Below are 54,424 nucleotides of genomic sequence, written 5' to 3' on the forward strand. Positions count from 1 at the left end.
CTCGTGNAATTTCCGCAAAAAGTTACGTTTATTTCTACACCTACAATTCACCCCCCCTCTTGTAGTGTTCCTAGGGAAATAACAGAAATTATTTTTGAAAGGAACCCCTGTCTTTATCTTTTGTTAGGAAAAGATGATGTATTAATTTTGAAGATGTTTTTGTAAATGTTGTGTACGCTAATGATTAATAAATACTTTTTGAAAAAGGTCTGATATACGAGGGTGTCGGATTGATTTTGAAAAAGTGATTGCCTCATTCTTTTGTTACTTATTTTTAATTTGCCTCATTCTTTTCATCTTTTCATCTTTCCTTTTCTCCCTGAACTCATCTTGTGCAGTTTTGTTGTTATGCTGCATAGCTCCTATCTTGATATCCTCATTCAAATGCTTGGATGGCTAGTATTATTATATATCATGTTGGACTTACTACGCTATGCTACTTAATATATTATGTCTTCTATGCTTATTGCTGATTATTAATATTTTTTTTTTTTATGATGATAAAGGGGGAAACACACTATGGCACATAAAATAAATTCTAGTTATTTCTGATTTTTGGTGACTGATTCTTTAAATAGTCTATAGTCCTGTATCTCAAATAATGATCCTTGATGTTGTTTAGTTGTAGACTTGTTTGTCTTTAGTTAGTGTCGATGTCGTTTTTTTGCTATGTTAGTTTTTGTTTTTATTTTATTAAACCTCGTAGCTCTGAATTCTTTTTCTTTTTGCTATTGTTTTCTTTTTTCTTTTTTTATATTATTTTATTTTATTCCTTCTGTTGTAGCCTCAACTCAACTGCTATGAAGGTGACACGTGGCCTCATCGCAACCTTACAAGTGGCACGAACATGTACTGGCAAAGTACATGGGTCAAGAGTTAGGATGGGTTAAAGTACACTTTTCTGAAGAAAAAGGTGTACTAATAACCTTTCTTGTGGCCCAAACTTGCACTTAGGCCCAGTAAAGGTAAAGCCTATTTCTGTAAAAGAGTGAGGTGTACTGACCAATCAGCACCTGCCATGTGTCGGAGCATTATTGCTTAGCCAATCAGGGGCTCCCAAATTAGGATGACATCAGGGTACAACAGTCATCTCAAACAGTATAAATAGTCCTTGAAATCAGGGAAAAGGTACGTTTTTCAGAGGATAGTACTGTTATTCTGCCATAAATTCTCTCTCTCTCTCTACATTCTCTCTCTAAAAGTTCCTTCATATCCCTAATACCTAACTTAAGCTTCGGAGGGGGAAATACCACCCAAACCTCCAGGGTGGGTCCTTTTTTGCAGGTTTTAAGCCAGAGCTCAGGTCCGGGATTCGAGTTCAGGCGTTGTTGCACAAGTCTCCAAATTAAGAACCTACTATTGGGGATTGTAGTATTGGTTTACTAGTTTTGCACTACGTAACATTTGGCGCCGTCTGTGGGGAGACGCAACAATGACTGATTGTCACTCATCCAATGTTGTTAGGAACAGAAGCTTTGAGATTCAAGTAGGAGATACAGTGGGTGACGAGAGGCCGCCCCGAGGACGAGACAGGCCTTCTGCTGCCGTTCGTCTCTCTGGAGGGAGTAGGGTCCCTGTCATCCAGGAGAATCTTGACCGTCCAGTGACAGCTGGTCATCTGGAAAATGTTTTGAATGACTTCCAGGCTAGGATGACCGCTGTCATGGAGGAGCAAATTAAGAACAATATGCTGTTCTTCAAGTTAATCCAGGGCAGGATGTTGTGTTGCCGCTTAGGGGGCAGTCCCAAGAAGGTCGTCTAGGGACAAGTCGGCCTCCTCGGCAAGAGAAGACAAAGCCACTGTCTAAAAGAAAGCAGCCAGCCGTCAGTGAACCTACACTAGTGGAAAAAACTCCTTGTGCTACTTGTCAAGTGCTTCGGTTGAATAATCAACCCAAGCACTTGTGAAAATTTTAATATAAAAAATTCACAAGTGCTCCGGTTGAATATCCCACCGGAGCACTTGATGTCAAGTGCTCCGTTTGACTAGTCAACCGGAGCACTTGTCAAGTTTTCCTCCAAATAATTATTTTCGACTATAGGTGTAAGTACTGCGCTTCACTTTTATTTCCCGTCAATTGGAAGTTGAACCCTCCTCTCTCGCCCGTCGAACTTCTTCATACCTTCTGTTTTCCAACGAACAAACACAATCGCTTCTTCTTCTCTGCGCTTCTTCTTCTCGAGGAGATTTTATAATCTCTCGCTTCTTCTTCGATCAAATAATGGCCTGCAAACACTTTGAATTTGAATGGCACATAGTATAATTCATTCAAATTTCTCTTCCATTTGCTTTTTCATTAAACCCTAGATTTCAATTGGATTGCATTTTCGGGAGAAATCGACTTCATTAAGCGAGTTCTAATAAATTGAGCAAGCTGATTTGCGGTGGCAAGTTGTTCGTGACTGCCAAGCCTTCTACCCTCGTCGGTTTCTGCTTCAGATCTACTTCTTCCGCGCTCTCTCCTCCCAAACTTCAGATCTGCTTCTTAAACCACCATTATGTACCCAAAAAAAAAAAAATCCAACTACAACTCACATTTTGCAAAAATATAAGGAACAAAAAAACCCTATTTTTTCAATCGTAAACCAATTAATTGCGTACTCATTCGATCAATCGGCAATTTTACGAATCCACAAATCCTTTTCAATTTTCTGCCGAAGGTATTTTTCTTTTACTTCTCATCTCCTTCATTTTTTATTTCAGATTTTGTTTTACTGTGAATCATATATGTTCTTATAACGTTGAAAATCACGATCCATAGAAGTTTCATATTGTAGATTTTTTAAATTTATTTTCTCTCTCTCTCTAGTTGTCTGCAGTTCTTCTAAGGCCTTCATCTTTGACCAAATTCAACGAAAATCAGGTTTTGGGGAGTTAATGAAACTATCAAATTTATCCGTCTAGGTGGGGCTAGTAGTATGTCTAGGAAGAAAAGGCTTTTTTTATATTATTGAACAGGAAGAGAAACGAGGAAAGATAAAGGTGGAGACTTATTGGTGGGGGTCAACAGACCTTCCATGAAGCTCAGCGGACCTTGCTGGCTATCCAGTTATTGATGCTGCTTGCTCCTCCAAATAGGGCATTAGGTATAGGTGGATTTATTTGAGGGAATGCTACTTTTTGTGTTTGTACTTAAATATTAAATTTATTCTTTATTACTTGCGCTGTAAATTGAAACATTTGTAAAGGTGCCTCCTCTCCCTTATCTATTATCCTAAATCAACTTTTGTCTAAATGAAGAGTAATGCTTGGCTAAAGCCGTTGTTGAAGGTCACTGGTTCGAATATACTTGGTAACTAATGAGATGTCAATGAGTTACTTATATTGAACTTTAAAGCTTGAAATTTGGAATAGATAGAAGTTATTATGTGTAAAATTGTAAATGCAGTGGCCAATATAACTCTGATTTCATCTTGGTGAGGGAAGGGTTTATTGGCGTGTAGAAATATGTGGATCGGGAATTATTACACAGATTAGACTGTGGTGGAAAGTAGAGTGATTCGAAGATCTGCCATGGCATCTGCATTGTACTGTAGACCTAGGGACTGATCCCTTTGTTATAGAGGATTTGTCAAGGTTATTGTCCTATATTAGGTTGGCTTCATTGTTCTGGCTCTATGTAATGTATCACCTAATATCTTAAAGTAAGGGATGTCAAAAGGACTTGGATGATGAGTGGCTTTTAAGTCCTATGATCTCATCATGGCTCTTAGTTTGTCAAAGGAATCAAGGGGAAGGATACTATAAAGAAGAAACGGGAACACACATGCCTTCTTCTGTACATTGTTTGTAGTGTTACACGTGATATTGAATCATAGACTCTGTCTGAAATACATTTTCAAAGCCCCATTGTTTTGGAAATATCAGTTGGGAATTATTGGTATTTTATATTACATCTCTCTTTGTGCTCACCTTAAGATAAACGTGTGATGTATATAGGTGATGTAGATGACTTAGAAGAAAGCAAGACATTAGATAGATGAATTAAGCGTGTGCTTTCTTTTCCAGAACCTCTGTGAAAGTGTGACTGGGCTATAGGAGTTCAACGCAGATGAAGGTCGAGTATTGCGGCCTTAAAAAGCATGCCCACTAACAGAAATAATGATGACAAACATACCAAGCTGTTATTATGTACTACCTCCGTTTCTTAAAGATTGTTACAATTTGACATTTTTCACTATTCACAAATTTTACTTTGACCATTGTTCGTTATTTATATGTTAGGAAAAACATAGTCATGTGGAATTTTGTTAGATTCGTCGTAATATGTATTTCATTAATATCTACTTTTATAATTTTTACAAATACATAACTAGAGATGTTAGTGGTTTTAGAAACATAGGTAGTAGTAATGATTATTATTGCAATTGAGTTGGACAATTATTGTGAATTTTCAAGTATCATCCTGACAAGAATGCAAATGATCCTAAGGCAGGGGATATGTTCAAAGAGGTCACATTCTCTTACAACATACTATCAGATCCTGAGAAAAGGCGTCAGTTTGACGCTGCTGGTTTTGAGGTGACCAGTTGCAAAGCATGTTATGTACTTATGTTATTACTGTGTCTTTTCTTTTCCAAGCAAAGCTGTAAGTTTACTTGATATTACAACTATATATTCTGGGCTCTGGTTTCCCAATTCATATCTCTTCCAGCTGGCTGAAATTTTTTATTTGCAAACTAGGCTGTTGATTCAGAAAGTCAAGAACTTGAGCTGGATCTTTCAAGTTTGGGAACTGTAAATACAATGTTTGCAGCACTATTTAGGTCACTATTGTCCTCCTTGTTTGGATTTTGTGCATTTTTTTCCATGAATCATAATATACTTTGGTACCGGAATTATGCTATTTATCTGTGTCTTTTAACTCCTGGTTATGGTCTTTTTTTGGGACAGCAAACTTGGTGTGCCCATAAAGACCACAGTCTCAGCAACAGTGCTGGAAGAGGCATTAAATGGTAGAGCATCTGTCTCACCTCTTACACTAGGCCAGCCTCTATTTAGAAAGGTAAAATTCAAGTGTATGTCAATAATCTCTCTATTAGACTTTTAAAAAAATGGCCTCTTCAATTCCAACTTGGTTTACAGGTAGAAAAAACAATCTGCCCATATTTATTCTGTCACAATAACTGAAGAGGACGCGCTGGGTGGACTTGTCTGCCGTGTGCAATCATCTGATAAAAGCAAATTTAAGGTTTGTGTTATACTGCAGAATATTTTCATTTAGCATCTTAGTTCTCAGGTTTTGTGCTGGTCTAGGCTGACGTTTGAGGGTTTAAACTAGTCTGATTGAATCTCGATGCCATACCTAGCCTTGCCAATGATTTGCATAAGATAGTGGACATGCAAAGTAATGGTTAATAATTGTTTGAGAAGATGTACACATGTTTTTCTTATTGCAGCTTGGCATTGACTTATTTGTTTCCACACTTAAACAACTTTTTATTGTACACTCATGGTTTGCGACTTTGCGTCATTCATTAAAAGGAAAGGGCCTCACTGAAGAGGATATTTGACCTACCCGTTTCTTTTCGTATTTGCGTCACTTGAAAACCTCCAAAGTATGAACGGTTTATCCGTCCATCAGGTTTGCGGTTCACCAAGGCTAATGTCACTCATCCTGAACTGAAATGTTCTTCTAATCTTGAGATCATTGGAGTAAAGAAGAACCCCAATGGTCCTTCTAATAGTTATGCTTGCATGCTGGTTGAGAAGTAAAGATGAAAAATATGAATTTCTAATAGTTATGCTTTTAATGTTATGTATACAACATGAGTTGTCCTTAAAGAAGCTTCGGTGCACGAGTAGACTTGTAATCCTTCTTCCATAACCTTTCATATGTTTTTACAAAATTTTCAACTTTAATTTTCTGTCAGGTGGGTCCTAAGAAACACCAGCGCTTTCAAGCATCATATGCCACCATTCTCAAAGCTCATATGACTTCTCTAAAGAAGCGAGAAAGGAAGGACCAGCGAAAGGCTGCTGATTCAGACAAGAAAGCCGAGAGGGTTCAAAGAAGGTGGCTGCATCTGCTAAGTAAATCTTGTTTCTTTTCTTGTAGTCAACAACAGTCGAGAGAGATGATACAGAAGGTTTTGGTTCTCTATATATGCAGCTTGAAATTTTTTGGGAAAAGAGGGTACATTTACAGATTTTAGAATTTTGCCCCATTCCTTTCAATTATGTATTCGTAATTTTGGTGATTAGAAGCGTGTTTGTTTTCAATGTTATTTGGGTTAAAGCTCAAATAGTTTTATTGAAGTTTAGCTTGTCGCACAGGTTTCTGATTCCATACTTAAGCCTGGCCAATTATACTTGATACCTTGGTAATTCTTTGAAGGAATTTTTTTATACCAAGGTGGCAGCTAATATGTAAGTACCTAAGATAGAAGGTACCGACTGTTGGATATTAATTTAGTCGTTGTTTACTAATAGGATGGAATTGTCGTTGTTACAAGGAGTGATGGGACGATGGCTACTGGCTGCTGCTAGCTTGCATGCTGGCAGTAGCAGTGGTTTTTTTTTTAAAAAAAAAAAAATAGCCAAGTGCTCCGGTTGATAAGAAAAACCGGAGCACTTGATTCACAAGTGCTCCGGTTTTTTCTTATCAACCGGAGCACTTGAATTATTTTGAGCATATAATATTCACAAGTGCTCCGGTTTTTAATACAACCGGAGCACTTGTGAATCTAAGTGCTCCGGTTTTCAACCGGAGCACTTGATAAATGCTCAAGTGCTCGTATGACATCTGCTACGGGTCAAATACGGAGCACTTGTACGGTTTTTAACCGGAGCACTTGATGTTTTTTCCACTAGTGCTAGAAGGAAGATGGATTGGAAGTTGGTAGTTCGTGCAGGAGATAACATTCCTCCCAGTGGCCACAAGATGGAGACGGATGCTAGGGAGTATTTGGAATCCAAGAGGGCAGCTGTCTCCAACGTTCGGCCTCAGGGTCTACTCCCTATATGAAGGATCCCCCATTAAGGATTTCGTCCAGAACAGAAGGAAGAAGTCAAAGACCTTCGGCTATTCAACCAAGGCAGGAAAAAACGGTTTTACAACCTATGGTATATAGGCGTTAGGCCTTAGCCAACACTTCCTCAAACCCAGTGCTGTAGGAATATCGCCGGGAGCACAGACCCACTGAGGGACATGTTGGGCCACTCAAGATTAACTGGCCGACTCCCTTCTCAGCCAGAATCATGGAGTCCCCCCGATTCCCAAAGCTTAAGCTTCCGATAATAGAGCCCTTCGACGGCACTACAGATCCGGATGATCACTTGTCAGCATACAAACATCAGATGTATGTTCAGGGAGTTGATGATACTACATGGTGCAAGAACTTTCCTGCCACGCTGACAGGGGTATCTCAAAAGTGGTTTAACAATCTTCCGCCTCACTTAGTGAATAATTTTACTGAGCTAAGCATCTTGTTAACAGTCATTTTGTCGCAAATCGACAAGAGCAGAAGACCAGCATGCATCTAGGAAAGGTCGTCCAAGGACCTAAGGAAGCTATGAGAATTTATGTGAATAGATTTAACCTGGAAGCATTGCAGATCCAGGATTTCAATGCGGGAGTAGCGTTTGATGCTTTCATCAGGGGTCTAAGACCTGGAAGTTTTAAGTTCGATTTGGTGAAGAAGAAAATATCCACCTTGACTGAGGCTCTTCAGGAGGCCGATGCCTTTATCCATGCTACATAAGTTTGTGCTGAAGCAAAACAGCCACGGGCAAAAGAAAGTTGAAGAAACCATCCAGCCGAAAAAGAGCATCCCTAAGAAAGCTGAAACTTGGGCGATGACTTCAATGACAACTTCATCTAGAAGAATGAATAGATCTGAACCGGCATCATCAGCTGAGCCTATAGAGTTCAGCAAAGATCAATACTCCATCCTCATGGAGATCAAAGATCAATATGAGCTTAAGGCGCCAGCAGAAATGAAGACGCCTTACAGGAACAGAGATAAAAGCAAGTACTGTCATTTCCACAAAGATTGTGGTCATGAGACGAATGAGTGCAAGCATCTGAAAAGAGCCTTGAAGGACTTAGCTCGCAAGGGAAAAATGAACTCCTACTTACCTCAGGCAAGTAGAAAATTCCAGAAAAAAGACAATCGTCAAGGGAGAAGAAAAGATGATGAAAGCACTGACGAAGATGTAGTGCTAGTGATTTCTGGAGGATTTGCGGCAGGAGGTCCTACAAATCCCGGCCACAAGAATTATTTGCGGGAACTCAGCCAGGTAATGTTTACCAACCAGGAAGAGTCTGATCCTTTCCCCAAAATTGTGGTCAGTGAGCAGGATCGTGGGAGGATAAGAACACCTCATGATGACCCACTGGTGGTAGAGATGAAAATTGCAAATCTCATGGTAAGACGGATCCTGATTGATACAGGGAGTTCTACTGATAGCATCAGTGCGGATTGTCTATCAAGGTTGAAGTTTGATGAAGAAAATTTAGTACCCGTCAATCATCCTATTATTGGATTCGGAGGAGGAGTCATTCATCCCATGGGGACAGTCACTCTACCCGTCAGGGTAGGAGATAAAGAGGCCGCTCGAACGCTCTTTGTGAAATTTTTGGTGGTACGAGATTTGACAGCCTATAATGTCATCCTCGGACGACCCACCTTGAACCACATCAAGGTTATCATAGTAACTCATCTGATGCTCATGAAATTCGAGTGTGATGGAGGAAAGATTGGATCCCTCTATGGCGATCAACAAGTAGCAAGGGAATGCTACCTCACCACTCTAAAACCATCATCATGGAAAGGAGAAAAGACAGAGCGGCCAAAGGCCATAGAAGAAGAACCGGCCGAGATATTAAAAGGCCAGATAAGTGAGCTGAAGAATGAAGTAGGGAAAGCTCAAGAGAAGGTTCCTCAAGAAGGCAGGCCGTCCATACTCTTGCCGAGCAAGAAGAGGAAATGTCTGGCCATCAAGGAAGAGAAGGCTTCCTTGGAAGAAGTGATGGCCATTATGGGTATGGGACTAGAACGTCCAGAACTAGTGGAAAGACCTGTGGAGAGTTGTCTAAACGAAGAATGTCCAGAAAGGACGCTGAAAATCGGATCAGTTCTAGGTTCTCGGACCAAAGACGAATCAATCGCGCTATTGAAAGAGTTTGAGGATGTTTTCGCATATACAGTTGAGGAGATACCGGGGATTGATCCCCGAAGTTGTTGTGCACAAGTTGAACATAGATACGGGGCAGAAGCCAGTTCGGCAGAAAAAGAGACACTTGGGTCCGGCCAGGAACCAAGTTATTGATCAGGAAGTTCAAAAGCTACTAAAGTCAAAATTCATCCGGGAAACCTATTATCCAGATTTGATTGCCAATGTGGTCATGGTCCCCAACCCGAACGACACCTGGAGGATGTGCATTGACTATACCGATTTAAACAAGGCTTGTCCAAAGGACAGTTTCCCTTTGCCTAAAATCGATCGGTTGGTTGATTCCACAGCGGGGCATGCGCTACTTAGCTTTATGGACGCCTATTAAGGTTTTCACTAGATTCCTATGTGGCCTGAGGACCAGGACAAAACCTGATTCATTACTGAGAAAGGTCTTTATGTCTGGCTGAGGATGTCTTTCGGCCTCCGAAATGCCCCAACCACCTTTTAGAGGCTCATAAACACAGTCTTTCAGCCACAATTAGGACGGAATATGGAGGCTTATATTGACGATATGATCGTCAAAAGCCGCAAGGAGCTGGAAGATTTGCGGGAAACATTCATGACTCTCAGAAAATACAAGTTAAAGCTCAATCCACAGAAATGTGTATATGGGGTTGTTGCCGGGAAGTTCTTAGGGTTCCTGGTGGATCAACGAGGAATTGAGGCCAATCCTGACAAGATTCAAGCAATTTTGAATATGACTTCTCCGTCCAAGATTAAGGAAGTCCAGCGTTTGACGGTGTGTCTGGCTGCCCTTGGACGATTTCTATCTAAGTCTGGTGATAAGTGTCACCATTTCTTCGCAACAACAAAGAAGAATGTGAAATCTAAGTCTGGTGATAAGTGCCAGCCGGAAGCTAAGACCATATTTCCTTGCTCATTATATCCTCGTCTATACTGATCAGCCTTTGAAGCAAGTTTTGCATAGGATGGATGCCTCTGGACGAATGCTAAAGTGGGCTGTGGAGTTCAACATGTTTGACTTATCGTTTGAGCCCAGAAAAGCGATCAAAGGGCAAGCCTTAGCAGACTTCATTGTAGAGCTTACTCGTTCTACAATAGAGTGCGTCCAGGACCCAGCAGAAGGAAAGCGGCATTGGACCCTTATGGTGAATGGGTCGTCCACTGCCAATGGTTGCGGAGTTGGGATCATCTTTCAGTCACCAGAGGGAGACAAGTTTGAATATGCCATGAAATTTCAGTTCCAGACTTCAAACAATGAAGCAGAGTATGAAGCTCTATTAGCCGGCATCAAAATGTGCAAAGCGGCCGGAGCCCTGGAAATTGAAGCAAAGACAGATTCTATGCTGGTAGTCAGTCAAGTCAATGGAGATTTTGAATGCAAAAATGCATCCATGAGTAAATATATGAATTTGATTAAGGAAGAAATAAAGTCATTGAAACGATTTGTTCTCGACCAAGTCCCAAGGTCGGAGAATCATCAAGCTGACGTTCTCTCAAAATTAGCAAGTTCAGCCGAAGGTGATGAGCCGAGGATTGTGTTTTGGGAGATAAAGTCGGCCAAGAGCATTGATCAGAAGGAGATTATGTTCCTCAACCGAGGGAACGTCTGGATGAGCCCCATCATAGATTACAAGGAAACAGGACGACTGCCTACTGATCCTTTGGAAGCTAAGTATGTAAAGGCAAGGGACAAGTGGTTTGAGCTGTGGGATGGAACTCTCTACAAAAAGGCTTTTAACCAGCCACTCCTCAAGTGTATTTCTCGAGAAAACGGCCTAGAAATCCTAAAAGAGCTGCATGAAGGAGCTTGTGCTTCTCACATTGGGGAAAGGGCATTAGGAGAAAAGGCCCTAAGGACTGGTTACTATTGGCCTACATTAAAGGAGGACGCTTTGCTGTACGCAAAGAAATGTGATAGTTGCCAAAGGCATGGCAACATTTATCAGATTCCGTCCAACTATCTGACCCTAGTTCTCTTTCCCCTCCCCTTTGCCAAATGGGGAATGGATATTCTTAGGCCCTTTCCTATAGCAGCCGGCCAGAAAAAATTTGTGATAGTAGCAGTAGACTACTTCACAAAATGAGTGGAAGCTGAAGCAACGAAAGGGATCACCACTAATGATGTGAAAGGATTCGTCTAGAAAAACCTCATCACAAGGTTTGGGATGCCTCAGTCTATTGTTTTTGACAATCGATCACAGTTTGAAACACTCAAGCTCCGTGAATGGCTGGCCGATCAGGGTATTAAAGCTCACTTTGTTGCAGTTGCTCATCCTCAAGCAAATGGGAAAGTCGAAGCCTTCAACAAGATCTTATCGGCAGGAATTAAAAAGAAGTTAGACAATGCCAAAGGATTGTTGGTAGAAGAGTTACAGTTGATTCTCTGGTCGATCAGAACAACGGCCAAAAACTCAACTGGAGAAACTCCATTTATGCTTGTCTATGGCTCAGAGGCCGTCCTTCCCATTGAAATTGAAGAGCCAACTTTGCGAGTCATGCTGTATTCAGAGGATGCCAATTGGGCTGCTCTCCGGACGGCCTTAGATCAAGTTCCTGAAATAAGGGGCAATGCTCTATTGAGGATGCAACTCTATAAATTAAGAATGGCTCGAGAATTTAACAAGAGAGTGGCAAGGCGGCCACTGAAGAAGGGAGACCTCGTCCTAAGAAAAATGGAAGCAGTCGGCCGAGCCAAAGAAATGGGTAAGCTCACCCCCAATTGGGAAGGACCCTACAAGATTGTCCAAGAAGTTCAGAATGATAACTTCCCTCTAGAACATATGGACGGTCGTTCTGTTCCCAGGACGTGGAACTCTGATACTTTGAAGAAATACTTTGTTTAAAGACAGCTCAAAGAAGTGTAATCTTTTGCTAGTACACATTAATGAAAAAGTAGAAATGTATACATGTATCTTGGCTCCCAGCCAAGCAAAATTCATATAATACAAATCTACTTACCACCTATGATTGTCTCTTTGTTTGATATGTTTGCCTTATTTAGTTTTCTAAAGGTACATATCATTGGCCAAGCCAGTATTTCAAGAAGAACGGCAAATAACAGCATCTTCTATTAGGAGACCGGCTGACATGTTTAGCGCATGACGAAGGCCTACAATTAGTTAACTTAAAGAGTTAACATTTCCTAAACGAAGGCGGCTGGAATTAGGACTCTTTAGTAAAAGTGTCCTACTTTCCGTCAATAGGCCATACCCTAGGATAACAACCTTAGTAAAGGAACAAGAAATGTCATATTTTAAACAAGGATGGACGAGTTGCCATAACCTTCATAAAATGTTCAAGTTATCTAGCATATTTTGGTCATTCTCCTTCTTGAACCAAAGAAAGATCACTGAGATCTCTTCGTCCAAGAAGGGGAGCATATATGAACTTAACATACTACAGATAACCAAGTCCTTGTACAAAAAAGTTAGTATAACAAGCTCTAACGAACGATACCCAAGTTTTAGGCCGAACAGTTTTTTAACTTGGCATATCTGATAAATGAATTAAAATCTTCGGCCAATGAACGTTGATTGCATAGGCCAAATTGTTTTCGTACTTAGCATGGTTGTTCAGAATAATTGGTTTAAATGATAGATGTCATAAGTATGAGATTCTGAGACAAATATGTAAAAAAGAAACTCTTTTATAGATAAGTAAAAGAGGAAATTACAACTTAGTCTAAAAATACAATACATAAAAAGTCCTACAAAGCTAAGTACACAGGGCCTACGGCCAAGACGAAGGGAAAGAAAAGCTAAGCCTCTGGAGGATCAGTGTTATCCTCATCCTGAGCTTCAGGGTCGGCTTCTTCTTCACCTTCTTCGTCGTCCAAAGACTCCTGAAAGGTTGGAAATTCCTCCCCGGCCATAGTGGCTTTGTGAAGAGTTTCTTGGAAGTTCAGCCGAAGGACGAATCTTGGGATATCATCCTCCTCGGCCAGCATCTCGAAGGCCTTCACAACCCAGGATTTGGAAGTGTCGATCACCTCATTCAGCGCCTCCTTGGCCGCCGTAAAAGATGACTTGGCCTCTTCTGCCAAGGCGTGGTTTTTGCCTCGAAGATAACGGTTTTCTCTTCGAAGCTCCGCCGCCGCCAGCAGGGCTGAGTTTCTTTCATCTTTAAGAGAGCGCTCCAAAGCGACCCTCTCGTCCAGGAGCTCCGTCAGGCGAAGTAGGTAAGTTTGATTATGGGCTTCCACGGTTTGATTCTCGTCCAGGAGCTCCGTCTGGAAGCTCGGCCATGGAAAACTAAGCCAGGTTTGCTGCCTTGGTAACCTCCCGGACGAGCTGCTTGTTTTCCTTCCTAAGCAGTCTTGCCCAGTCCTCAGTAATCATGCTGCGAGCAAAGAACTGAAATAGGAAAGACGAAGATAAGTTAGGACGGTTGCAAAAGTGAAAAATTATATGCAAGTATAGAACTCTGGCGGCAAAAGAATAAGAGTATACCTCAGCAGCAAGTTGAGACATGTAGCCTACATGTCCTGACGAAGCTCCCCTCAACCGTTTGATGTAAGGTTCAGGGAAACATTTAAAGAGATCCTACTTGAGCTTCTCGCGATCAGCCGAAGTCATCCTCGCGAAGGCGGCCGAGGATTCGTCGTCTGAAAGAGTGGGAGATCCGTCAGGAGCTACTTCAGCTGCCCCCTTTCCTTTATCTGAAGGAGGAGACGCGTCAATATTCGGACGGATATGACTACGGCTTGTTTGTTGGACGGACTCAACGGCTGCACGCCAACGCACAAAGTCCTAACAATGTTGGAATAATAAGACTCACCAGAAGATCGGGAAGCTTATCTATAGGCCGCTGGCATTTGGGACACCAGCTTAGCCACTGGCCGAGAGAAGGTCGTCCCATCTAAACCAGCGTCCGGCTGAGCAGAATTTTTCTTCGTCTCCTCGGTCTCGTCCAAAGTAGCAACCGCATCCGGATGCTCAGAAGTGAGGGGGAGAAATGGATCAATAGGGCCGGCATAAGTAACCAGAGCCCTCTCCTCGGAGGAAGGAAGGACGTCCTCTGTCTTAGGAGGGATCTCGACCTTTGGTAGGGCCTGCCGAGAAGACTTCTTCTTTTTTGCTGTAAAGCCTTTGGATTTTTTGGGGGGAGGAGCTTCCCCGATCGTGGTCGGCCTCTTCTTTGAAGATGCCTTCTCCGCCAACACCTTGGACATTGGGGCATTTTTCTGAAAGAAAACAAGTCAAAGTGTTAAAGGCCATGAAAAGAAGGAAAACAACCAAGAATATTTTAACTCTAGTGGACGGAACTCTGTTAAAAGAGGAGCCCGTCCTACAAAAGCTGAAAGTAAGATGAAGAGCATTCTCTACAGAAGGAAGCCGGCCAATTAAAGTTAGACGACTTCCCTTCTAGAAGAATACAGGTCTTGGTCGACTTCCTCTTTGGAGCAAGGTCCGTCTTAGCAACAACACCCGTCCAAGAGGACAAAATGTTCGCTCTTAGACCAACCTTGTGGGTTTAAGGAAGGCAGCCAAGTTACTCCAGGACGATCTCGCTTCTTAAAGCAAGAATCCGTCCGGCGAAAAAAAAAAAAAGAGAGAATTTTTTTAATAATACTAATATGTTAAGTATACCAATGTATCCGTCCTCTTCTTAGAGCCGGTCTTGCTAAACTCCTTCCAGAGGGAGTCAGTGAATTTGGCCGAACTCATATCTCCTGTCCATGACTTTTTGAGCTTTGCTCTAGCCGAGTCTGCATAAGAAGGAAAAGCATGATTATGATGGTTATCATTAGACGAGAATCTTTACTTGGGAAAAATTACGGATTATACCTCTATCCTCGGCCCGCCGCAAGCCGGTAGCGACTAGGAAGTTATCATAGTTTAACATCTCTTTGAAGGGGATCCAATTAGACGGACCCTTAAAGGACGAGTTATTGATGAAATACTCCGATACTCTGAAGTACTCCATCATCTCTTTGGCTGAAGTACTCTCCAGTTCTAAATAGGACGCCATTCGTCCAGTATTGGTAGTAGATCGGCTGAAATACCGGAGCCGTATGGCAACGACTTCATTAGGCGCCTGGACGAATAGAAATTCGCCCTTCCAGGCGTGCATCTTGGACATTTTGTCCCAAGACGTCAGGAAGCCCTGACGACTGCACACACTGAACTAGGCTCCGTCCACAGTGCGGGGCATCTTGGATACGTAATGAATTTGGGAGAAGACGGTCAGCGAAGGATCAACTCATTTTCGCTCACAGACGGCTAAAAAGGTCAGGATGTTTTGCCAAGAATTTGGGGCACGTTGGTTGTGGCCTATGTTATAGTAATGTAGAAGGCGGCTGATGAAGGGATGCAAGGGAAAGCGCAACCCGGCATCCAGGGCCAGCCGATAAACAGCGAAATGGCCAGGAGGAGCACTAAGTATAGTGTCCTCTCGGCTAGGAAGGACAAAACGGTAACCCGGCATGGGCATAGCCGTAGAAAAGTGTTTGAGGTCAGAGCCTACCTGTCTTAGCCAACTGTTGTCGGCCAGGATGAACTTAGGGTCGGATAAAGGGCCTAGTCGGCGCCTTATTTCTGAAGAAGTGGTGGACGGCTCCTCAGAGTCACTAGCCGGACTGGAGGAGTCTTCCACCTCACTAACCTCGTATGTGGTCGTCTCTTGCCTGGACGGGCTGGGTTCTGGAGACCCCCTACTAATAGTTTCCTCCTGTACGCTTTGGACTTCACGCTCCCCGTCAGCGGGAATTCGTCCAGTCGATGCCTCCATCTCTGAGCTGGAGGCCGGAAGGTTTACCCCTCGTCTGATACGAGTTGTTTGCTTGACGCGAGCCAGATTACCCTGCACAGGTAAAGACTGGGTCGTCTGACTTTGCCGTCCATGTCCAAAATAAAAGAATGCATGGCCGGCTGAGATAGGCCCAACTCTAGAATATGCCGAAGAAGAAAGGCTCTCTGTTCTAGGGTCAGTACCAACCGTTGAGCAGCCGGGGATATTCGTTGAAGAAGACGAGTCCATTTTTCTTAAAAAATGCGTGAAAATACAAGGGAAGTAAAACAAAGAAAAGAATACCTGTTGAAAGTGCTTGGACGAACGTTACGGACGAGCTGGATGAAACTTCGGCCGGATTGAAAAGCACTTAGCAAGAACTTGGACAGAGGAATTTTCTCTTTCTAAAAGTTCTGTAAAAATATGCAGAGGCTCTCTCTCTAGAAAATCTCTCAAGAATGTTAAAATGATTTCAGAAACAACAAAGGACATATATTCATAGAGGGGTGAAAGTGACCCCCTCATCCGTTAAAAATAACCGTTGCCTGCCTAAGTGCCTTTGAAGGTTGACCTGATAAGACCGGCTATGTAACATCCCGTCCAATTCAAGGAAGAGTCGAGACTTAAAGTAAAGAAAATGAAACAAATAGTGGCAGCAGAAATACCAATAAGACGGAGATGCTACTCTATGGAGTAGAATATGAAACTATGAATAGGTAAAGCCTTCAAAGGCATTAATCAAACTCCAAAGTCATATATATAAAAAGGGAAAATGAGGTCCCATACCCTCATTCCAACAAGTCTCAAAATGTCATAAGATTACCATAAGAAACCTCAAATAGAGTAAATTCAAACCAAAAACAACTGAAATCCTTAGTTCAAAACATATGACAAAACTAGAGAGATAGCTACTTAAGACCAACTAAGTAGCTAGTTCTAATTCCTGTCTCGAAATGCTCGTCCACTATGACTAGCACGGTAGCACCACATTCTTGCTCACATGGTAATAACGCACAACCCCGCTCCAAACTGTGACAATTCTAAACAGCATCACCATCTGCACAATAATTCAACAACTTCCACAATCAGTAGGGAGTAACTAGCAGTTCTCCCAGTTCAAATAGAAACAAATAATGAACTTAAAAGTAATTAGAAGCAACATCAAAGAACACCATACTCACTATGGGATACAAATAACCATAAGCAACCAATCAGGTAATCCACTAATACACCAAATCCTCGTCAACCATGCAACAAGTGCGGTCAACAAGCTCAAACACAACAGACCATGCCGCCTGTGAGTAGACTCATTAGACCATGCCTCCCAAGGCCTATGTTGCATATTCGAGGAACCATACCGCCCTTTTCCAATAGCCTGCATATTCGAGGAACCATACCGCCCTTTTCGAATAGCTAAATTTTACGGATCATACCACCCGTAATTGAACCAATGGACCATACCGCCCCAGGTTAGTAACCAAATCCTAGGACCATACCACCCTTAGGATAACCAACCTCAAATTCCGAGGACCATGCCGCCCTTAGGACCATCACACAAATTCCTAGAACCATACCGTTCTTAGGATCACATATCTCTAGAACCATACCGTTCCTAGAGTCATCTACACAAATTCCTAGAACCATACCGTTCATAGGGTCAATCAAACTCCACCAACACCAGGTATACACTACAAGGTATACTCAAGTCCATCTAATCCATCTTTCCAAGGTATATACAACAATGTATACATCTAACCACATTCCTATAAGAGTATCCAAGACAAGGCACAAGTCTTCCACACACTCCTAACCAAATAACCGTAAGCTACCCAAACAAATTGGGCACATACCCTTAATATAGTAGCTTAAACCAACCCAACTTACTCTAACACACTTAGTATACATGCCTAAGACCAACCAAGCAAAGACATCCATGTTGTAAGCCAAAAGGAAATTTTAAATTAATGCTTCACCACCCAGGGACAGACCCTCGTCGCGAGGTGCGACGAGCATCGCAGGTCGCGACACCCTGCAGTTGCGAGTCGCGAGGAAGGCTCGCGAGTCCCGAGCAGCGTTTGCTCGTGGCTTGCGAGCTTCGCTCGTTCGCCAACCAAAAATCCAACGCCTCCCTTACTCAACTTCACACATCCAACCACATCCAAAATTCACACCAATCATCCATACTACACACCTTAATCAAGGGCTATACATCAACAACCACATTCAACTACTCAAGTTTCAAAAAAAAAAACGAAGGTGAACCAAATAAACAAATTCAACCACAACAACAACAAGACACAACTAATCAACAAAAACATAACAAGGTGATCGTAGTAGTAATCCAAGATAAGAAAACAACACCAACAACCATAACTATACATGAAACTTCAATCATAAAATCCTCTAAGTTCCACCTAGCATGATACTACGTTCTCTAAAGCGATTCTAACAACCTAAGTTCATAATCTATTCTCTATCGAACTAGAATAACGCTAGTTACCTTTTCCTTGAAGTGAAATGTTGTAGAACGCTTCAAAAGTACTTTAAACGCCTTGTGAAATATCACCACCTTCTTCTCCTACTAGCACAAGTACAATGAACTCAACGCGTGCTTGAAACCGGTACAAAAATGGCTTGAAATTAAAGAGCAATTGACTGATTTTTGTGTGTAAACAATTGTGAATGATGAACAAGCTTTTCCTCTCCTCTTTTCCTTGAAGTAGGCGTGTGAAATGAAGTAACAAGGGGGAAGTTTTCTGATTTTATTTTCAGAAAATGAAGGTGAAGAGGTTGATGCTTAATGGGTGTAATAAGGGGGTAAATGAAGAGATAACTCTTGATTAACTTTTAACGTTACAAGGGCTTAACATGGCTGTCCAAAACTCTTCGCATACCATGATATAAGGTCAGAAATTCGGAACTCCTAACACACATAATACAATGTACGAAAATTGTTGAACCCTAGTTTTGATAATGACAAAGAAACAAAGGAACAAACTAAGTAGTGAACTAATGAATTATTTAAGTGTATGGTGTCTAAGGTATCAATGCAAGGAACTGGAGAATACAAAGTCAATGAAGAAGTCAAGAGAGGATTTCAAAGGCTAAGTAAAGAAGTTTCTATGTTGATACTGGAGCAAGCATTGGATCAAGAATAATAGAAGCTAGGCGTTTTATTTTCTAGTTCCAATGTAAAGGAACAAAGAAGAATGGTAAGGAACTGTGGCAGAATATTTGAGAATGAAGCGTTTGTTCCTCTGTAAGGAACAAACTCAGTGGCACTTAGTAAATATGTTAAAGGAACTGAACTAATATAAGGAACTAGACTTAGGCGTGTACTTAGTGTAACGTTAAAAGATAATGGAGTAAGTCATGCCTAGATTATAGGAAATTAGTTATTTCTAATTTCAAATGATAAAATCAGTTTTAAAAAGAAAATCTGTTTTGGAAAAGATATTATTTTTCGGAAAATAAGAAAATAAATATCCGGTTGTTAGAAAGATTTTATTTCAAAGATATTATTTTCTTAAAGATTAGAAATTCAGATTTAAAGATAAAAAGAGTTTATAAAAACTGATTTTCGGATAATGTTGAAGGAACTCCTATTATTTAGGAGTAATGGCTGCATTTTATCCACGTTCATTGTTAGTTCATGGGATCATGGGACATGATGTAAAACGTGTTCCTTAGGGGAAGGAACATCATGGGTAAATGGATTAAAACGTGTACTCTAACATTAATCCCACGTTCTTCATGATTACACTATAAATATAGAAGTCTAGATAAGTTCCAAATGTGTCTGACTAAGTAATTAAGTGAGTTTAACTTATTAAGTGTCAGTGCCTTCATTCTCTCATAATAGCCATTTGTTCTTTGCCTTCTTACTCTAATTCCACTAAGCTTATTTCGATCAATTGTATTTTGGTTTTTGGGGTAAGGGAACTTTGAGTGAAGTTCTGTAAGAGAAAGGCTTTGAGTGAAGCTTGTATGTGTGAGAAAACTTCGAGTGAAGTTGAGAGGAACTGCTGTTAAGGGAACAGTGGTTCAGGAACTTGAGTTTAGGAACTCAAGGTAGGGCTCGAGTTAGAATTAGGTTGTAACAGAGTTGTTTGGCCTAATTAGTGAAAGTGTTGAGTTTAAAATCCCTAGTGGTCGAGGTTGTTTCTTCTTGTTGGGCCCAAGAAGTTTTTCCTCGTAAAAATCCCTTGTGTTCCTTTAGCTTGTTTATTCGTTTAAGTTTTAATTTCCGCAAAAAGTTACGTTTATTTCTACACCTACAATTCACCCCCCCTTTTGTAGTGTTCCTAGGGAAATAACAATTGGTATCAGAGCTAGAACTCACGTAAGATAGGAAACCCTATTGAGGAAAAGATCCAAGGAACAATGAATACCACCGAGAAACTTGAAGAAGGTTATTCCACTCAAAGGCCTCCTATGTTCAATGGGAAGTACTACAACTATTGGAAGAACCGCATGGAGATATTCATCAAGGCTGAAAACTATCAGGTATGGAGAGTCATTGAAGTTGGTGATTTCGAAGTCACAACTACAAATGACAAAAATGAGGTAACTCTTAAACCCCTCTCTGATTATGAAAATCTGATTTTGAAAAAATGGAAGTAAATGCCATGGCTATTAAACTATTGCATTGTGGACTTGGACCCCATGAACATAATAGGATCATGGGATGCAAATCCGCAAAGCAAATATGGGATTTACTAGAAGTAACCCACGAAGGAACTAATGAAGTTAAAAGATCGAAAATTGATTTACTTATGAATCAATATGAACTGTTCTGCATGAAATCCAAAGAAAGCATCCGAGACATGTTTACTCGTTTTACTAACATTATAAATGAGTTGGCTTCTCTTGGAAAGTTTATTTCATCTGAGGAACAGGTTCGAAAGTTCTTAGGAGTCTTCCTAAGGACAGATGGATGGCTAAAGTCACGGCTCTTCAAGAAACAAAAGACTTCACTAAGTTCAACTTAGAACAGCTGGCAGGGTCACTTATGACTCATGAGCTTCACCTTGATACTGAATATGGTGAAAGCTCCAAATCAAAATCAATTGCTCTCAAAGCAGATGATGAAGATGATTCGGACTCTGAAGAAGAAGAAGCAGCCCTCATGGTTCGAAAATTTCGAAAGATGTACAGGAACATGAAGAATGGAAACTTCAAAGGTAAAACTAAGAAATTTTCTAACAAAGCTGCTTGTCATAAATGTGGAAGTACAGATCACTTCATCAAAGAATGTCCTCTTTGGGAAAACGACAAAACCAAAGAAAGGAACAAGGAACGCTTTGCTGAAAGGAACAAAGAATCAAAAGCACCTTTCTCTAAGGCAAATGTGCGCAAAGCTATGATAGCTGCTTGGGGAGATTCAGAGACGGAAGAAGAAGAGGAACAACCAACTGAAGAAACAGCAAACCTTTGCCTATGGCAAACATCGACGAAAAAGAAGATGAAGAAAAATTGAGGTAAGTCAACATGGACTTGAGTCAGAACTAGATGGTAAAACTAGGACTGAAATATATGATCTTCTTTATGATGCAATTCTTGAATGTAGAGATGAACGTGAAAAACGTGAACAAACGGAACAAGCCTTAAAGGTTTGCAAGGAACACATAGAATGGCTTAAGAAAATGAGAACTGATGTCGAAACTAGATTTTTTATTTGTTTGATAAAAACTTAAAAATCAAAGAATGTTATGAGAGTTTGAAAAATGAAAATTATCTAATTAATTTAGAGATTTCACACTTGAAGGAATTTGTCCCTGTTCTGAGTTCCTTTGATATAAGATCAACCCCTTTGAAAGGATACAGATCTGAGATTGAAAAAATAAATAAAGAGAAAAATTTTTAAAGGAACAGATCTGTAATCTTAAAAAGGAACTGGTTGTCGCAAGGAACAGAGGCAAAATCATGAAAGTTCCTAAGTGGATTGAGAAACCACAGACCAAAAGGAAGGAAGGTCTTGGTTTTGAAAACTACAAGAAAAGGAACAAGACAAAGAAATATGTTGATCTACCTAGTGATAAGTTCTGTATGTATTGTGGCAAGGTAGGTCATTACATAAATCAATGTCAATAAAATCTGAGATGATTGGGAAAAATGTGACAATAAGTAAGAAAAAATGGGTTGTCAAAACAAATCCTAGTCAAGAACAGGAACCCACGAAAGATGGGGTTCCTTCAACTAACAACTAGTTGATTTTTGCAGGTTGGAGTGAGGGGGAACAACACTTGGTATCTCGATAGTGGTTGTTCCAAGCACATGACAGGAGACAAAACGAAGTTTCTCTCACTCACAACCTATGAAGGTGGCAGTGTAACATTTGGTGATAATAAGAAAGGTAACATTGTTGCTATGGGTAAGGTCGGTAAGTCACCATTACACTCCATTGAAAATGTATTTTTAGTTGAAGGTCTAAAACATAATCTATTAAGCATTTCTCAATTCTGTGACAAAGGAAATACTGTAAAATTTGATAAGAAAAATGCTTAATCGTCAACATTAAAACTAAGAAGGTTATGTTGGAAGGAACAAGGAAAGGGAACACATACATTGTGGATCTAGACCTTGTTCCTCAAATCAATTTAACTTGTCTTAGTGTTATTGAAGATGATTCACTTCTATGGCACAAGCGTCTAGGACATGCTAGCTTTTCATTACTTGAGAAACTTAGATCAAAAGACCGTTTTAGGATTACCATCTATAAAATTTCATATTGATCAAGTTGTGATGCATGTGCACGAGGTAAACAAGTAAGATCCTCTTTCAAATCTAAAACGATTGTAAGACCACTAAACCATTAGAGTTAATTCATATGGACTTATGTGGACCCATGAGAATTCAAAGCAGAAGTGGAAAGAGGTATGTACTTGTGATTGTAGATGACTACTCTAGGTACACTTGGGTTATTTTTCTCTCTAGTAAAGATGAAACTTATGATGAGTTCCTTGTCTTTGCTAAAAGAGTTCAAAACCTAAGTGGACATAAAATAATGCACATTAGATCAGATCATGGCAAGGAATTCGAAAATTATAAATTTGATGACCTAAGCAGAGATAATGGCCTAGATCATAATTTTTCTGCCCCTAGAACACCACAACAAAATGGTGTTGTAGAAAGGAAAAATAGAACTTTGGAGGAAATGTCTAGAACCATGTTAATTGCTAGTGAACTTCCAAGGAACTTTTGGGCTGAAGCTGTTAATACTGCTTGTCACATAATTAATCGTGCCATGATGAGACCTATCATTAATAAAACTCCTTATGAACTTTACTTTGGAAAGAAACCAAACATCACCTATTTAGAACATTTGGATGCAAATGTTATGTGCATAATAATGGAAAAGATAATCTTGGAAAATTTGATGCAAGGAGTGATGAAGCAACATTTTTAGGATACTCCTCACATAGTAAAGCTTATAGAGTATATAACAGGAGAACTATGTGTGTTGAAGAAAGTATTCATGTAATCTTTGATGAATCTGACAAAAATAATCCAAGCATACAGGTTGATGACTATGAGATAGGGTTAGCGCAACCTAGTCAAGGAACACAGATTCACAAGAAGAAGAAGAAGTGAAAGAGGAAAGGAACGAGGAATTCGAAAATAATGAGATCAAGATATTCCTGTTCCTCAAGGAGGAGAAGATACTCCTGTTCCTCTAAATGAGGAACTGAGTCCACCGAGGCTAACAGAGGAACAACTGAGCAGAGTTCCTCATCCACTCAAGGAACTCATGAGGAACAACATGTTCCTATAAGAGAGTTTCAACCAAAACCTTGGAGATTACAAAAGTCACATCCTGTGGAACTCATAATCAGGACATATCCAAAGGTACGCAAACTAGATCTCAGTTAAGGAACTTTTGTGCATTTCATGCGTTCCTATCAATGATGGAACCAAGAAATCATGAAGAAGCCTTAACTGACTCTGATTGGATTATTGCAATGCAAGCTGAATTAAATGAGTTTGAAAGAAACAAGGTATGGCATCTAGTTCCTTCATCTAAACAAAAAGTAATTGGCTTAAAATGGGTGTTTAGAAACAAACTAGATGAATATGGAACCATTGTAAGAAACAAAGCTAGACTTGTAGTAAAAGGTTATAACCAACAAGAAGGAATTGATTATGAAGAAACCTTTGCTCCTGTAGCTAGATTAGAAGCCATTAGAATCTTAATTGCATTTGCTGCTTACATGGGATTTAAATTATATCAAATGGATGTTAAGTGTGCATTTTTAAATGGCTATCTAAACGAAGATGTATATGTTGAACAACCCCCTGGTTTCGAAAATAACAATCTCCCAAATCATGTCTACAAGCTTGATAAAGCTCTTTATGGGTTAAAACAAGCACCTAGATCATGGTATGAGAGATTATCTAAGTTCCTTTTAGAAAATAACTTTAAAAGAGGAAAGGTTGATAAAACCTTGTTCCTAAAATCTAAAGGAACTGATATTTTGCTTGTTCAAATATATGTTGATGACATCATATTCGGAGCTACTAATGAAACATTGTGCAAAGAATTCTCAAATCTCATGAGCAATGAATTTGAAATGAGTATGATGGGAGAGTTAAATTTCTTTCTTGGACTACAAATCAAACAAACTGAAAAAGGTATAATTGTTCACCAACAAAAATACATAAAGGAACTATTAAAGAAATATGGCCTCGAAAATTCAAAGATAAATCACACTCCTATGGGAACTTCAACTAGATTAGATGAAGACTCCATAGGAACAAGTGTTGATCAAACAAAATTAGAGGAATGATTGGTTCACTTTTATATCTAACTGCTAGTCGTCCAGACATAGCTTTCAGTGTTGGTTTGTGTGCTAGATTTCAAGCAAATCCAAAGGAGTCTCACCTCACTGCTGTGAAGAGAATTCTTAGATACCTTAAAGGAACAGATGATCTTGGACTCTACTATCCAAGAAGTGATACATTCGAACTAAAAGGATATGCAGATGCAGATTATGCTGGAGATCTTGTTAATAGGAAAAGCACCTCAGGTATGGCACAATTCCTTGGTCATAGTTTAGTTTCTTGGAGTACCAAGAAACAAAACACAGTTGCTTTATCCACTGCTGAAGCAGAATATGTAGCTGCTGCTGCATGTTGCTCTCAAATGCTTTGGATAAAACAACAACTTAGTGACTATGGAATAAACTTTGAATGTGTTCCTATTTATTGTGACAATACAAGTGCTATAAGTATATCTAAAGATCCAGTGCATCATTCTAGAGTAAAGCATATACATATTAGACATCACTTTTTAAGAGAAAATGTCGAAAAAGGTTTGATCAAACTTGAGTTTTGTCAAACTGATTATCAGATTGCTGATATCCTAACTAAGCCTTTGCAAAGAGATAGATATGAGAAATTAAGGCTTGAGTTAGGCTTAATAAAAATTAAGTGATTGTTCCTATGTCAATTCCCCCATGTTTGAATCAATTTGAGTGACTTTGTGTGCTAAAAATAATTGTGTTTAATTGCCTAAGACCATTGCAAATTGGAATGTTGCAAAACATAACCATGAAGTCAAAGAAACTAAACAACTCACAAATGTCACATAATACTCCCCTTACTGTTCCTAAGGTCAAGAAACATGCATAGTATGAAGGATATTGATATGTAGCATTAGTTGTTCCTATAGCACAAGTTCCTTAGCATTTATTTTCTTTCAAAAATTAAAATTCATAAAAATCCGAAAAATCCGATAAAATCCAAAAAAATTAAGGGGAACCAGTTTAATTAAAATCTTGGTTCTTTTTATCTTTTCGTTTTCTTTCTTTTATTTTTATTTTTTTTATTTATTTTGCTTTATTTCTTTCCCGCGTGTCATAATTACTATTACATGCAAAACTTCCTTCTACAATTCATCTAAGGAAACCGTGTTCCTCTCAAACGCTTCATCTTCACCAAATCCGAAACCTCATCACACCCTTTGATACTCCATAAAAACCTCCAAACCTTCATAAATCATGGCAAAAACTTCAAGAAACTCACCTTTTCCAACACCAAAAACAACCGACACTTCAAAAATGGAAATTTCTTCATCTCCAACTAAAACCCTTGAAACCGACATAATTCAAGAAAACCCCATAGAGGAACAGCAATTAGAATCTCCTAGAAGGAGCATGAGAAGAAAAAAATTGATTGGGGAAGATGATGAAGAAGAAACCCCGGAACAATCTCAGGGGGAAGAAGAAGAAACTGCACCTGTTCCTTCCAAAGGAACTGTTTCTTCGTCTTCCAAGAAAAGGGTCGAACGAAGTGAATCTAGGTATGTCTTGGGCTTTTGCGTCGATTTAGAATGGGCAAATAAAATTGAATTTCTAGAATTAACCCATTCTAAAGGAACAAGGCATGGAATTCTTGTTTGAATTCGCCTTTAATAATGCTCTTGTTCCTCTAGCTATGGACGAGTTTTGTGCAAATTTTGTTAATACTAATGGAACTTGCACAACTGAAGTTAGAGGCAAGAAAATAAGGTTTAATCAAGCAACTTTAAGCAAAGTATGGGAAGTTCCTTGCAAAGGAACTGATTTGTATTTTAAAAGGAAAGGAACTGTTTCCTTTCCGAATTTTCCTCAAGACAAAATCTTAGAATATTTTGGAGGAACAGCTGGCCAAAACAAATTAACCATAACCTACTCTCTCCCCTTCACAAAGTACTTGTTTAACTTGGTTTGGAGAGCACTCATTCCTCGAACTGAAAAGAGGAATGAAGTGGGTCTCTTGGATATGTGTTACATGTTTTGCTTGACCACCAATACAAATCAATTCCCTTCCCTCTTCATTCAACATTTAACTCACTGTATTGAGAACCATTGTGTATTGGTACGGTGCCTATAACTTCTTTACTTCATCACTTTGAAGTAAGACTTCGGGTTGGACCACCATAGGATCAAACAAGGGAACATCTTGAATGAGAAGACCCTAAATGGACTTGGCTTGTCTGTCCAAGAAGGTGTTCTCATTCAAGGAAAATGGTTCCAGTTCCTCAGGAAAAAGAAAACTGCCTCAACTATTAGAAGAGGAAATGATGTAATTTTGGATAATCTGTTCCTGTTCCTAACCAGAGGAACAAAACCTAAGAGGCGCAAACACATTGCCACTAAGCCTAAACCCTCTGTTCCTTTGAGAGTGAGAAAGAGCACTCGTCGAAAAATTGCTCCTGTTCCTGTTCCTTCCAATGAGGACTCTCCTTTAGTCCTTTCGGATAATGAGGAACAGGTACCCTCACTCTCAAGGAACCACTACCTCCACCATCTCCCAAACTCTCTGTTCCTTCACAAAAATACCCTCCATTTCACCTTCGTCCTTCTCTGTTCCTTCAGTTTTGAGCAGTTGAAGGATGAAATAAAAGGACCAAATCCTTTTGCTTCCACCTCCACAACTCTTCCACCCACACCACCATTTCTTCCTCCATTTATCACCCTTCACCTTCTGTTTCCATTCCTGGAACAGATGAGCCTTCCACTCAAACCTCCCCAGTTCCTTCACAACATCCCCCATCTGCCTCTAGTTCCAAGGTAAGGAACAGGAAAATCCGGATGACACTAACTGGGTTAATGAAGTCTGCCTTCCTGCACAACATATGATAAAATTTTACAATCATCTTCATTGGACTTTGGATGCCAAAACTGATACTATGATAAGTCTTATGAAGAAATTGAGTGATACGTGGTTGCGCAGCAAAAGAAGATGGACTATGGCTCGTACTTGGAGGAGCTGAAGGAACAGGTTGAACTACATCATGGGGTGGTGATGAAAAAGTTGGAGGATGTGGTTGAAGAAGAAGTTGTAGAGGAACACCATTCCCCTTCCCTTTCTTAGTTTCTTTTATTGTTGTTTTTTGTTCCTGTTTCTTTCATCAAGGAACACAACTTTTGTTTCTTCTTTTTCTTTTCTTTCTTTGTTTTGTTATGGAACAAGTGCTATATAACAATGACTTTTGCTATATTGTCTATGTTTCTAAATGCTTTGCATAATTTCTTCCTTGGAATGGCTAGTATTATGTGATTGATGTTTGAGCAAGTTTACTCTTTGATTTTCTAACTTAACCACTAATGGTGCTTGCATATTGGTCTTAAGGTGTTAAATCAATTCATCAATTCATGAGAGTCTATTCTTTTTGAGGATGACAAAGGGGGAAAAGGATTTAAGGAACAAACTGTACTTTAAATATGAAAGTTGAAAAAATTAAAAAAAATTAAAAAATTAAGGTAAATGAAAAATCAAAAATAGGTTAAGGTAAATGAAAAATCAAAAACTTCAGTTACTCATATAATTGTGTTTTATTTTTCATTTTCTTCTTTATGTTTTTATTTTCATTCACTTATATTATTTGTTATTTTCCTTAGTTTGTACCTTTGTTGTCATCATCAAAAAGGGGGAAATTGTTGAACCCTAGTTTTGATAATGACAAAGAAACAAAGGAACAAACTAAGTAGTGAACTAATGAATTATTTAAGTGTATGGTGTCTAAGGTATCAATGCAAGGAACTGGAGAATACAAGTCAATGAAGAAGTCAAGAGAGGATTTCAAAGGCTAAGTAAAGAAGTTTCTATGTTGATACTGGAGCAAGCATTGGATCAAGAATAATAGAAGCTAGGCGTTTTATTTTCTAGTTCCAATGTAAAGGAACAAAGAAAGAATGGTAAGGAACTGTGGCAGAATATTTGAGAATGAAGCGTTTGTTCCTCTGTAAGGAACAAACTCAGTGGCACTTAGTAAATATGTTAAAGGAACTGAACTAATATAAGGAACTAGACTTAGGCGTGTACTTAGTGTAACGTTAAAAGATAATGGAGTAAGTCATGCCTAGATTATAGGAAATTAGTTATTTCTAATTTCAAATGATAAAATCAGTTTTAAAAAGAAAATCTGTTTTGGAAAAGATATTATTTTTCGGAAAATAAGAAAATAAATATCCGGTTGTTAGAAAGATTTTATTTCAAAGATATTATTTTCTTAAAGATTAGAAATTCAGATTTAAAGATAAAAAGAGTTTATAAAAACTGATTTTCGGATAATGTTGAAGGAACTCCTATTATTTAGGAGTAATGGCTGCATTTTATCCACGTTCATTTATAGTTCATGGGATCATGGGACATGATGTAAAAGTGTTCCTTAGGGGAAGGAACATCATGGGTAAATGGATTAAAACGTGTACTCTAACATTAATCCCACGTTCTTCATGATTACACTATAAATATAGAAGTCTAGATAAGTTCCAAATGTGTCTGACTAAGTAATTAAGTGAGTTTAACTTATTAAGTGTCAGTGCCTTCATTCTCTCATAATAGCCATTTGTTCTTTGCCTTCTTACTCTAATTCCACTAAGCTTATTTCGATCAATTGTATTTTGGTTTTTGGGGTAAGGGAACTTTGAGTGAAGTTCTGTAAGAGAAAGGCTTTGAGTGAAGCTTGTATGTGTGAGAAAACTTCGAGTGAAGTTGAGAGGAACTGCTGTTAAGGGAACAGTGGTTCAGGAACTTGAGTTTAGGAACTCAAGGTAGGGCTCGAGTTAGAATTAGGTTGTAACAGAGTTGTTTGGCCTAATTAGTGAAAGTGTTGAGTTTAAAATCCCTAGTGGTCGAGGTTGTTTCTTCTTGTTGGGCCCAAGAAGTTTTTCCTCGTAAAAATCCCTTGTGTTCCTTTAGCTTGTTTATTCGTTTAAGTTTTAATTTCCGCAAAAAGTTACGTTTATTTCTACACCTACAATTCACCCCCCCTCTTGTAGTGTTCCTAGGGAAATAACAAAAATACTAGTACAATGTACATTTCAGGCACCAAGTAAAAACGCTCGAAAATAATATGTATAAGTAAATATTTTTAAAAATTAAAAATTTTAATTACTAACGTAATACAAATACACACGCACCACACTACCACATTTTACTCTTGGCACAGACACGAGCACTACATTGTCCGTTTCATATAATAACGCAGATACGAATATTATACGTCCAACAATAATGCCATACATATAACACACATTATAAACACATTAAACAATATCAATTAAAATAATGTAGGTGTAAAAATATATATATATTTGTAATTACCGAAAATATATTGGAAATAAAATATAATTTAACACTCAGATAATAATAATTAACGCGCGAAAATTTCAGAGAAATTTTGGGGTGTTACAGGCTAAATGGCACCTCTTTTTTGAAAAAGAAGGGCAGTTCTGGTCGGTTAACAGAGGAAACCAACCGTCTTGGCGCCCAAATGGTAACTTCTTTTTTTAAGGGGCAAATGTTGTAGCCTCAAAATCAACGGCTATGCAGGTGACACGTGGCCTCATCGCAACCTTACAAGTGGCACGTACCTGTACTGGCAAAGTACATGGGTCAAGAGTTTGGATGGGCTAAAGTACACTTTTTTGAGGAAAAAGGTGTACTAACAACCTTTCTTGTGGCCCAAACTTGTACTTAGGCCCGGTAAAGGTGAAGCCTATTTCTGCAAAAGAGTGAGGTGTACTGATCAATCAGCACCTGCCACGTGTCGCAGCATTATTGCTTAGCCAATTAGGTGCTTCCAAATTAGGGTGACATCAGGGTACAACAGTCATCTCAAACAGTATAAATAGTCCTTGAAATCAGGGGAAAGGTACATTTTTCAGAGGATAATACTGTTATTCTGCCGTAAATTCTCTCTCTCTCTACTTTCTCTCTCTAAAAGTTCCTTCATATCCCTGATACCTGACTTAATCTTCGGAGGGGGAAATACCACCCAAACCTCCAGGGTGGGTCCCTTTTTGCAGGTTTCAAGGCAGAGCTCGGGTCCGGGATTGGAGTTTAGGCGTTGTTGCACAAGTCTCCAAATTGAGAACCTATTATTGGGGATTGTAGTATTGGTTTATTAGTTTTGCACTACGTAACACTTTCTATTTGCCATCATCAAAAAGGGGGAATATTGTTGTATTTTATGTTTTGATGATACCAAATACTTATGTAAAAATATTATTTTTGGAATAAATAAAGTACCAAACATATTGTCATATTTATTTTATGTATGTTGGAGGGAAAACATTTTATAAATCTAAGTTAATATATTAATTTTCTTCACTTTGAATTATGAGGTATATTTAATGTTTAATCAACTTAGAATCTTTTATTAAAGATTTTGAGGTATTAGATATTGTTGTTGGTGTTAAAGTGCAGTTAAAACATGCGTGGGAAATATCAGTCCTCAAGGATTTGGTTGGATGAAGTGACGCGCAAAAGGAGGAACGATTTCCTATAAGTACTCCAACCTCCATAACTAATGGGCCAAGAATAAAGGCAACTACCGGCTAGATTTTCGCTTCACTAACGGATAGTGGGGGCTGCCATGACCGTTGTTACACGCGTGGAATTATGCGCAACCAATTTAGGACCACAACTCACACGATCTTACAAGCACACATGAAGGTGATCATGGAGTAGTAATATTAAGGAAGAAAATAGTCGACTTCAACAACTATAAAAGAAAGAAGAATTGACGAAGAAAAACAAGACTTTCTCGCTCTAAAAGTTGATTATTACTTAGAAAGTTTTCTGTATTTTTCTTCTTCACTATTCCTTGTAATATTCTAAGTGTTTGGGTGAGAGAAAATTCAGAGAATATCCTTAACATAAAAGGAGAAAAAGAACGAGAGAAAATTGAAGACTTGTAGAGAAGTTAAAGTGAGTATCATCAGTTCAGGCGAAACTGCGTAACTGGGAATAAGTTCCTAGAGGAACAGAGAAGGTCCTTGTTAGGTTGTAAAGAAAGATTATTTTGACCTAAATCATTAAAGAAAGTTGAGATTAAAATCCCTTAGGGTTAAGGTTTGTCTTCCTATTGGGCCTAGGAAGTTATACTTGTAAAAATTCGTGTGTCTTTTCTCTTAAGTATTAAAGCTATTTCTATTCCGCATTATAAATTTGAAAATTTCCCCTCAACTACAATTCACCCCCCCCCCCTCTTGTAGTTGGCATAGTGTTCATACTAGAACAACAATTGGTATCAAAGCCCAGTACCTCCAAAATCAGTTAACCCTGAGGAGCTAGTACCTGGCAACATGAACACTACCGGTGAAAAACATGATGAAGGATATTCTAGTCAACGCCCTCCCATGTTCAATGGCAAGCACTATCCATACTGAAAAAATCGTGTAGATATTTTTATAAAAGCAGAAAACTATCAAGTATGGAGAGTAATTGAGATTGGTGACTTCGAAGTTACGAAGAAGAATGATAAAGGGGAGCTGATCCCGAAACCCCTAGAAGAATTTGATAAAGAATACTTCGACAAAATGGAGATGAACAACTTAGCTAAAAAGCTACTACACTGCAGCCTTGGTCCTCATGAACATAACAAAATCATGGGGTGCAAGACTGCAAGGCAGATGTGAGAAATACTTCAAATTACGCATGAGGTGAAAAGATTAAAGATCGACATGCTCATGCACAAGTATGAATTATTTCAAATGAAACAAAAAGAGCCTGTTCAAGAAACGTTAAATCGTTTCTCGAACATCATAAATGAACTTCAATCTCTTGGAAAAATCATTACTCCAGAGGAACAAGTTCGGAAAGTTCTAAGGAGCCTTCACCAAGATTAGAAGTGGATGACTAAAGTAACACCTTTGTTCGAAACCAAAGATTTCACTACATTCAATGTAGAACAATTGGCAGGTCCCTTGATATCATTAATTGCATCGAGGAACTCATGAAGCTAATACGATAAGACCAAAGACTCTGGCTCTCAAAATAGATGATCAAGAAGAGTCAGAGGCAGATGAAGAAGAAGAAGCTGCTATGATACTGCGAAGATTCGAGAAGTACTTTTATAAGATCTATAAAAGGAAGGTCACAAGGAAACCTACCAAATTAAACTGTCATAAATGTGGAAATTCGGATCACTTTATCAAAGAGTTTCCTCAATGGGATACCGAGAGGGGGAAAGGAAAATTCAAATAAAGAAGCAAGGATCAGCGAAAACCTTTGTCAAATATAAAAAACACGAGAGTCATGGTTTTAGCATTAGGAGAATCTAATTCTGAAGAGGAACAGGAACAGACAGAAGAACAAACTGCCACTAGTAGAAAAACGTTGATTTACGTCACATAAATTGTGTCGCACAACAGGTAAAACGATGCAAAAGTATCATTTGCATCGAATGGGTTTTCAACGCGACACAAATCATGGTTCATGTATGACAGAGTTGAGGTGCATTCGACGCAAATACTTAAAACAAATGGGTGAGAGAATACTGTGCATCGGATGCTTTGCTATGTGCGACGCACATAACTAACACAATTTGCGTCAAATCCCTTGCTCTATGCGAAACAAATCGTTGTTTAAGAGATTTGCGTCGGACCATTTGGGCCCATCCGACGCAGATGATTGGCCTACTTCTCCCTTAATTTAGTCGTGCCAAATTCCCTCTCTAAACCCAAAAACTCCCATCACTTTCACTCTTTAACCTAAAACTCCCTCTCTAAACCTAAAACTCCCATCACTTTCACTCTCTAATGCAGCTCCGTCCTTCTTCGATCTCCTTTCTCCCTCCTAAATTCTTCAGTCTTTCCTCATTCGTCGGCTTCCTCGCCGCATCCTTCGTCTGCTACCTCGCCGCATTCTTCATCTGCTGCCTCGCCGCATTCTTCATCTGCGACTTTGCTGCATTTTCCCTTCAGTTCATCGGCACTCTTTTTTTCTCTCCTCGTCGCGCTGGTTGTTGTGGTTCGTGCTGCCGCGATTGTTGCTGTTTGTTGTTCTATTGTCTGTTAAAACCATCGAGAAGCCACGATGTTTTCAGATATCTTGTCATCGACGAAAATTTTTCAGATCTCCTTGTCATTGAAAAGCAAGAACGCTTCGCTCATTCTCAGGTTTTTAGGATTTTTAGTTGTTGTATTACATTAGCTGTTGAGAGATTCGTTTTTTAGGATTTCTAGAGTATTTTTTTTGGATTAACTAATTGTTGCTTCAATTATTCTTTGTATGTCTACATTTTTTCACATCTGCACGCTTCTTTTCTAAATTTCTTTGTTGTTTTTTATTCTTCATTTTATACATTTTTTTTTGAATTTTGTGTTGTGTTCACATTGTTGATTGTGTGGATATTTATCTTGATCAACATATTATTTTTTCTTTGTTTTTGATTCTTAATTTCTTTGTTGTTTTTTATTCTTCACTTCAGATCGAGCATGTTCAATATATTATTATTTTTGCTTAATTAGTTCCTTACTATCATTTTTTTAATCTTATTTTCGCCTTTTATATATAGAAATTTTTATAATTAATGATGTTGGTGTGGGTTATCTTGTTGTATCTGTTTTAGTTTACGCTTCTTTTCTCAATTTATGTTTTGTTGCATCAATTTTTGTTTAGTATCTGTTTGTTGCATTTGTTTTAGTGGTTCAGTTCAACGAAAATTACTTTTTTTGTAAAAAAATTGCAAAATTACATCGTATATTGAGCCACATCCGACGCAAATTGATGTTTTTTTTTTTTTTTGAAAAAAAATCAATTTGCGTCGGATGTGGCCCCATATCCGACGCAAATCTTCTTTATTTGGTAAAAAAAATAGGGTTGTGGGTGACATGTGTGTCGGACTACACAACACATCCGACGTAAATGGGTTATGATTTGCGTCGGATCCCCATCCGACCCAGATCATCTATCCGTAATTTGCGTCGAGACATGTGCCGTCGTACCTATGTCCAACGCAAAGAGGGGTCCCAGGTCCGACGCAAATCGTCCTTTCTCTACTAGTGTGATCAGTTATGTCTCATGGCCAAAACTGACGATGAAGGAGAGTCATCTAACACTAAGGTATGTCCTAACAATATAGAAGAAGAGCTTACAGAACTTAACAAAAGCCAACTTGTCAAAATTACTTCTCGAAAGTTTAGATGATTTTAAGGCTATGTGTGTCAAAAAGGATCAACTAGAGAATGCCCTAGAAGTCACTAAGAAACATTCAAATTGGCTTTATTCTTTAAAAACCGATACTGAAAAACAATTCTTGGGCCTTTTTGATAAAAACCAATGTATACAAGAAGCTTTCAAAAAGGTTAAAAATGAGAAATATTTTTTTAACATGGAACTGGCAGAGTTGTGACTCCTTGTTCCCGAAGGATCAGTTCCTTCAACTAGTACCAGAACTGATTATGAAAATGCTTTGAGTGAAAATATGGTATTAGAAAGGAAACAGGGTTTCTCTAGGAACAGATTGTCTAATTCTGTAAGTTGGATACAAAAGTATCAAAACAAAGGAAGGGATGGATTAGGCTTTAATCACAAGAAGAAAAAAAAAAAAGAAAAAATATATTGATTTTATGTTCATACTGTGGGAACAGTGGATACATTGTTTCTGACTATTCTGCCAGGGAGGAACATATAGAGAAAAATACATACCTAGTATAACAGGTATGGAAAGCAAAGGATGATTTGAGTCCATAAATAAGAATGAGTTCCTACCATTAACTAGTTTCTTTGGGTACAAGCTGAAGTGAGGGGGAACAACCTGTGGTTCCTCGATAGCGAGTGTTCCAAGCATATGACTGATCAATCCAAGTTTCTCTCACTTTCAGCATACCATGCAGAAACAGTGACCTTCGGAGACAACCTTACTGGTAATATTGTAGTTGTTGGTAAGATTGGTAAGTCTCTATCACACTCCATAAATAACCTATTCTTGGTCGAGGGATTAAAGCATAGTCTACTCAATATATTCTCAGTTTTGTGATAAAGGAAACGGTTTTTTCACCAAATACCCTTGACAAAAAACTTTATTCACCAAATACCCCTAACTTTTAAAAAAAATTCACCAGATACCCGAAAAGTTGACGGACGTTAGTCTCCATTAGTGTTTATTTACAAGTTTACAGCCTAATTAACCCTAACTCAACCTAATTAACCCTAACAAATCCTAACCCTAACTAACCCTAACCCTTTCTCTCCCTTAACCCAGTCCCCACCCCCACGCCCCCCAGCCCCACAAGCCCCAGCCCACCATCAATCCCGGCACCACAAGCACCACCAACCCCTACCCTTTCCCGGCAGCCTCCCTCCCCTCGCCTCTCTTACGCCTCCCCTCCCCCTTCTTCTCATGCGCCTCCCCTTCCCCGTCCCTCGCGCCTCCCTTCCCTCTCCCTCACTCTCGCCGGCCCACCAACAGTAGCCACCTCCCCTCGCGCACCTCCTCCCTGTGCCTTCTCCTCCTCTTCGCGTTTGATAGGTTGACTTAGGGCTTCGCGTCCCTCCACCTCCCTGTCCCTCGTGCACCTCCAAACACCCAAAAAATCAATACCCAGCTTCTTGTCTGCGGCGGGGGAGAGGTAGCGACCGATAGATGGGGTGGGAGCCTCGGGATTCGAAGGGGTTGGGGGAGGGGGGGATTCTGGCTGGGGATGGTGGGGAGGGGGACGGGCGGCTGCAAGCGAGGGAGGGGGACAAGCGGCTGGGACTAAGGGAGGGGGAGGGGCTGGTAGCTGGTGGGACTGAGGTTGTTGGGGGGTGGTGGGTTAGGGGAGAGAGGAGGGGTTTGGGTTAGTTAGGTTTTTAGGATTTTTAGGTTTATTAGAGCTTTTAGGGTTAATTAGGGTTAATTAACACTAATTACTAACGGAGTTAACCGATATTAGTCATTAAGGGCATTATTTGTTACAAATTTGGGGTGTTTCGTGAATATTTTTAAAATTTAGGGGTATCTGGTGAATTTTGAAAAAAGTTGGGGTATTTGGTGAATAAATTTTTTCGTCAGGGGTAGTTGGTGAAATAATCGTAAAGGAAATATAGTGAAGTTTACTAATGAGTCATGTGTTGTTAGCAATAAAAGTACAGGAACCAAGATACTTGGAGGGACAAGGAAAGGAAATACCTATATGATTGATCTCAACGTTGTTCCTAGGAACAATCTCACATGTTTAAGCGTGATTGAGGAAGACCCCCTATTATGGCACAAGCGTTGTGGTCATGCCAGCTTGGCCCTACTAAACAAACTCAATGGAAAAGAACTTAGTAGTTGGATTACCAATGACTAAGTTCTAAAACCACGGTGTTTGTGATCCTTGTGCAATAGGAAAGCAAGTGAGATCCTTATTCAAATCAAAGAAAATGGTAAGCACACAAAGTCCATTGGAACTCATTCACATAGACTTATGTGGCCTTGTACGCATTCAAAGTCGATCAGGTAAGAGATATGTTTTGGTGATTGTAATAGATGATTATCAAGATATACATGGGTTATCTTTCTTCATAGCAAAAACGAAACGTTTAATGAATTTTTAACGTTTGCTAAAAGGATTCAACGAACTAGTGGTTACAAATTAAAACATCTAAGCTCTAACCATGGAAAGGAGTTTGAAAACGAAGGAGGGCCAAGAACCTCGTAAGACTCATTTACAACCCTCACCATTGATCGCCTAACTTGTGACTTGCATTTAGCTCCCCAATTAAGATCGCATAAGACCGCGCCCGTAGAAGAATGATTTAGGGCATTTATTTTTGCTGGAAATAGGAGCTCAAAAGCGAAAAAGCTTTTATATCGGCATAATTATCCACTTCTCAACCCATCTGAGCCTTTCTATCCTATTTTTGCTTAACCCTCATAATAAGTCATGGTCAAACTTTCCCCGAAGTGGAGTACATGTCTAGTGTGTGTTGAGTTGAGCTGTTTTGATACTAAGTCATTGGTTGAAAGTAAGTTAATTTGCGTGTATAATTGCAAAATTTGTAGAAAATTGCGGAAAAAAAGGAAAAGAAATGAAAGAAAGAAAGCTCTTATTGTTTCATTTGGATTTCTATTGAGAAGAAAAGAAAGAGATAGCAAATTGCTGAGAAAAATGCAAAATATGTTCAAAAAAGTGAATAAATGTTCAAAAAGTGAAAATCAAAGCGAGAATCAAAGTTATGTGTGAGATTTCGGTTTGAGTTGGTGTTAGGACTATCTTGGGGGAGTTTTTACCCCTAGTTTGTACTCCGCTTTACTGTTTTTGCACCACATTCATGAATTGTCATCCACACCTTTAACCTAGCCCCGTTACAACCTTAATAAATTCCTTTTTGACTTCTAGATTGGACTTGGTCGATTTAGTAGTAGCGGGCGAGATTTTGTGCAAGTCATGATGAGGGTCATCAAAATGCGGTAGAGGAGAACTATTATGGTTAAGCATCCCTAGGGAGGAGTAATACTAGGGACTTGGAAGTGAAGAAGAGTGAGAAATCACTCTTAGAAAGCCTATTTTCCAAGGAGACTCGGTTGATTGGTGGATTGAATCACTTAAGTCACTCTTGTGCTTCCTAATCATCTTCCTTCTTGTGTTTGGTTGGTCTCCTAAATCTTATTTCATTAAATCATTGTTGCTCATAGTGACATTTTGCTAGATTTTCGGTCAATTATGAACTCATTTAGCTTGCATGTCATGTTTGTAGCTTTGCTTATAGTTAGTTTGTTGTATGGTTTTTCTTTTTACTCTGTTTCACCTCTTCTCTTTCTTCTTTCTCATTCTTGATTTACTCTGTTTGGTTTAATCCTCTTTATTCCCTTTTTTTCCCTCTTTCTTCCTTATTTCTCTCTCTATTTCTTTCATTAAATCATTGTTGATCATAGTGACATTTTGCTAGATTTTCTATCAATTTTGACTGGATCTCTAGTACATTTGCTTTCACTGTGTTTTCCGTGCTTTAATTGCAGGTGTCACCTTTTCCAAGGTCGAGAGTTGGGAGATACGGCATAAGGAATGAGTTGGAGAAGCCGAACGGGGATTAATGTGCGCTCGCACCACTTTCTAGGCGCCCGCACAGTTTGGTGCTCCCGCACGCCTAAGTGGTGCACCCGCACCATTAAAAAAATTTATGCTCAGATGTCAGCAGGCATGGTGCGACCGCACCAACCATGAGGTGCACCCGCACCCCTCACAACAGTGCGCCCGCACCCCTCACAACGGTGCGCCCGCATCGTTTAACGCTTGATACTAGTTTTGAGGCAAAAGGAATGGTGCGCCCGCACCTGATTTTGGTGCTCCTGCACCATTAGGTGAGCCCGATTCACGTGGTTCCTAAAAAAGGAGGCATGACTATTGTTAAGAATGAGAAAGGATAAACTATTTCCACTAGATTTGTTATCAAGTGGAGGGTTTGTATTGATTATAGGAAATTAAACAAATCCGCCCACAAGGACCATTCCCTCTCCCCTTCATTGACCAAATGTGAGAGGCTTTCTCGTCATTCACACTTTTGCTTTCTCGATGGTTATTTTGAATTCTTTCAAATCCCTATTCATCCGAATGACCAAGAGAAAACCAACTTTACTTGTCCGTATGGGACGTTCGCATAACGAAGGTTGCCCTTTGGTTTGTGTAATGCCCCATCTACTTTTCAAAGGTGTATGACAACAATCTTGTCTAACATGCTAGAGGATTCTATTGAGGTGTTCATGGACGATTTTAGTGTGTGTGATTCGTCTTTTAACACATGTCTGGTTAATCTTGAATGTGTATTGAAAAGGTGTCAGGAGACGAACCTTGTCCTGAATTTGGAGAAGTGTCACTTTATGGTCGAAGAAGGCATTGTTCTTGGGTATAAAGTGTCAAAGGAGGGCATTGAATTGGATCCGGCAAAGGTTTTAGTTATTGAGAAGCTTTCGCCACCGAACTCGTTGACGAGAGTTCGTGCTTTTCTTGGACATGCGGGTTTTTAGTTGCGTTTCATCAAGGATTTTTCTCAAATATCCCAACTACTGACGAATCTATTTCAAAAGGATGTATATTTTAGTTTGATGAGTCTTATATATATTAAAGCTTTTGAAACTTTGAAAAAGTCCCTCACTTCTAACCCCATTGTGCAAGCTTCGGATTGGAGCTTGCCTTCTGAACTGATGTGTGATGCTAGGGATTTTGCAACGGGCATTGTTCTTGGACAATGAAAGGAAGGAAGGCTACATGTGATATCCTATGCAAGTAGGACCTTGGATGATGCTCAACGAAATTATGCAACTACGGAGAAGGAGATGTTGATCATAATCTTCGCATTTGACAAATTCCAATCTTACTTGACCTGCAATAAGGCTATTGTGTATACGGATCATTCTGCGGTCCTTTATTTGATGAGTAAGAAAGATGCAAAGCCTCGATTCATTAGGTGGGTGCTGCTTTTTCAGAGTTTGATTTTGAGATGAAGGAGAAAAAGGAGATGAAAAATGTGGTAGGTGATTATCTTTCCCGCCTCCCTCTTGATTAAAAGGTCTTGGATCCTGACGAGACCCCTATTGAAGAAGATTTTAGAGAAGAAGCATTACTCGCCATTGCAGTTTATTGGGAAGGCAAAAATAATCAAACCAATTAAAGAGAGGGAGAAATCGCCCCCAACTACTCCGCTAGTGGCCTATGGTATAGTCTCGCCTCCGGCAATTCACACGAGCTGGGTCTAATACTTTATGCCGTTAATGAGCATCTCGAGAAATTGAATATCTTCACACATTTGGATTCGCACATTAATTGAATTTGCTAACTAATCATATTTTTTATGTTTGCTAATTCAAATTGGGTGTATTTGTAATTGTGACCATAGTGGCATTGGGGATTGAAGAAAAGGGTAGAGAATTGGGGATGTCTATGTGTGGAGTATGAAAGGAAGGAAAAAATAAATTAAAATACGATGTGGTGAGCCTTCAACTGCACTTGAAAAATAATTTCAGGTCATAAAAAACAGAATTTTAGAAAATTAAGAAATAGAAAGAAAAGAAAACAAAGCAGACAGGTTTTCCTATCAACACATTCCTTATCTTTCAACAACTCTTTTAACAAGTTAATGTGTTAACCTTGGGAAACCGGTTATAGTAAATCTACGGTTTCAAAAGCTATGAAACTGGTCAAAGAATCCAACATGTTTCCTATAAATGGTCCCATTGAGCTTTTTTGTAGTCTAGGTTAGGGGAATTCACCAATTATTTCAATCATGACAATAATTAGGCAAAACAAGGGGGTAGTCTAAAGAGAATGAATTAAAGGGGCCATTTAACAAATCCCTAATTACTCTTTCAAGCTAAAGCCGATTACTCAAATTGGAGATCATGTCCTATTGTAATGTAACAAACCCCCAACTCAAGTGCATGAATGACAAGATTACTAATTATATCCCCTAACTAAAACCCCTATTTTCATGCATGTTTAGTTAAGTGAACAAATAGGGAGTCAACTCTTCAATTTCATCTTTAAATTCCTCATCAAAGTGTCTAATAATTAATTTTTACGGTTTTTTCACCATATACCCCTGACAAATTTTTTTTTGCATCGTATACCCTTTCGACTTTCCAAATTCATCATATACCCCTCACATTCCGAAAAATACATCAACTTACCCTTTTGACTAACGGTGTTAGACTTCCGTTAGTCATTAATCCATAAATCCCAATTTTATCCTAATTAACTATCCTAAACCTAACCCTAACACTAACACTAACCCTAAACTTAACTAACCAAAAACCTAACCCTAAAAGCCCACCAGCCCAACCCACCACCACTACCCATGCCTAGGCCCACCACCCTTGACCACCACCTGACCCACCACCCCCACCCTAACCTGAATTTCGCACCCCACCCACCCCACCGGATTTTCCCCCACCACGCATCCCCCCTCCCCCTTTTTCGCCATCCCCGACCACGCAACCCCCTCCCCCTTTTCCGCCATCTCCGACCACGCAACCCCCCTCCCCCTTTTCCGCCGTCCCCGACCACGCAGCCCCCCTCCCCATTTCCGCCATCCCCGACCACGCAGCCCCCTCCCCCTTTTTCGCCATCTCCGACCACGCAGCCCCCCTCCCCTTTTCCGCCATCTCCGACCACGCAGCCCCCTCCCCCTTTTCCGCCATCCCCGACCACGCAGCCCCCCTCCCCCTTTTCCGCCATCTCCGACCACGCAGCCCCCCTCCCCCTTTTCCGCCATCCCGACCACGCAGCCCCCCTCCCACCTTTCCGCCATCATCGACCACGCAGCCCCCCCCCCCTTTCCGCTATCCCTGACCACGCAGCACTCCCCTCCCCTTTTCTCGCAACTCCCCCTCCCCTGTGGCTGCACGAGTTTGCGCGAGTTTTGCTACCGGATTTTGCGGTTACTGTGCGAGTTTAACTTGCGGCTGCCGGATTTTGCAGTGCTGTGCAAGTTTAACATGCGGCTGCCGGATTTTTTGCGAGTTTGTGCTGCGTGTACGGTGTTGCGGGTGGCGGAAGAGGAGGGGGTGCGGCGATGCAGGTGGCGGAAGGGTTTCGAGGGTGGTGGGGTGGTGGGGAGGGCGACTGCAGTGGTGGGGTAGGGTGGGGGTGGGTGTGGGGTTGGGGTGGGGGTGGATGGGGGTGATGTGGTAGTGGGGTAAGGGGTGGAGGGGGTGATGTGGCACTGGGATAAGGGTTGGGGGTGATGTGGCAGTGGGGGTAAGAGGTAGGGTGATGTGGCAGTGGGGGGTAAGGGGTAGGGTGATGTGGCAGTGGGGGGTGATGTGGCACTGGGTTAGTTAAAGTGTATTAGATTAGGGTTAGGATCAAGATTTAATTTAGGTTAGTTAATTAGGGTTAGAGGGGATTAGGGATTAATGACTAATGGAAGTCTAACACCGTTAGTCAAAAGGGTAAGTTGATGTATTTTTCGAAATGTGAGGGGTATATGATGAATTTGGAAAGTCGAAAGGGTATACGGTGCAAAAAAAAAATTGTCAGGGGTATATGGTGAAAAAACCGTAATTTTTAATGGAGGCCAACCAAACAAACCAACAATAAAGCTACTATTGTTCATTTAATTTCATTTTATAAAATAACCCCAAATAGGACCTAAATGCTCATGATATCATATTAATGTCTTCATCCCCTCCCAAGCAAAATAACTACTCGAAAGTCATATAACAAATTTTAAATGAAATAAACAGCAACTAAAAATATGAAATCAAACACTAATCTAGGATGAACAAGTAAATAGAGTGAATGACACAAAAATAAGTAAATAAAGCAACAAAATATGAGCGGGAGTAAGAAATTGTCATTTAAGTTGCATGGGGCCTCCAAATCTTCAAATTTCCATCTTAGATTCTTCAAATTCCAAGATTTTCAACAAGTTTACCTCACTTCTCTCTCTAGAAGATGAGAGTTTCTCTCTCTAAAAACCCTAAGTAAAACCTCTAATTAGCTTATGGAGGCTAGCCCTCCAACCCCCAACCCCCTCCCTCAAAAGTTAAGGGTTTGTCCTTTTCCAAAATTTAAACATTACATCATTAAACAGGTCAAAAAACTAGAAGATAGTTTTTACAGCGGGTTCCCCATACAATATCAAGAAGGCAGAAGATTTTCTGGACCTCTGCAGTGGGCGCTCCGTTCTACCGTTCTCGCAGACGCGCCTGGCTTCGAAGAGCCATATCTCTTTCATTTTTCAACGTTGGGATTGTGACCACTCGTTGGAAAGCATTTGAGCCAAACTTTCATTTTCAACTTGAATTACTAAAAATATTTTGTTAGATGAAAGTTATGACACTTTGAATATGACCCTTGTGCACAAACTCTTCCAAAAGCTATGATTTTGCCAAAATTACTCCAGTTTATGCTTGGTGTGTGGTATGGAGGCCTCTAAGGTTGATCCTACATTATCAAACACAAATAAGCATTACTAAAGCCTATATAAACAGCCAAAACAACTAATATTCTCAAATAATCTACAAAAAAAACTCAATCGCTCTAAATTAAGGAAAATAAGCTAGAAAATGATATAAAAAAATAGGAAAATTGACTCTAAACATGATGAAAATAGGGTATTTAAGTGATATAATCACTTATCAATTACATATTTTCAGCTTAAATATTTCAATATAAACTATAATATTAAAATAAAAATTTACATTGTACATAGTGTTTCTATATAAATGAAAAAAATCACTGCGTTGATTTGCATAGTTCTTCTATATCAATGACAAAAATCTTTCAATTAATCACCTGAATTAATTTGATCATGCATTATGGATTTCAAATTTATATGAGTTTATATGAGATATATTTGAGCACTAAAAGCTTAGTTAAAGTTATTACTTTATCCTAATCTATGTATCTGATTTTATTTTAGTGTCATTTCTAGGAAATAAAACTATATGGGAAAAATTGACATGAATAATCCCAACTTACACCGACCTTTTCAAAATAATTTTAACTTTGAATTATTCTAAAATAATCTCAACTTCATGAGGTAACTTCTCATAATAATACGAACTGTCAATTTTCAATATATTATAGAACTAAAATAGATGTAGGCAAGAAAAAAGGATAGTTTGACTTATTTTAAAAATGTTCCAACTATATATTATAAATAAGTTAGTTCTAAGTCAAAATCATGTAATGCACGGATTTTGACCCAATTTTTAAATAAGCTAACTGTTTTTAAAATTAGCCATAATTATTCACAATTGTTGAGTGACTCTTGATGTGACAGTCTAGATTTTCCAGACCAACTTACAAAGGATTAAGCACAACGAAAAAAGACTCTAGTCGAGATAACCCGGACTATTACCATCAGACTCACCGAACTAAATCGGAGAGTGTGGAACTCAATTCTCAATCTATTCAAATTAATTAACTATTACAACAAGGCCCTGATTCTCAAACTCTATTCTCATAAATTTCTATAGAAATCCGCCAAATTTCCATTGGAAATTGGACAAACTCTACAGTGAGTAATAATATGAACCTGTTACAATTTCAATTTATAAAATCCTTAGCTTCCAAATCCCAACAATCTCAACGCTTTCACGGAGCAACAACCAACAAAGAATCAGGAGCACTAGCTAGCGACTCTTAAATGGAGAAATAGATTATGGAAAATAAATGATTAACTATTACAAGTGGAGCGTCCTCGTGTCGAAAACAAATACAATACTACACCAACTCATATCAGCTTCAACTTGCAAAAGTTTACTTTCGGCTTCAACCTAAAATATTTAGGAAAACTACCACCTACCAAGTGACAGGCCACAGAAATGACAAAACAACATATACACATCAGCAAAGCTGAGTACTAAACCCGTAAATAAGATTAACACATACTTTGGTGGGTTTTACTTGAAAACGACTCTCACGTAATCAACATAAGATCAACAATCACATAGCAACAATATTCTTATTGAACATACATTTCACATTTCCAATTCCACGTTTCATAATACAGCATTAATCACATAGTAACAAACACAATAAGGTGACTCCCAACAATGACATGTTTCATATATTCTCATTTAATCAACCTTTCAACTTACCACGATTCCATAGTAGGAATTTGAGGTCACCAACTTTGATATAAACAATATTCTTCATTTCCTTTAGTTGATTTCTTAACGGAAATCAAAACTTAAGCTTTTTTTACTCTACCAATCACTTTCTTGTATTTTATAAACAACCTCTTATCACGTAATAAATATCACTAGGTTTCTCAATTAGAATTAACTAACGAGAGTTACTAAGCCAATTCGACACATTACATGCTTTTGCATATACATAGTTCATACTAATTTTCCTTTTCATATTCATCAATCTATATTGATCTCGTCAATAATATAAGTTATCAAGTCCCAACAACAATCAAAATATATAGGTCTCTCTCTTAGAATTAAATAAGGAGAGTTAGCTTACACATCAGACCCCAAGTCATTAATCGAAGGTTGATTAATGAAAACAATTAGTTTTGATTCATACTATACCATTAGTGGAATTCCAAGTAATAGATTTAACAATAAACTCAACTATTGTCCATGTATATAATCATATAGAACAAGTTTATCTCATTACTAATTAGAAAACCATTCCATTATATAAGTGGGACTTCTTTAAAGTAATTCACAACTTATATTGATTTACGTAATTAAACACACACTAAAGTACTTTAGTGATTCACTAGTCACATAAGCCGAATTTATTATATTATTCCATTTATGTTATCGAACTAAAATACTTTATAAAACACATCTTCGCAATCTAATCTATAGCTAGGTAAACTAACTCCAATAGTCTCCAAATAAATAATAGTAATTAGTTACATATCTCCGACTTCTTGTGAGATTACTAACTAAATTGATGCACTTAAATAGTATACTGAATATATTCTTCTATATAGGTTCCTATGAGGTAGTCAAACTATCCACCCCTTTTCGAAACTAATATTCATGAATGCACATTACTATAGACTTTCATCTAATCACTCATCTTCTTAAAGTCATAACCGACAAGAAAATTTTTCTAGTCATTATAATCACTAGTAGAATAAATGCTTAATGATACGGTCATTAAATGGCCTATTGCGGCAGTTTTGGCCGTGCAACAATTAAGGGCGCAGTAATAGGTAATTAATATATTGCTGCGATTTTTAACCGCAACAATATTTTAACATGTTGCTGCGATTTCTAGCGAAAATCGCAATAATAAATACAGTATATTGATGCGGTTTTAAGGCAAACCGCAACAATATACTCTATTTTATAATAAATAATAAGCATATTGCTACGGTTTTTACCAAAAACCGCAGCAGTAGGTACAGGTTAAAAAAAAATTTGCATTTTGCCATTAAATTCGAAAGATGAAAAATTCAGCAAAATAGCAAAAAATCAGGAACTTCCAACAAAATCTAAATACAAAACATAAAAAAGGAAAAAAAATGAAAAAAAAAAGAACTCTACACTGCTCGGGAATTCAACATTTAACATTGCATCAGAAAAACAATTATGAATTCAACACTTAACATTGATCGAGTGAAAACTTTTCCAAAAATAAAACAGAAGATTTACATGGAATTCAGGGGGCACACAGAATTTTTTTAATTAGGAGATTTACACAGAAGTACAAACTAATAAAGAAAATCAAATAATAAAGAAAAAAGTCAAAAGAACAAAACAAATCTTGAAACTTGGGGAGCGAAATAAACAGATGAACGACAACGGCGAACGACGGGCCGCGAGAGTGGTGTGAACGTCGTCGTTGGTGAGACAAACGACATTGGTGAGAGGTGAGAACAACTTAATGCGGACGAACGACTTGGTAAACGACGAAAATAAGTTGCGAACGACTTGGGTTGAAGAAGACGACTTGGTACAGCGATTTGTTGTTCGGTGATGATGCCGACGAGGTGAGAGGTGAACGACGACAAGTTGTGAATTCCTTCGAACACATTTCTCTCTCCTTCGAAGCCCTGACTCTCCTTCGAAGCCATTTGTTTCTCTGGTTTTGGGTTTGATGTGTCTATTTTATATAGAATTTTACCCCAATTCCCCATGAATTATTGGTATTAATTGCGCTCTTCGGAGCCCTTTTAGTACTAATGTGTGTCTTGTAGTGTGTTTGTGTTTTCAGACTGATTATTGTAGGAACAAGCATATTTTGGTGCATTTCTTACCCTTTGGAACCACTGCAAGAGACGGGAAGTCATGACACGTTGAGAGCCTAAAAACCTGGTAACCGCCCGACCGGTCGACATCTGCCCCGGCTGGTCGGCCAAGTTTCACTTAGTCAAAAATCAGAGGCTGAAGTAATCCGAGAGAATTGCTCCCGCGCCCGACCGGGCGAAATCTGCCCGGGCCGGTCGGGCGAACTTTACTTAGCGCATTTTCAGAAAAGTTAAGCTGCCAGGCCATCTTTACATGCGGCCCGACCGGGCGAAATCCGCCTGGGCAGTCGGGCGAGGCGAATGAAGAAATGCTGAAAAGCGCCCAGCCAGGCGCGACGAAGGAAAAAAGAGCACCTGACAACCGCCCGACCGGGCGAATTCCGCCCGACCGATCGGGCGAGACGATCTTTGAGCGTTTTAAGCGCGTGTTGCGCCACTTTTACGAGACATATAAATACTATTTTCTTAGAATTAGAAATTACTCCTTTTTACTAGAGAATACATTTTATAACTTTTTAGAGAGCTTTTGAGTTACTCCATTGTTAAACATTGATTACTACGCTTTGATTCCTTCAAGTAAAGACTAAGTTTTCTTAATCTCTTCTTTCCTTCATTATTATCATGTCTTTTAATTTGTTATTATTGTTTTGTTATTTCAATTAGTGTGAGTAGTCATTAATCTAGGGTTAAGTTAAACCCTAGAATGATTTAATACATGAATTCTCCATTAATCCCATGTTATGTGACAATTGTTCTTGTTTGATTGGATGTTTTATGTCATTATCATACTAGGATAGATGATTTTATTTGACTCCAATATCTTTGTTTCAATGGGAATTGAATCTAGATGGTTTTGTTGATTCAATCAATGGTATGAATATCTTTATGGGAATAGTTAGATAGGATTGCTAGGAATTTAATTGTAATGCTATGCTTAATGTCTCTTTCTTGCATGATTCCACGGGAGTAGGTTTGATTGCTTAATTAGAGTAGCCATTGGTACTCGGGAGAGGTCTTTGGTAGTTATAGGGTGCATTACTCCTCTTGAACCGTTGATTATGTTTATTTGGGATGGAAATTATTCATGTATTGGTCATGCTAGTGGTGATGCTTAATTCTAGATGTTTTAATTAATTGATTATACCTTGTGTTTCTAGTAATTGTCATAGTTTACTTAGTCTTAGTTCAACACCTTTCATCATGTTTGTCACTTGTTTAGTTAGATTGAGTCAAGATACTAGTGTTTGATACTGTTTGTCCCTGTGGATTCGACCTGACTTGCCCTGCTACATAGTTAGGAGTTAGTTAGGAATTACTTTTGATAGGTGCGCGACACGCCTACCAAATTTTGGCGCCGTTGCCGGGGACTAACGGTATTAGATTAGTTTATCTTTGATTTTATTTAGCTAAACTGTCTTTGTTCGATCATTGTCACTCTATTTGCTGTTTGATCTCTTTTCTTTCAGTCTTTTTGTTGCATGCGCACTCGTAGCAAGGGTTCACAAGATCTGATTACTCTTGATCGCGAGATCGAGGTACAGCAAGGAGATTAGGAGGTCGAAGAAGAAAACAACAACAAGAACCAACAATGGGAGAAGCACCACCAAAGTCTCTACGGGAATATGCTATGCCCGATGAGACCACCACCACCATAACTAGACCGATAACCGCTGCCAATCATTTCGAGCTCAAGCCACAATTCATCCAATTTATCTCACAGGACTCATATGCGGGAACACCCAAAGAGAGCCCTACTGATCATTTGGCTAACTTTTTTAGAAAAGTGCAATACTTTGAAATTAACGAATGTTTCTGATGATTTAATTCGGTATTGTGCTTTTCCTTTTTCTCTCAGGGACGAAGCAAAGGAATGGTTTAAGAAGAAGAAGTGAGGAAGATTGCCACATGGCCAGAACTGAAGAAGGCTTTTCTTTACAAGTTCTTCCCTCCTATGAGAACTTCCAAGTTCAGAAACGAGATATCTGGCTTTCAACAACATGAATTGGAGTCTCTCTATGAAGCATGGCAGAGATACAAGGCTTTGCAAAGGCAGTGTCCACACCACGGCATTCCTGAGTGGTTGCTGATTCAGACATTCTACAATGGTCTGAAGCATGAAGTTCGAAGTTCTATTGATGCCGCATCTGGCGGTACTTTCATGGCAAAAATCCAGAAGCCGCGAAGACATTGTTGGATGATATGGCTGCCAACAATTACCTGAATGACTGGAGTATATCTCGTGGAGCCCCTAAAAAGGGAGGTAAGTATGAGGTTGATGCTATTGCTACTTTAACTAACACTGTGCAAGTTTTGGCAGCTAAAGTTGATCAGTTGAGTAGCGGACCAGTACGCCTATTTGTGAGATTTGTGAAGTGCAAGGTCACTCCTTTACTGAGTGTCAATATATAATATGGGAGCGGGAACTGAGCATGTCAATGCCCTCCTTAACACAAACACAAGGCCACAAAAAACCCATACTCAAACACATTTAACCCAGGTTGGAAGCATCACCCAAATTTCTCCTACAAAAATAACCAACCTCAACCTCCACACACAACTACTCCCAGCCACCTGGTTTCCAACAAAGACCACCATTTAACCCTTCATCATCCTCTCGACCCAACCTTGAGACTATCATGGAGAATTTAGCTTCCTCTCAGGCTAAGCAAGTTGAATACCAAGCCAAGCAGAATGAATTTTCAACAACTCTCTCCAACAAATCACTGCTCATAATAAATTGATGGAGAGTCAGATGACCCAACTAGCCCAACAAATAAGCCACCTCTCTAAACCTTCAGGCCAACTTCCTGGGCAAACTGAACCAAATCCTAAGGGATATCAATGCCATTTCATTGAGGAGCGGTAAAGAATTCAAGAGCCTACAAGGAGGGTAACTGAGCAAAAACAGCAAAAGAGGTTATAGAGTTGAGTGAGGAAGTTCAAGAGAAGACGGGTTTGGAAGATGAAGCTAAGAAGCCTGAGAAGGAGGAACCCACTGTCATTCCTATTAAACCATACAAGCCACCTGTTCCGTTCCCTCAAAGATTGGCACAGGCAAAACTTGAAAAGAAATATGGGAAGTTCCTTGACATCCTGAAGAAGCTACACATCAACATACCTTTCTTGGATGCCATATCTGAGATGCCTTCTTACGCTAAGTTTTTGAAAGACATGCTCTCTAACAAACGAAAAATTGAAGAAAATGTCACTGTTTCACTAACTGCTGAGTGTAGTGCTATTTTGCAGAATACCTTCCAGAAAAGCTAGGAGATCCGGGCAGCTATTCCATTCCGGTCAAGCTTGGAGATATTGCTATCAAGAACTTTGTGTGATCTTGGGGCTAGTGTTAGTCTCATGCCGTTATCTATCTGCAAGCAACTCAACATGGGCGAACTAAAACCCACACGCATCTCTCTACAACTAGCTGACAGGACAGTGAAGTTTCCACTTGGTATTCTTGAAGATGTTCCTCTTCGAGTGGGTAAATTATTTATTCCCTGTGATTTTGTCGTCATGGAGATGAAGGAAGATGCACAAGTTCCCATATATTCTTGGAGACCTTTTTGGCCACTGCTGGAGCCATTATTGACATGAAGAAGGGTAAAATCACTTTTGAAGTAGGTGATGAAAAGATGGAGTACACACTCACAAACTCCATGACTTCTCCTTCTATGGGAGAAACTGTTTATAGAGTGGATGCTCTTGATGAGGTGATAGAAGCGAGGCTTTCAATCTGCAACTGGATGATTCGCTACAAACGGTCTTGATGGGTAGTGCTGATGAGGAAGATTGGGAGACTAAGGAATACAAGAGACTTCTAGAGGAGACACGAGCCACTGAATCGAAGAGCCTCTCCAGGAATTGCTGCATTCTGAGGACACTAAGGAGAGTACTACGCCTCCTAAGGTAGAACTGAAACCTCTCCCTCTACTTTGAAATATGTGTTCATGGGTCCCAATGATACATACCCTATTATTGTTAATGCTGAGCTTGATGACATTCAAATTGAAAAATTGCTCGTTATTTTAAGGAAATATAAGAATGTCATTGGGTACACCATTGATGATATTAAGGGTATTAATCCCTCATTTTGCATGCACAAAATCATTCTTGAGGAGGAACATGCTTCTTTCATAGAATCTCAACGAAGACTTAATCCAAATATGATGGAAGTAGTCAAGAAAGAGGTTCTTAAATTGCTTGATGCAGGTATAATCTACCCTATCTCAGATAGTAAGTGGGTTAGCCCTGTTCAAGTAGTCCCTAAGAAAGGAGGTATGACCGTTGTCAAGAATGATAAGGGTGAGCAAGTTCCCACTAGAATGTGACAGGGTGGCGCATGTGTATTGATTATAGACGATTGAATAAGGCCACCCGCAAGGATCATTTTCCCCTCCCTTTCATTGATCATATGTTAGAAAGACTGGCAAAACATTCCTTTTTCTGTTGGTTGGATGGATACTCTGGTTTTTTCCAAATTCCTATTCATCCAAGTGACCAGGAAAAGACTACTTCACATGTCCTTATGGCACCTTTGCATATCGAAGGATGCCATTTGGACTGTGTAATGCTCCTGCCACTTTTCAGCGTTGCATGATGGCAATTTTTTCCAGTCTTATTGAGAACTCTATGGAAGTATTTATGGATGACTTCTCCGTCTATGGAACATCTTTTGACGTTTGCTTGCTAATTTACAAAAGGTGCTCCATAGATGCAAAGAAGTTAATTTGATTCTCAACTGGGAAAAATGTCATTTTATGGTGCAACAAGGAGTCGTTCTGGGTCATATTGTTTCTCATCGGGGCATTGAAGTCGACAAAGCAAAAATAGAGGTCATTGAGCGTTTACCACCTCCTAACTCTGTCAAAGGAGTAAGGAGTTTTCTTGGTCATGCGGGATTCTACCGCCGCTTCATAAAAGATTTTTCCAAAAATTGCTCGACCTCTAACTGAGCTTTTAGGCAAAGATGTCCCTTTGTGTTTACTGATGCTTGTACTGAGGCTTTTCACAGGTTAAAAGCGGCTCTTATTTCTGCTCCTATAATTCAATCGCCTGACTGGAATCTCCCTTTCGAGATTATGTGCGATGCTAGTGACTACGCAGTGGGAGCAGTATTGGGTCAGAGGGAGGATGGTAAACTGCATGCCATCTACTATACAAGCAAGACTCTTACTCCGGCCCAGATGAACTATGCCACAACTGAGAAGGAACTGTTAGCAGTGGTATATGCGATGGAGAAATTTCGGTCCTATCTGGTGGGGTCGAAGGTGATAATTCACACTGATCATGCGGCTCTTAAATATTTGATGAGCAAGAAGGATGCTAAGCCCCGTTTGATTCGGTGGATTTTGTTGTTACAAGAGTTTGACTTGGAGATTCGAGACAAGAAGGGTGTGAGAATGTTGTTGCAGATCACCTTTCTCGAATTGTTATGGATGCTGAGGGTGATGAGGCTCTACCAATTGATGATACTTTTCCTGATGAGCAGCTTCTAGCTTTAGCCACTGCAGAGATCCCATGGTATGCTGATATAGCCAACTATTTGGCTAGTGACACTATTCCTCATGGATATTCATCTCAACAAAAAAAGAAATTCTTTAAGGATGTGAGGAGGTATTTTTGGGATGAGCCCTTCCTTTACAAGTCTTGCGCAGATGGGGTGATTAGAAGGTGTATTCCTGGAAATGAGGTATCCTCTATTATATCTCATTGTCATGATTTACCTTGTGGAGGCCATGCTAGTACTAATAAAACTGCAGCGAAAATTCTTCAATGTGGTTTTTATTGGCCTACTTTGTTCAAGGATGTTCATCATTATGTGCATTCTTGTGATCGCTGTCAAAGAACGGGAAATCTTTCCCGTCGGAATGAGATGCCTCTTAACGCTATTCTTGAAGTGGAGATATTTGATGTGTGGGGTGTAGATTTCATGGGTCCGTTCCCTTCTTCTTATGGGAACAAGTATATTCTGGTTGCTGTGGACTATGTCTCCAAATGGGTGGAGGCTCTTGCTTCTCCAACTAATGATGCTCGTGTGGTTAGTAGATTTTTCAAGAAAACTATTTTTCCTCGTTTTGGCATTCCACGGGTTTTGATTAGTGATGGAGGTAAGCATTAGCTGGAGAATAAATTTGAAGCTATGCTTAAGAAGTATGGGGTGCATCATAGAGTGGGACTTTCATATCATCCCCAAACTAGTGGACAAGTGGAGGTTTCCAACCGTGAGATCAAAACTATCCTAGAGAAGACGGTTGCCAGAACGCGAAAAGATTGGGCTGCTAAACTTGATGATGCATTATGGGCTTATAGGACAGCGTTCAAGACCCCATAGGTACCACCCCTATCGTCTTGTTTATGGGAAAGCATGTCATCTCCTGTTGAGTTAGAGCATCGTGCATTTTGGGCTATTAAGAGCCTCAATTTCGACTCTCAAACGGTGGGTGAGAAGAGACTCCTTCAACTTGCTGAGCTTGATGAGCTTCGTCTGGATGCTTATGAGAGTTCTAGATTGTACAAGGAGAAGACTAAGAGATGGCATGACAAGGGAATTGTGCGCCGAGAGTTCAAGGAAGGGGATTTGGTTCTTCTTTTTAATTCTCGTCTGAAGCTATTTCCTGGTAAACTTCGTTCGCGGTGGTCCGGTCCATTCAAGGTTTGCAAGGTTTTTCCTTATGGTTCAGTGGAGCTTTGGAACCGCAAGGTGACACTTTCAAAGTCAATGGCCACAGATTGAAGCATTACCGAGCTGGAGATCCCATTGCTGAGCAAGTTGACATCATACTCTCCATCCCTTCACCTGAGTGATACAAAAGGAGGTCGAGTTAATGACCTTAAAAATTAGCGCTTATTGGGAGGCAACCCAATTTCCTACTTTTTCATTTTTCTTTTGATTTTATTTTCTTTTATTTTATTTTTTTCTCTTATTTTATTTTTGGAGTGATTTTGGAGTGAAAAATTTGGATATGTGTGGAACACCACTGCAGGAACATAGGAAAACGGACTAAAGCGAAAAAAAATATGTGCACTGGGCACCGCCCGGGTGGTCGGGCGAAATCTGCCCGGGCGGGCGCGCAAGCATCCATAGCTGGGCAATTCAGAAACGTGAAAATGACTAAGGAAGAAATTCTGCCCGGGCGGTCGGGCGAT

At 39.5% G+C, this 54,424-nt stretch overlaps 3 protein-coding genes and 1 non-coding gene across 4 annotated transcripts; 3 read left to right on the plus strand and 1 right to left on the minus strand.

Annotated features, from left to right (window-relative positions):
* The first annotated feature begins 4,336 nt into the window (after positions 1-4,336).
* LOC125491640 (chaperone protein dnaJ 16-like) lies at positions 4,337-5,515 on the plus strand. The gene is made up of 3 exons (XM_057396412.1): positions 4,337-4,522; positions 4,685-4,767; positions 4,895-5,515. The coding sequence occupies exons 1-3, from the start codon at positions 4,442-4,444 to the stop codon at positions 5,049-5,051; spliced, it is 321 nt and encodes a 106-aa protein (XP_057252395.1). The 5' UTR covers positions 4,337-4,441; the 3' UTR covers positions 5,052-5,515.
* Positions 5,516-10,110: 4,595 nt separating this feature from the next.
* On the plus strand, positions 10,111-11,229 carry LOC104899171 (uncharacterized). Its single transcript, XM_010686307.1, has one exon. It carries the CDS (start codon positions 10,111-10,113, stop codon positions 11,227-11,229), a length of 1,119 nt encoding a protein of 372 aa, XP_010684609.1.
* An 81-nt stretch (positions 11,230-11,310) lies between these two features.
* On the plus strand, positions 11,311-12,203 carry LOC104899170 (uncharacterized). Its single transcript, XM_010686306.1, has 2 exons — positions 11,311-11,775; positions 12,147-12,203. The coding sequence occupies exons 1-2, from the start codon at positions 11,311-11,313 to the stop codon at positions 12,201-12,203; spliced, it is 522 nt and encodes a 173-aa protein (XP_010684608.1).
* A 37,038-nt stretch (positions 12,204-49,241) lies between these two features.
* LOC125492175 (small nucleolar RNA R71) lies at positions 49,242-49,348 on the minus strand. Its single transcript, XR_007268619.2, has one exon. It is a non-coding gene; the product is annotated as a small nucleolar RNA R71 (small nucleolar RNA).
* Positions 49,349-54,424: the final 5,076 nt, after the last annotated feature.

Source organism: Beta vulgaris, chromosome 7, assembly GCF_026745355.1.
Source record: "Beta vulgaris subsp. vulgaris cultivar EL10 chromosome 7, EL10.2, whole genome shotgun sequence".
Lineage (NCBI taxonomy): Eukaryota > Viridiplantae > Streptophyta > Magnoliopsida > Caryophyllales > Amaranthaceae > Beta > Beta vulgaris.

Bases quoted from the DNA above. Each gene is read 5' to 3' on its own strand.
- LOC125491640 (XM_057396412.1), top strand. From the start codon at position 4,442: ATGTTCAAAGAGGTCACATTCTCTTACAACATACTATCAGATCCTGAG. The intron at 4,523-4,684 runs GTGACCAGTTGC...TTTGCAAACTAG, and splicing joins TTGACGCTGCTGGTTTTGAG to GCTGTTGATTCAGAAAGTCA. The intron at 4,768-4,894 runs GTCACTATTGTC...TTTTTGGGACAG, and splicing joins ATGTTTGCAGCACTATTTAG to CAAACTTGGTGTGCCCATAA.
- LOC104899171 (XM_010686307.1), top strand. From the start codon at position 10,111: ATGGATGCCTCTGGACGAATGCTAAAGTGGGCTGTGGAGTTCAACATG.
- LOC104899170 (XM_010686306.1), top strand. From the start codon at position 11,311: ATGCCTCAGTCTATTGTTTTTGACAATCGATCACAGTTTGAAACACTC. The intron at 11,776-12,146 runs GCAAGGCGGCCA...TGCCTTATTTAG, and splicing joins GAGAATTTAACAAGAGAGTG to TTTTCTAAAGGTACATATCA.